Source organism: Monomorium pharaonis, chromosome 8, assembly GCF_013373865.1.
Source record: "Monomorium pharaonis isolate MP-MQ-018 chromosome 8, ASM1337386v2, whole genome shotgun sequence".
Taxonomy (NCBI): domain Eukaryota; kingdom Metazoa; phylum Arthropoda; class Insecta; order Hymenoptera; family Formicidae; genus Monomorium; species Monomorium pharaonis.
Genome location: NC_050474.1, coordinates 17975849 through 18038049, shown reverse-complemented (window position 1 = coordinate 18038049; position 62201 = coordinate 17975849). Strand labels below are relative to the sequence as shown.

The window sequence follows — 62201 nt, the reverse complement described above, 5'->3', positions numbered from 1 at the left end:
AGAGAGATTTATGCTGATGTAGACAAGATTTAAAAGAAGTTAGGTTGCCGTTATAATACACATTTATCAAACATTTTCTTCCCTCATTGTAGCTTGCGCTCACTTTAGAAAGCCGCTGGAGTAAAGTCGCCTTTTTTCTAGTTGTGGTTATACCACGATGTTGCAATTCCGTCTTCAGGTTCATTACCCGAAGATTGGTAAGTTCCCTTCTATAGTCGTCATTCTGCTTCGCTCACTGGCAGTGACGAGACGAAAATGTCCCGATGTGGACACGATCTCGAGCGAGAATTTCTTTGAAAAAGCGAGGAAATGCTTTGTTCTTAAGACACTTTTGAAAAATTGTTAAAAAGCTGGTACTTGGCTTGATAGAAGTGACGATAGTCGAGGCACGCGCAGTGTTGCCAGGTCCCAAAAAAGTTTTTTTCCACTAAAGTTGATTATATTCATATCAAGTCATATCAATCATGAAAAATCGATCTTCAAGTCTGAGCTTCTTATTGTCAAGGGAGTACTTAACGGCTACGTAATAGAGATCGGGGTACATTCTATGGCTTATTCTATTTGCTCCGTCTAGCGGATATATCTTCATATAAGGGCATTTATTACCGTACTGCTCTCTCAATTCAGTAAATGCTTTCTTCAAGTCTATTACTGGGCTATAGCGCTTATAAATATTGCCCTTCATCTAAGTTTTAGGTATTCCTCATTTGATCTGGTTCCTCTAAAGAATTATTTTGCTCTAATGTCATAAGTCCACCCATTCTCATAAAGATTAAAAGCTGCTTAATGCGTGGTGTAGCTATGGCTTTTTCCAGGGTCTCTCTCTTCCTGATTGTGCTCACGAATCTCTAGGGGTCTCCACGAGCCAACATATAGCTGTGATGATAATGTTCTGCGAGGTGACCTCTGATCCTTGCACGATAGCATGGGCAGGAGATATGTATCGTCCTGCAGTTCTTTCAGCTGCCCTAACAATCCTGTCAATGATAATGCGGGGGTCTATGGTGAGATCAATTAGGCAAAGGGATTATTGTATATTTCTACTATTATAACGTCGGTTTTTTTATTTGTTGTTCCAAGACAATTACTATTATGTATTGTATTGACGATAGAAAGTAAAAATAATATATTAACCTTCAAATTTTTTTATATAGTCTGAGACACCCTACTTTATTAATTTTGTTTTGACAAAATCGTCTGACATTATTACTCTATTGATAAATTAATATTGCAAGAATTTATAAAAATATTAAATATAAAATAATTTTTAATTGTAGCAATTAAATTGTAATATTTCTAACACGTACACACGCGCACGCACGCGCATATTACACGTACGTACAGATGCATACGCATGTAGACGCACATTACGCGCATGCATCCATACATACGATGTACACGACACTTGTATGTGCGCGCGTACACACACGCACGCACACGCGCACTTACCCATACTACGCTTTGTTAAATAGTATAATTAATTCAGTCATTAATCAGGGTTGGGAACGTTATTTATATATTTTTCTTTTAATGAGTCTCCATAAGCGGTAGCTTTTGGGAGAGTAATCTAGATGAGCTGCATGAATAATTTTGAAACATAAATCTAAAGCTTTTATTGGGGATTGAGCGAGAAATTGTGTTTCTGTATCCAAAATTACATAAGAAGCGTGTGTATCATCTACAGATGACCCACAAACAAAAACGTATGGCTGCAAAGTAATTCAGTAATAGCCCAGTGAATCAGCCTTTTTTTTCTTTTTTGAATAAATGTTTGAATTTGTTGAACGCTTTAGAAATAAAATTATTTAAATAAAATTAAAAATAAAATATTTTTTTAAAAATGTTCAAATAAAATACAAAAATATATGTATAATATTATCTGTATAGGCCAAATACTCACTTCAATTTGGGAAATTATTCTCTCTTGAATTTTTCTATGAGAAAGTCTCCATATACGATTGGCGGGCTACTGTTACGACCAGTATCCAAATGACAGTGACAGTAACACTATTATTTTGTATTTTAGAACATTATCAGGATGTATTTATAGTAGCTTGGAATAATGACGACTTTTAAATATCCAAATCCTATATTTTCCCAAGAATCAAGGGAGCCATATTTTTCATATCTTAATTTAAACGTCAAAATATTCATAAATTTAATTGTTTGACTTTTAATTATTTATATAATTATGAAATATAAATTTTTGCATTTTAAATAGTATTGGGCAGACTACTAACATTACATACAACTTTAAATGAAATTTCGGATGAAATATTGGCAAAAGTATCATGAATTGTATTTTTTCTTTTGTAGAATTAGTTATTTCTCTAAAAAAAGAAAATAAGTTTACACGCGTTAAATTTGTCTTTGCGCCTTTAGCAACAACGCCCTTAGTAACAAGGACGATCGGCGTCTCACGAATTGGTATGTGAAATTATCACAGTAATTTGTTTAACCATAATTTGTTTAGTTGCATTTTGTTTAATTGATATTCGTTTATGAATAACCTATGTATAAGCGAAACGCTGCGATTCCGCAGGCGTGATATAAAAAAAGTATTATTGGTTCTGTCATTTGTTGCGATGTATAACTCACCATTCATCAATGTCAATCGACCCTCACTCGATTCAATTACTCTGACTACAGGCTTTCCGTCTTTAGACTCTTTAGCGCGCTCTCCGTGCTTGCATGTATAGATATCTCCGCGCCTGTATCAACGAGAAAGCGTTGACCGGAAATCCGGTCATAAACATGAAGACGGCTTTGAGTCAACCCATTATCCCGGACCGTCTAAGCGTGGGGAGGGCGCTCTAGTTTTCCGAATTACTATCGTCTTTCCACGAGCAAGACTTGCGGCAAGACGTTGCTTTCTTTCCGTACTTGCGGTGAATGAACGGCATAATTGAATTTGAAAATAAAAATGCAGCAGAAACGGCGCTTTAATAAAAATTATTTATTCAACTATTTAAGAAAAATTGTTGCCTTCTGGGCGTAAATGGGTTATTAGTCAAAGTGCATTAATATCTATCAAGTAACTTGATGTTAAATACTATTATACATCATTAGCAACACAATTTCTCATGTTGAGATGATACTCCTCCATCCGCAGTGATGATATACATATAATATATGTATTATGTATAACGGTTGGCTGGTCATATACTTTGAGAAGTAACAACCCAACACACACAATATATTTGATGGTCTGAATTTAAGGGTATAAGGAACATTAATCCCTCTCTGCAGAACGCTCGCTGCGATGTTAAATACTATTACTTTTTTTTAACTTTATTATAACGCGAAATTACATGAAGTCGAGCAATATCTTAATATTATTTAATGTAAGTTTGTCTTGTGGTCTAAAATAGTTTTTGCTAATTTAAGTTTTTTTTTTTTTATTGTATTCAAGGTGTACGAGTAAGGAAATACTTAACTCGGCACAGTTTTAATTTATTAAATCAATTATAATAATTCATTCTGAAACCATCAATAATTACAATTTTTGAAGTTATAGGCCAATGATAAGCCGCGAGTTGAGCATAGCGAACGCATATTCAATTCGCACGTTAAGTTGCGACGGGTTGCGAGTAAATTGTAGCATTCACAGTTGATGAAGAAAGTTTTCCAATTTATGCAGTTAACACTCAGGTACAATTTACCTTTGAACTAATCCGATTATTGGCTAAGATTAAATTTGTGACAAAAACATTTTTCAAGGTTTTTTAAAGGTCAGGCATGACATTAAATCCATTAGTATATACTTTACAGAAATCTAATTTGTACGCCGATCCGACTAACACGGATATATCTTCATTTTTAAGTATTTTTTATTAAAACAGTGCATATTTTAATATCAAACTTCGCTGGGCATTCCTTAGGCTAGCTGGGGATCCCCGAGAACAAGTTTTCCGTCGTCTAAGTCGATTGGATTGAAATACAAATTCAAATTCAATCAACATATATTTTCTGGGGGGAAAATTTGTGTAAGTCGTTGGTTAAAATCTTTATCTGCTTGAGGAGCTCCTCTATCCTTAATTGCGCTGGAGCGTCGGGGATTACCTCCAGCGCAGTACGGTTTTCCGAACCGCACTTCACAGGTTCGAGATGTCTCCGGAGTCCATATGGGCTTGCGCCCAATATAATCTTGCAACAGTCCTGGTTTTGCATATGACTCTACTGCACCTCTGCTAAGGCAGGTATCAGGACTATAGGCTCCCTGGGGGAGGGTGTCTAATATGTATATGTATACACAAAGGACTACGCCGAGATCAAACAGTACAACTAAAATTTCAGATAATTTGGGTAGAAACCAAAATCCGTATGGTTGGTAGAGAGGAGGGGGTCCTTTAAATATGTATTAATTAAATAAATTGTTTAAATTTAGCTAGAAATGTTATTCAACGTCATCGTCTTTTAGTAAAATTGAATATTATTTTGGAATATTTTGCATATTTTGATCACACAATTACATACACATTGTTATTTTTGTAAATTTGCCTCTATAAAAAAAATGTACTCGGGGAGGGAGGTAAGACACAGAAAAAACTGTCCTGTGACGGCCTGCCCATTATAACATGTTGATCAGGGGGTGCATGTGCCACTTTTATTTCCTAAAATTGTAGAAACTTGGCAAGTAACTGCAGAACAGTAAAACCCGCGGTTCATTACTTCCGCAGTATTTAAAGACTCTAAACCCTCTCTGCTGTGCGCGCGCGCGCGTGTGTGTGTATGTGTGTAGGTAACGCATTTTTATAGTGATCTTTCACCAGTAGTTCTATGCCCCATTCTCTTTTTTATCTTCCAACCAACCATTCTTACTAATAATTGGATTTATTTGATTTCTCTTTTGTAAATCAATCACCTCTACTATTCTGTCTTTATTTTGTGCGTCTAATATGGTATTTAAAAGCATTAGTGGATACTTGATATTATTTTGATATTTTGCGTATCCAAGATAACTTTTTAGTTAGATTTCTGAGACGCATCTCTTTGTCTTTCTACTATCGCTCGCGGCTTGGATGGTGGAGTGCGTTTTTCGTAAATCATCTACATAGTTGACGATTATATCGATAGGACATTTGCCATTATTAAATAACATGTGAAAAAGTTTTATTGAGTTTGAAATTTCTCGATAATCCGCAATTTTTTATTTTTTCAAACACTTTTTTCATTATATGTGGTTGCTTATTAATTATGTGCCTCTGTAAATTTGTTACGTATTGAGCATTGTAAGATACGTTGCAATGACGTATCTTACAAGTAAGATAAAATAAAATGCAATTTGTGTCCTGTGCAGTTGAAATGTCATATAAAGAGAGTTATGATCAATAGTTTGTTTTTTCAAATTTTTTTGTACCATTTTATTTTTTTAAATATCTTAAATTATTTCACATATACATCCAGTATGGCTTTGTTCTTGTTAACTGGAGATTACAAGTTTTAATATTTTATTTACTATAATATCGCCATAATTGGTTATAATCACACCGCAATTTCTCGATGTACTTCCGTACTGTACAATGTGTGTCCCATCTATAAACAGAGTTGTGAAGAAATGTTCGGCAAAGGTTCGAAGAAGAACCTAACTAATTATTATCAAAACATAAACGTTGTTATGTATGTTGAATCTGTCTGTTAATCAAGTCATATTGCTGTATCTTTAATTTTTAATTTGATTCTCATAAACAATTTTATTTAAATACAATTTTGTCGAAGCATGGTAAGATAAAATATTGCATTTAATTTACAAGAGAACACAACCAAGTGTTTTACTTACATATATTGTTTAATTGTTGTGCAGAAATTTGGATTTTTATTTTATTAAATTCGAATGTCAAGGTGTAAAAGCTACTTAAAGTCATAGCTACTTTAGTTATTATAGTTTAATATTTATAGAATATGTTTTGGAAATCCATATTGTCTTATTGTTTATATCCTCTTATTGGAGGAGGTCTGGAGATCTGCATAAAATATAATTTTGAATAAGGAGTCCCAGTCCCACTTGCCTACCACTCCGGGCATAATTATATCCTGTGGATCATACCAATTGACGAACCCATGCAAAACCTGAGTCATAATCCCGCTGTACTGGGATCTCAAACTGTGGTACTCAATAAAAGTTTGCACGAATCCGTACCAACTGCGAACATCTAAATCATTTTTCAATAGAAATAGGGCGGTGTCTCCAGATAGTGCCATTGCATGCATGTGTACCCACGTGGCTAAACCTCTCGCGCTGGTAAATTGATAGCCACCATCCTCCAAAGATAACAACCCTAGGGATAAACACATACGCATGGGACTAGTACACGTATTGATGTTGTAAGAAGGACTTCCCCCAACATCAACCCTCTCTGTCCAACTATTCGCTCTAGCTATCTGATTGTACTTTACCCCACCTATTGATACCTTATCGGTCACGTAATCCACCACAAGCGCTCTACCCGCTGTACTGATTCTATGCAGTGGAGAGTGGGATCCGTAATTGTACGCAGTCAATATTTTACACATATAATTTGATTAAAAAAACAAAAAATATACTTACATATTAGTAATATAAAATTATGTTCTATTTTTTGTTCCACTTACTTTTATAAGGACAGCTATTCAAATGTTTTCTTAAGTCGTCTACATAGTTGACTGTTAAATCAAGAGAATAATTGCCATTAACATATTTCATCTTAAAACCCGGAATTTGTTGTTTTTAAACACATTGTTTATTATATACGAATGTTGGTTTATTAAATGCTTTTGTAAATTTAATAAGCAATCAACATTGTAAGGTATTTAGCAAATACGGCAAGGTACTCTGTGTGGCTCTCTGTTTCCCGCGCACTTGAAATATTGCCATAAAAGAAGGTCATGATTAAACGTGATGTTCTTTTCCTTTTTTGCAGTATTTTGCATTATTTCACATACATATACGTTCAAGCATGGTTTTATTATTAACTGAAAATTTCAAATTTTAATATTTATTATAATACTATAATATCGTCATAATTATAATATAATTACCGCAATTTCTCGACATGCTTCTGCACTGTATACTACTGCCACTATATGTATAAACGGAGTTGTAAACAAATATTCGGCAAAGGTTCAAAGAAGGACCTAACAGATCATTATCAAAAAAACATTGATATGTATGTTAATTCTGTCTGTTAGTCAAATCATATTGCTGTATTTCTAATTTGATTTTCACAAACGATTTTATTTAAATCGTCCCGAAAATAAAATATTACATTTAATTTATAAGAGAACGCAATGAGGCGTTTTCTTCCAATTTTAATAAGCTTGATATATGTCGAAATATAAACAAAACTAAGAGACGTATTTTTTATATATATACCTTCTCGCATGTTAAAAAATAAAGTAGCCTTTAATATAATAAACATACTTAATTGCTGTTATAATTAATGTTAATGTAATATGTGCTTTGTACACATAAGAATATAAACATCAAATTAAACATTATTTAATTAAGTTTATATCAAGATCGCATAGTCTCAATTCACTAACAGCATATGTGATAAATTTAAAAATATAATTTACTTAAATTTATAGTATTAAATGTAAAATTTTGCAATGTGTTAATTAATAAACTGTTGGGCAGGATACGGATAGGGCGGTGGAAGTAACCGCAGTGATGATTACGTCTTGTTTGTTTAAAGATCACAAGGACTTTATTGCAAAAAGTAATAACTCGTTACATTAGAGAAAGAAAAGGTGTGACCGTGTGTGATGCGATACCGATCGACTCTGAGTCGAGTAGAGTGCGGCATATCGATACTCGCGATTGTCCCCCACACGAAGAATGTTACGTATCGCACGCAGCGCGCGAGTGCTTGAATACTCAACATAAACTTAATTATATCAATGTAAAATTAATAGTAAAAAGATACATGAAGATAAATAATATAATTGATAACACTCTAATAAACTTCAATTATGAGTGTATTTTACGTCCGTAATTGCGTGTGTGAGAGGACGTAATTAATGATATGATTTCTCCTTGGAAGAAGGAATAAATGGAAAGTAACAGATTTTATATACATTTTATTTATAGTCTTCCTATTTTTATTGTACAATTTTTTCAAATTTCTCCCTCTAGGAGAGCCCCGTGAGTTACCGAATACCCCGGGGGAGGGATTAATAAATGTACTCACCCGCGAAGAGGCTCATTTTTTATTATTCGGCACTCTGGTATCAAGGTGAGAGGAACTGGTGCTCGGGGAGGACGAGCTTGACATCGGACGGGCAAGGGTCGCGTCGGGATCCTGGTAGGGGCGACGTCGCTAGTCCGCGGGTTTGCTGGTTGCCGGTAGGGAGGTTTTATAGTATTTTTGAGACGGGGAAAGTGTGATTGGACCCGGCGGGTCGTCGGACAAGGTAACCTGATAAAGCTGCCTGTGGTGGGCAGTCGAAATTTGATGGGTCGAATATCCCGTGGGAATAGTACAGTTTCTTTAAATATTTAATTGCGGCTTTTCGCCCTTTTTTTGCTGGCCTATGATTTTTAAAACCGCGGTTATCCATGGTTTTTAATAAATAACTTCTAAACTAAGAGTATAGGAGTATGTATCCGGAGGGCGGAATGGAAAAGAAGGAGGAAGAAGAGAAGGAAAGTTGGTAGCGTGCCTCAGGCAGAGGCACATTCTCGATCAAGCTTCGAGCAATGGGTGCTGGGACTGTCCTTGAAAGAAGATAGAGTCCGCATTGGTCGACAATCAAGATCAATCTTTGATTAATGGGTGCTGGGACTATCTACTTTCGAGGGCAGAGTCCGCATTGTTCGACGTTCTCCTTCGAGCTTCGAGCAATGGGTGCTGGGACTGTCCTTGAAAGAAGATAGAGTCCGCATTGGTCGACAATCAAGATCAATCTTTGATTAATGGGTGCTGGGACTATCTACTTTCGAGGGCAGAGTCCGCATTGTTCGACGTTTTCCTTCGAGCTTCGAGCAATGGGTGCTGGGACTGTCCTCGAAAGAAGATAGAGTCCGCATTGGTTGACGACCAAGATTAATCTTCGATCAATGGGTGCTGGGACTATCTACTTTCGAGGGCAGAGTCCGCATTGTTCGACGTTCTCCTTCGAGCTTCGAGCAATGGGTGCTGGGACTGTCCTCGAAAGAAGATAGAGTCCGCATTGGTTGACGACCAAGATTAATCTTCGATCAATGGGTGCTGGGACTATCTACTTTCGAGGGCAGAGTTCGCATTGTTTGACGTTCTCGTTCGAACTTCGAACAATGGGTGCTGGGACTGTCCTCGAAAGAAGATAGAGTCCGCATTGGTCGACGACCAAGATTAATCTTCGATTAATGGGTGCTGGGACTATCTACTTTCGAGGGCAGAGTCCGCATTGTTCGACGTTCGAGCTTCGAGCAATGGGTGCTGGGACTGTCCTTGAAAGAAGATAGAGTCCGCATTGGTTGACAGTCAAGATTAATCTTTGATCAATGGGTGCTGGGACTATCTACTTTCGAGGGCAGAGTCCGCATTGTTCGACGTTCTTGTTCGAGCTTCGAGCAATGGGTGCAATGGGTGTTCTTCTAATGTTAGTAGCAGTAGTTGCGATAGTACGCGCGATTGCCTATGATAGTTGGTTGTGTACAATTCAGTGTGGTTACGATTTGTAGTGATATAAAATAAATACGATGCTAAGTCTCTAGACTTAAAGACTTTCAAACAGGGAAATTTATTTTTAACGGCTGTGCGTGAAGAAATTTCTTATGAATTTTTCTTCATAATACTTTTAAAATAAATATATTGTCAGTTTGTGCGCATCGTCTCGCATGCGTACGTACGTGCGTGCATACGTGCGTGCGTGCATTTGCACCATTCGTCGATCGTCCTTAACTCTCTTCCCAGTTTTTCCATTCTCACTTTCTCCCTTACTTCTCTCTTCTCACCACTATTTCTCTCCTCTGTACCCGGCACTTTTTTTCCCTTTACACTTTTTCTATATCTTTCTTACTTTGTAACGCTCCTTCCTCTCGTGTGTCGAAATCACATCTCTCGTCATGTGCCATCGATGGACCACGTGTGCGGAACTTTGCGTTCCCAAACACGCTACCGTCCTGCCCTGACTCTCTTGCCAACTTAACTCTGTTTCCACACTGCCACTTTCTTCCTTCCACCAGATGACGCTCCTCTTCCTCTTCACATCCTCGTTACCGCAGCACCGCCATCTGCCTTCTGTCTTTCTTTTTTTCCTCTCCATCGATACTCTCCTCTACGTTGTATCTCTTTAGCGCCCTCTCTCTGACCTCTTCTTCTCATTCCTGCCTCCATCTTCCCTGCCTTCTTCTTTCGCTACTCCGATACATTCCCCGATACCTCCATTTTCATATCTTCTTATCTCCGTCTTCTTTTCACTTCCCTTCAATTACCCGATCGTTTCCCGATCTTCTCTTTCCGTATTTCCACTTCTTTCCTTCCTCTCTCTCACTTTCCACCCGCACAACACCTTTCACTCCGGAGCTCTCCGTATTACCTCTACTCTTATCCACGCCATTTTCCTTCTTCTTATGCAGAAAAAAGATGCTAATGGAACCATAGGATTTTCTCTAATTGAGGATTTCTCTAAAGTCTCCCTCGAAGGAAAACTAGTATAATAACTAGAGGTACTGTATTAAATCTTTGTTCGTCAATGTCTGATATTTCCATCTTTTTATTTTCAATCTTTTTCATCTTTTCCGTCATTTTTTTTTTCTATAGGAATCTCCGATTTGATATTTTGTTGGTGATGCACTCACTGGTCTGTGTCACTGGTGCTGGACGTTACACCTCGTTTAAAGTATCTGAATATTTATGAAAAATGGTCTAATTTCTTTATATAAGATATGGCTAACTTGCGTGAGTCGTTTTACATGGATATATTGAAAAAGGAAAAATGGTAAAAATTACTAATTGGATATATATATGTAGAAAATATATTTAGGGAGACGTGGGGTTCCGGGGTGCGGTGCTAAGGCCAATGTACCGGGACCTTCCTTTCGCTGTTGCGCTTTTCTCGTTCTATTTTTCTCGCAGAAGACGCGGGGCTCCGGGGTGCGGCGGCCGTCTAATGGCGACCGCCAATATACCAGGACTCTGTGTCGTTATTGTACATCACGTCAAATATCAGTGTATAAATAAATGCGTACGTAGAAACAAATATCAATGTACAAGAAATGAATGTAGAAATAAATGTGTATGTATAAAGAAAAATGTACGTATGTCAAAAATATCATGTAGGAGTACCGGTCTCGTTCTCGTTTAGAGTTTTTTTATGCCACGCGAGGCGCTCCCGTATCGGTAGTCTCGTAACGCTCGTCATTACCATACTTCTCTTCTCCGAGTTTCATTGGGTGTCACTTCGCTCAAGCGAGTGTACCCAACGATTGGGTACGCACGACGTAATATAAAGGTTACTCTGAACTACCGTATATGCTCTCTTATATCCGGCTTGACATTCACGTTACACGTATAAAAAAAATTATGAAAAAAATGTGTGTATAAATAAAAATATGTAAAAGGAATAAAAATTTGTGGGTAAATGTTAACAATTGTCGATGTATAAAAAATTTATTCGTTTTTCCTCTTTTTTTATTGACTCAGCGACGTTCGTCCCGCTTCGTCCGACCGAATGTTTTTTGGGGCGGCCTTTCTTTTTCGTTTTTCCCACCGTCGACTGAGACGTAATGTCGCGAGACGAATTAGGGTCTTCTCGTTCGTCGTCGTCTTTGTGCGCTAACGCAAATGGCGACGGCGGCGGTGGTGGTGTCGCTATGCGGTCCTTCTCTTTTAAGTAAATATAAACAAATCGCCGTTTGTTTTTCCACCAGCGTAAATACCGCCGCTGACGTTTCTTTTTTGCTGTGATGGCGGCGGCGGTGGTGGTGTGGTGGCAGTAGTTACAGTGCCTAACAATTTTATTTTATATTTTACCATACGATCGTCAATAATGCGAGGTAATTGTCGCGGTTGTCGCGGCGTCGCTGGCAGTGGCGGCGGTGGCGATGGCGATTGCCGCTTATCAGGTGGCGAGTACATATTAACAAGTTCCGTCCGTTTACCGTTATCGGCGGTTTTGTCTGCAGTTTGTGCCGAAACTGTGGAAGATTCGTCAAATTTGAGATGGAAGGATTCTTCCATTATATCCAATTCTATTTTGCCGCTTCCGCTGCTGCGTCAATTGTTGCAATTGTCGTCAACTTAATATTGGCGACATCTGTTGTCGACTTGATACTCGTGATAAGTTGTTTTCCGACGACGACGACGGCGACGAAATTATTACCATATCTGACTAGCGAATCAGATATGCTAATAATTCCGATTGGTTCATTTTGTTCTAAAGCCAGCGGTTGTAGCGGGCGTGGTGTCGTCGGTGGCGGCGGTGGCGACGCCGACGCCGACGACGACGACGACGACGACGACGACGACGACGTTGGCAGTAGCCGCACTACCGAAATTTGCGGCAAACCCGGAATGCAGTAATATTTCTTTGATGTCCGAAGTATCTTTGGATCTACATTTGTTTTATTTAAAGTTTGGTTTTTATTATTTGGTGTGCTCATTTTGTTTTAATCCCACTCCCCGTTGCGGCTCCGTCGACCGGGCGTGCCCTCACCTGCCCCGAAAACATGACCCCGATGCAGGGCCCCGAGTTTCCCCGGGGAATCGGCATATGTCACTGGCCGGAGGAATGTGCCATCTCCGGCACGGGACTCCAGCCCCCTACTCCCCCGCGGGTCGGGGCATCAAGGCCCATGGTATCTGCGGGCTTTCGGAGGTCCCTGGCCTCCGACCTCCAGGGTACCGCAACGGGTGGCGCCGCGGACGGATGGGGCAAAAAGGAGGCTGCGACCCTTCTATCGCCTTGCCCGCCGCGGTGACCAGCCGCCCGCTTCCGGGTAATCATCTTCCGGGAAACGGGCTTTCTCTGCCCAACGGACAACTTGATCAACTCGACGAAAGGAGCCTATGTTCGCCCTCTCCCTGCTCGTCCCCCGCTCATCTCAAGCGTCGCGATCGATTTAAGCAGATTAATTGATATCAATCATCGATATCATTAATCATATTATTTATTATTTAATTTTTTAGTATTAATGTAATTTATTGTCTTTTTTAAATTATAATAAAATTAATTTTAATAAAAATATAAATAAAATAAAATAAATTGTAGTGATTTATGAAATACACAAACAAAAAAGAGCTGACGAGTTAGCAAAAGATTAGTGAAAAAAATTTAAATTATTAAGTGGCTTCCACGCCACCCATGAGATGCCACTAATAGCGCGTTAGATTTTTTTACGTGGACCTTTGTCAGTAGCCCTATTATACCACATTTAATTTATTGAAATTTTTAACACATCTATTTATAGATGTGAGGTCTAGCATACCAGACTAATTTTCAATTATTGCTTCAACACATCTATTATTTATAGATGTGATGTCTAGCATACCAGACTAATTTTTAATTATTGCTTTAACACATCTATTATTTATAGAGAATATCCGAGGTGCTAGCGGACTAAATCTTGCACCACTTGTTCCCACGCTCGACGGATCCTTGGCACCCTCGCGAGAGATCGCGAGGGTGAGCCTCCACCGCGGCAAGGTGGTCCGTCGGGTCGGAGAAGAACAAGGCGTAGCATGTGTACGTTCGACACGCTCCCTCTCGCTCCGAACAAGTCCTACGTTTCTGTGCATCGGACCCAATAAGTCGGTAAGTCATCTTCGATGACTTATTTTCAGCCATCGAAGGTTGCTTACACTTCGTCTTTTTTTACTAAATATAATTTAGCAAAGTTTATCAATATTCTATAAAAAATGTCTCAATAATTAATCATTATTTAAATCAATAAATTTAAATACTTATATGTCTGCGATTGTCGCAATATAATTCGCTGGAACCCTACGGATGGGAGCAGGGTTAGAGGACGTTGCGGCAGTAATGCTCACGAGTAAATATATAGATGTTTTAATTATTATATCACAGTGATCAGAGAGAATCTGATGTATCACAGAAGTGAGGTTATTAAATATGAAAATGTACATGCGCTTAGTCTGAATTGAGCTTACAATGTCTTTCACTATGAGATTAACTGTTCTCACTCGCTCGGGTCGACGATTGTATTAATCGAGCACCGGCCTGGTGATGCTGATGCCCCTTGAGCCGTGTGATCCGCGTGGCGCCGGCCTGCGCTGCACGTGGCGAGTCTGACCTGACGGTGTTGATGCACTCGAGTTTTCACTAATGCGACTACTAATGAGCTGACTCGTATTCTGATTATTAATGAGAGCGTCGAATGTCCACGGAATGAGAAAACACAATAATGCTGTCTGCATACACGATCCCGCGTTCGTACGCACGGTAGCCATAGCACACTACCACCTAAAGAGCCCGTCTTCCCGAGCCGGTCAGGCCTGCGCGTGCGCGATGCGCCGATCCTAGTTAATTTTGTCCTTGGCGCCCGGCGGATGCTGCCATCTGTCCGGTTGCGAAATTATTACATTAAATGATTTTCGAACATTATAGATGTACTCTTATTAGGCACATTTTTATTATTGTCCGTAAAATCAAAATGTCTGTTACAGTTGCACCGAACCTCCTCAACATAAACTTCAGATTTTTTACTTTATCAGTTAATTTTATATTTTTTTTTATTTGGATCATCTCGGCTCGTACGCATATGTAGTCTATAACATATTTTCCAAAATATACATTATTTCATTCACTTGTTATAATTTTAATTATTAAATTTTAAAACTAAATAATGAAATTTTACTTAATCTCAGTCGGAAATAATTCACATATTTTTGTAGATACGTTGTGAAACGATTCAGAAGCAGGGCTACAAAAATGTTATAAAGATAAAAATAAGGTTGTCTATCCTGCAATAAATGTTACTGTTGCATAATATTTTTTCAGTGAATTTAATATTTCCAGTTCATTATGAAATACGCGCTACTTTTTTCAGTCTTGAATAACAATTACTAGCTAGATATTGGTACTCAGAAGCATTTGTAAGATTTCTTTCTTTTCTTAAATTATTGGAAATAATTATTGCGAAAACTAATATCTGAGTCAGAACTGGCCATCCTAATTGAGATATTATTTTTCGCAAAAGCTGTATATAAATTATTGGGAAAATAATACATATCTTAGCCAGGACTAATCACCTTGGCTGAGGAATTATTTCTTGCAATAAATTATTCGCAGTAATTTGGAAAAGAGGTGGGAAACCTTACAGATGTATTACAACATCGAGTTAGTTCAGTGCATCATAGTATCTAGCCAGTAACTGTTTCAAAACTGATAAATGTGTCGGCGCGGTTTATATATGTTACAAAAATTAAATTTACAAAAAAATTATTTAGCAGCAGATTCTCTTGCTGTAGACGTAGACCAAATAATGTAATAATGTAATTTTAAAAAATGCCGCTATTATATATAAAGTTGTGTTGTTCACGGTGTTTAGTTTAACGATTGTGTTTTAATATTTTTACTTTTTTTAGTTCAAGTATCTTCTTTATATTTGATTGATTTTTTTTATAACTATGGCTGTTTTTCTCCCCCCTATGTGTGTGTCATTTTTGTCATCTCTTATATTTTTATTTTCGAAAGTTATTACATGTTTATTATTAAGTTTTGTTTCATTTAGCAGAATTATGTCCGGTTTTTGTGTTCTAATTAAGTTTATTAATGAGCTCTTTGATTTTTATTAAGTTCATCAGTGAGCTCTTCCTTATTATCGCGTTTACGTTAAACTGTAACTGATATTATTTTTACTTTTTTTTAAAAATTATTTTACTTATTGTCGGTGATTTATTCGGACTGAAAGTGACTACTAATAAGTTTTTTCAATAAGGAGGTTATTGCGTTTATTTTTGTTGCATTATTGTCAATTATTTCTTATCACAATGGTCGAAGACCATCCCCGTGTCCACTCCCCTCTTCTTTAACTATGGAATTTAGCAGGCCAAAACAGATGTTACGTCTGTTCGCCCAACATTGTTTTTACAATAATAGAAAAGAGAAAAGAAAAGGGATAGCCGTCATAAAAGAAACTCGGGTTTGAGTATTGTAACTCGTCAATTAATTTACAACTATTATTTTTCGAGTGGTAAGTATTAGTACCGATATTGAAAAAGTCCGGTATTTGAAAGCCCTAACTGTGTGGGTAATAAAGATTTAAAAATTATAGATTTTCAACTTAACGACATAAAAAAATTTTTTCAGTTGCCAAAAATTCTTCTCGTATATATATTTTTTCTCTAAAAGAAACCTAATTTTAATTTATTAAATTTAATTACATAAAATTAGATTGTCTTTTACTATTAAAGTTACATTTAGAAAATTTGTACTGTTGCCTTCAACTTCAAGTGGGAATTTTAATCTATCATTTTTTGTGTTAAAAATATTTAAAAGTTTATTAAGGTCATTTTTGGGAACTGTCAATTGTCATTAACATATCTGAAGTAAATTGGAAGTCGGTATGACAATGTCGTGAAGCGTTGCTCGATCCTCGAGCTAGGCTATCCTCGGGATGAATCTTTTGTAAAAATTTAAAGTGCCCAAGAATTGTCGTAGTTGCTTTACTGTTTCTAGCTTTTTAAAGTCTTGAATAGCATGGACTTTTTTGGTAAAGGTCGCGTGCCTTCTTTCGATATTGCATATTCCAGAAATTTGATTTTGCTTTGTTTGAATACGCACTTTGAAGTTTAAAGTATAGGACCAGCTTAATTTTGGTAAAAGGTTTTTCAAATTGTTAATAGATATATAGAATATGTAATTTTTCAGATGAGTATGAAAGAATTGAAGAGTGATATAAGAAAATGGAAGAAGAGAGATGATATGACTCGTAAACTTAAAGAATAGTAGATACAATTCTAATAATTTGTACCGAATAGCTTCTAAAGTAAAATTATGATTTTTTGATTTCTCTTCGTTTATTATATTTTTTATATCTAAGTATTTTTAATTATTATGTTTTTGTAATATGGCAACATAGCGGGTCTTGTTATATCATCTACAAAGAAAGGAGTGCCAGGGTGGATTTAAAGAAAAAAATTTAGCAGTAAGTTTATAAGATGCTTGATAATGAAACAATAAAATTACACCAGGCATAAGGGTATATTGTACTTGGAACATTTTTCAATCAATGATCGCATGGTGTACATATATAGTCTGCGGTGCTACATTCTCTCTGGAAGCTTGCTTGCTTTATTGGTTGGTATAGGTTTGTTAGACGCTTGGTAATTATTTTTATCAACAATTTATACAGTATGCTGAGCGAACTAATGGGACAGTAGTTTTCAATGTTTTTGGGTCGCTTTTTTTGATCAATGCTACGACCTCGGCATTTTGCCATGATTCTGGAGTTTGGCCGTTTTCTAGGTATTTATTATACAACATGTACAGCGCATTTCAAGTTGTGTCTTCTTTTATAATCATTTCGGCCGTAATTCTGTTTTCGCCTCGGCTCTTCCTATTTTTCAATTTTCTTATCGCTGCTTTGAGTTTTTCTTGTAATTTCCGATATTTCCGCCGATTCTACATTTAGGACTGTTTTTCTGTCCCGGGGCCGTTTCCATCGTACTGGATATCGTTTTTTGTACAGCTTCTCATAGAATTTTTGGTTGTTTTTTAATATTTGGTGTTTCTCATATACGAGTCTTATATACGTGCGCGCAGCACTTTTGCGCAGAATCAAATACATAATTAATAGATATAAGACTTAAATATACTGTTTGCTAGTGCAGACGTTAATACCTGAACTAATATTCACAGTAGCAAGACTGCAGAACTCTTGCGAAAGTTAAATTCTTCAATCACATATATACATCGCGTACAAGTGGAGATTTGTGATAGTATTAAATTACTCGCATTTAAGTATAGAATTTTGAACTTTTTTGGAAGCAGATTTAGAATAAAAAATGATTGGTTTAATAATTAGACATTAAAATTAATAAATAAGATATAGAAATGGAAGAAACGGTGGCATTGATTATAAGTCGTGCATAATTTAAAAAAAAAGGTGGCATAGCAATTGAAGATCTAAACGATGAATTCGAAATTCTCGTCGGAGAATCTATTCCTTATTGTAGATTAGGATTTGCGAGTCTTCGTGCGCTTTTGCGAACTATAGATGGTTTGGAGATAACTTGGAATAATTTTGGCGAATAAGTTCTTAAAATAAATGATTTTAAGATCTCTCATATCAATAGACTTATTCGCAAGCAAAACATGAATTATTCCAAGACAAGAGACAAATATAAACAATTTATGCGAAATGATGGCAAAATTAGAAATAATAATGAACGTAGAGAAAGGAACATATTAACTTCGAATAACGATTGTGCCATAGACGAAATCCATCAGTTATTGAGCCACATCCAATAACTTGATTTATTTTGCGCATTTCAGCAAAATTAGTTTTAATATATCCTTTAATATATATATATATATATATAATTTAATTCTAAAATGCATTTTATACGTATTTTATACGTATAAAATACGTACAAAATTTTAACTCACTTTATTAGTATGCCTTAAAATTGACAAAGCAAACGGAAATAATCTACAACTTCTTGGATATACTAAAGAAATTTTAATGTTGAATAAAAATAAAGTGCATGTTTGATAACTTATGAGAATGAACTAAATAAATTAACAGACTTGAAGGTATTTAGTGTACGTGTCAAATTAGTGGACTGCTGCAATAAGGAATATTGATTAAAAAAACAGCGAACAAGTTTACTAAAGGAAGTTGAGAAATAATTTAACAAGTAATAATATTATACAATTTGCACACAAGTTATATTCGGAACACATAATTTATTCAAGAGACAATTTTTATGTCACATAATTCCAATAAGTCGGAACGACTTGGTAATATATAAAGATATTAATTCAAATAATGAAATAAATTCAGATTGATAACACAGATTTCACATAACAAAAATCGTTGATATGTAAGCACTCTTAAAATAACAGTGTTGAATTTATAATTTAATTACCAATTCTAACCACTAATCGTCTGCCTTCTCTAGGCGGCCGGCTCGATGACAGTACAATTTTGAAAAATGGAAACCGTCCAGAAAATCAAGAATCTAATATCTCGATTAATTTAGGTTGCAGTGCATTAATTTTGGTTTTTAAATTAAAACATTCAATGTTATTAATTATATTTGATCGAATGATCAATTCATACGGTAAAGTACCATGATTAAAATCTTTAACTTTTGGTAAATTTCCAATTTACACAGTTTTTTTTATCTTTTTTTATCTTTTATAAAGAAGGTTAGATGAATATAGACCTATTTGAAAGTTTATTATCCACAACCATTTAGTGCGTTAATTTCTAACGATTGCAGGGAATAAAATACTTATTAGGCGACAATATTTTTTAATGGTTTTTGAAATATAAGCGATTAGAGTTTCGACAGAAAAATTGCGATGTTTACGTTGCAATGCGTATGCGTCGTGTCACGTCTTCCTAGTTTGAAATTTATAATCTATAACGATTTAGTATGTTAATTTTTGATATCGATTACAAGGAGTGGTATAGTTTTGATTATGCGATATTTTTTATTGCTTTAGGAGATATAATCTGTTAAAGTTTTGGCAGGAATAATTTTAGTGTTTAAATTGCAATGTCTACGCGTCGTTACGCCTTTCTAATTGAAAATTACTATCTTTAAATATTTAATGCGTTTATCTCTTTATAATACCTTTTAGAAGGAATAGAAAGTTTTTATTAAGCGTTAATATTTTTTATTTATTGTCGAGATATAAGCGATTAATAAAGTCTTGGCGCGAAAATTTTTGGCATCCACGTTGCAATGTGTACGCGTGATTATACCGGCATCAACATAGTCGCATCGACGCTTGTCTCAGTTTGGGCCGTCACTACCGCGGGATCATAGCGGCATCATCACAGTTGTATCGACGCCCGTCTTAATTTGGGCAGTCATTGCTGCGGGATCATAACGGCATCAACACAGCCGCATCGACGCTCGTCTCAGTTTGGGCAGTCACTGCCGCGGGATCATACCGGTATTAACACAGTCATATCGCCGCCCGTCTTAATTTAAGCAGTCATTGCCGCGGGATCATAACGGCATCAACACAGCCGCATCGACGCCCGTCTCAATTTGGGCATTCACTGCCGCGAGATTATCACTGGCATCATAGTCGCATCGACACCAGTCTCAGTTTCGGCAGTTACTACCGCGGGATCATATCAGCATTAACACAGCCGTTTCGACGCCTGTCTGAGTTTGGGTAGTCAGTGCCAGCGGATCATCATCGGCGTTACCATAGCTGCATCGATGTTGGTCTCAATTTGTGCAGTCAGTATTGCGAGATAATTACCGGCATCAACATAGCCGCATCAACGCCCGTCTCAGTTTAGACAGTCAGTGCCGTAAGATCATCATCGGCATCACCATAGCTTCATCGACGCCCGTCTCAGTTTGGGCAGTCACTGCCGCGGGATTATAACGGCATCAACACAGCCGTATCGACGTTCGTCTTAATTTGGGCAGTCATTGCCGCGGGATCATACCGGTACCAACACAGCCGTATCGACGCCCCTCTCGATTTGGGCAGTCAGTGCCGTAGGACCATAATCGGAATCACCATAGCCTTATCGACGCCCGTCTTAATTTGGGCAGTCAGTGCCGTAGGACCATCATCGGCATCACCATAGCCTTATCGACGCCCGTCTTAATTTGGGCAATCATTGCCGCAGGATTATAACAGCATTAACACAACCGTATCGACGCCCGTCTCAATTTGGGCAGTCATTGCCGCGGCATCATACCGATATCAACACAGCCGTATCGACGCCCGTCTTAATTTGGGCAGTCAGTGCCGTAGGACCATAATCGGAATCACCATAGCCTTATCGACGCCCGTCTTAATTTGGGCAATCATTGCCGCGGGATTATAACAGCATTAACACAACCGTATTGACGCCCTTCTCAATTTGGGCAGTCATTGCCGCGGCATCATACCGGCCTCAACACAGCCATATCGATGCCCCTCTCAATTTGGGCAGTCATTGCCGCGGCATCATACCGATATCAACACAGCCGTATCGACGCCCGTCTTAATTTGGGCAATCATTGCCGCGGGATTATACCGGCATCAACACAACCGTATCGACGCCCGTCTTAATTTGGGCAGTCATTGTCGCGGGATCATAACGGCATCAACACAGCCGCATCGACGCCCGTTTCAATTTGGGCAGTCATTGCCGCGGCATCATACCGGCCTCAACACAGCCATATCGATGCCCCTCTCAATTTGGGCAGTCATTGCCGCAGGATTATACCGGCATCAACACAACCGTATCGACGCCCGTCTTAATTTGGGCAGTCATTGTCGCGGGATCATAACGGCATCAACACAGCCGCATCGACGCCCGTTTCAATTTGGGCAATCATTGCCGCGGAATTATAACGGCATGAACACAGCCGCGTCGACACCCGTCGCATTATTGGCAGTCACCGCTATGGGATTTTAATGACATACGCGTAGACGCGTTGTCGGTGCATCATACAGTATTGTTGGTATTTGCAAGGTCGTCATTAGTCGTACAATTACAACGTGGCTTTATGAGTTAGAGCTCAACTAAAATTTACTCCACCGAAATTGTGACCACGACTTCGAAACTCGAGCTTCAACGCATCATCGTTTCCTCGACAAGTGAGGGAATGTTCTCGTAATAATTTTTGCGGTAACCAGTAAAACGACAGCTATTTGTGTCACAGGATCACGCCACAAAGCTCAACGGTTTTCACTTTTTCTTACGGAAAGTTAACAGCCGCATTGCGCACCTGCGCCAAGGTCCGTTTAACTGCTGTCTTGTATGAGTATCACAGAGCGATATTTATATTTTCAACGTCATAGTATACCCAGGCGTGGTGTTTATCTGTGAAATACGACGATAAAATTTTAACGTTCGGAATTGTTATAGGAAGGAACAGCTTGCGGACATTCTGTATGCGCCTTTATACGTTTATAATTAAAGAAATATTATCTTAAAGGAGTCCGCGTTTACATCTTTGTAACACCGATTAGAACGAATACAATAGTTAATATTATAACCGTCAATATTTTTTATTCGCTGTTGAAATATAAACGGATTAAAGATTGTGCGTAAAAATTTCGGTGTTTGCGTTGCAATTTGCATGCGCCGTAACGCATTTCTAATTGAACAATCATTATCTATGAACATTCAATTCGTTTATATTTTTGTAACACCGTTTGGAAGGAATTGAATAGTTTTTATTAAGCGTCACTATTTTTTATTCGTTGTCGAAATATAAACGGATTAAAGATTTTGCGTAAAATGAGGCAATTGCGTTGCAACGTGTATACGTTGTTACGCATTTCTAATTGAAAAATCATTTTTTTTAACGTATAATTCGTTTATATCTTCGTAACACCGTTTGGAAGGAATAGAACAGTTTTTATTAAGCTTCACTATTTTTTATTAGTTGTCAAAATATAAACGGATTGAAGTTTTTGCGTAAAAAAGTTCGACGTTTGCGTTGCAACGTGCATGCGCTATTTACACGCATTTCTGAGTGAAGAATTATCTATGAACATTCAATTCGTTTATATTTTTGTAACACGGTTTGGAAGGAATAGAATAGTTTTTATTAAGCGTCACTATTTTTTATCCGTTGTCGAAATATAAACGGATTGAAGATTGTGCGTAAAAATTTCGGCGTTTGCGTTGCAACTTGTATGCGCTGTAACGCATTTCTAATTGAAGAATTATCTTTAAAGATTTAATTTGTTTATATCATCGTAACACCGTTTGGACGAAATAGAATAGTTTTTATTAAGCGTCACTATTTTATTATTAGTTGTCGAAATATAAACGGATTAAAGATTTTTCGTAAAAAAATTAGGCGTTTGCGTTGCAACGTGCACACGCCGTTACGCATTTCTAATTAAAGTATTATTATCTTCAAACATTTAATTCGTTTATATCTTCGTAACACCGTTTGGAAGGAATAGAATAGTTTTTATTAAGCGTCAATATTTTTCATTAGTTGTCAAAATATAAACGGGTTAAAGTTTTTGCGTAAAAAATTTTGACGTTTGCGTTGCAACGTGCATGCGCTATTTACACCCATTTCTAGGTGAAGAATTATTATCTTTAAGATATAATTAATTATATTTTCGTAACACCCGATTGGAAGGAATAGATTAGTCTTTTAAAGCATGAATATTGACATTCTTCCGTGGTAATAAACTTTTAATGTTGGACATTATTATCTTGCAATTGTTGACCGAGATGCTTTTACACATTGCGCATTGTGAACTGCAATCAAATGTACATATAGCGTTTGATTGTATTTTGTACCCATTGACTAATTCAAAAATAGTTTCATTTAATATATACTTATTTAGATCAGACGAAGAATAGTAATAATTCAAAGAGTAATAAATTTTTTCTCAATTTTTGACTTTTTTCTCTGGCTTAATATTTAACCATTTCTTTTGATAAAGCAATATTGAATCGAGTTTTTTTATCTTTACATAGATGTTGCGTATTCCATTCAAAATTGTTGAAGCAACTACTATCACTCTCATGATACAAGTCAGAAATATCTATCATCCGTTTCACTTAGAATCTCATATTTTCTTTTCTAAAGTCATTAAAATTATTGAAATTAGTCACATTTTTTATGTTTTTATATGTTTTGAAAATGTCATGCCAATCTTGAAAGACACACATAAAAGTATAATATAACAGGTTTTATTCGATTGTCTCCTGTTGCGCATGTCTCTCCAAATTGAATTAAATTTAGATTTTAGTTGACTTGTTTGATTGTCTCAAATTTCAGGTTAATTAAAGTTTATATAATTTTAGAATTAGATATTGCAGCACGAGGAGTCATTTTAAAGAAAGTAATAAAAACGTCTTGCACTGATAGGGAATTTGTATTGATCAAAGGGTTTTTTTCTCCCATATAATTTTAAAATATTGCGGTTAGAAGCTGTACCAAAATAAGAACATTAATTTAATTGTCAGAATAATCTACATTATTGATTTGTTAATAATTTAATCTCATTATAAGTCGTCAACCGTGCCGAAATTATAAATTTCTTTTAGTGCTAAACAACTTCCAAAGTTAATTTGTGAATCAAGATCTTGAAGTGTCAGAAATCATCGCCGTTATATATTGTTATAGTTGATGGAGACATCAAAAAACTGCACTAATCTGTGTTTCGTGTCATTGTCAATAAATTAATACTCGTACTGTGATTCAGTTCACTAATGTTTATTTTTTAATTATTACAAATATATCGTTTGTTTTACTTTAGTTTGTCACACATTCGTTAACAGTTTACACTTTATAATAGTTATTGAATATTGATTGGCTTTGATTATAAATCTACGATTTCGCTTAGGGATAGCAACACCCTGAGTTGTCGAAGCACAGACAGCTATTTTTACAAAAATTCGTGTATTTGATCCTGTTTTGGAAAATCGGTTCTTTTGAGAGTGGCTTCCCACTTATCTAACGTTGTTTTTGTGTATTTTCTAGAACGTAAACGATGGTCTCCGGTGTTGTCGACACGTTTAACGCGTTTGAGGAAGCGAGGTGTTGTTGGGCTTTATAATTAATTAGGAACTCGATGACATAGTCATTGATAGCAGCATATTTTTTAATTTTTTTTTTCCTTTCAGTAATTGCTGCTTCTTGTAAACGTATAAAATATGTGAGCTCGAGATTTTTTTTACACAAATTCATGTTTAATATAGTTTCTTATTTTTTTGGTTTGTTTTTTCTTTTTCGGCAAATTTATAAAAAATAAATGATAGTTCAATCATTCATATAAATACATCCTTCTAATTACATGTTTTTTGTTTGTATCAGTATACTCTCGTTGCAATATTTAAGATTGAAAGTTGTTCAGTGTTTGTAGTTTTTAAAATTGTATTTTGGTTTCTAAAAAAATAGCAACATATTAGTCACAAATACTATATAAAAAAAAAACAAAAGCATCTAAATACAAGTATATATTTATAAATACATGTATGTATTTTTCTTTATTATTATTACGAGGGTTGTTGAAATGAAACTGGGACTTTTAAGTTCATAAAATAAAAAAATTAAATTATAAAAAATATCTTATAATTAAAGTAAATACTTACGGACAATTTTGTCAACGTCTGCCGTTAATAAAACGGAGAAGAAAATAAAGATTTTGTGTTTAAAATAAACACATATTTTAATCAAGATTATAATAGAGAGAATCATGAGACGTCGCTAATGTCTTATACGGAATTTGGTTCTTTCACATTTTGTCTCTAAAAGTTATGAATAATTTTGCAGCACTAAAATCACTCGCGTCTAAATGAATAAAATCTAATAATTCTGTTCGAACATCATAAGTTTGAGAATCGACGTACCGGACAAGAAATGTTTATCTATTTATCATTACTAATTTGAAGTTTCATCAATAAAAATGGAAAATTTGTTATGCGTCTAAGTATCAACTAATTGTTCCTGTTCGCGAGTACACAAAAGTTTGTCTATAATTTATGGTGTTTTTTTCCGATTCATCGTCATATTTTGCAAGACCTCTGGATCTTTCCCGAGGTCTTGAAAGAAAATCAATTCTGCCGTTTGAAAAGGAATGTTTTTTTTTGGCTATTAACGCTGCAAATTTTATTTCCGCGGTTTTTTTCGATTCTCAAAAGACATATATAGTCGATTCTTTATCAAGTCTATTTAAATTTCTTTTCTGACACTCAGAAATATGTTTCTTTGTGTCACAATTCCGCTTAAGCGCATCGAGACCACATCGAAATGTTTAATTGCAAAAAGAGCAAAAACAATGAAATGGATAATTTGGGATTTTTACTAGCTGTAGCTTTAATTGTTTATTTTCAAGCCATGAATAGCAAAATTTCCTTTTGTTAAATTTCTTAGTTGTTTCTTTAGCTGAATTATTCAACATATTTTTTAAATAAATCTCTGATTCGGCGTGCTTAGAAACGCGTGAATTGCAAGAAAACGTTTTTTGGCAAACAATACAAAAATATGAACAATTGTCATTTGGAATCTCTTGAATTCAAGATATATAATTATCATTTTCCAACTAATCACGACAAAATTAAAATTTTTTTTAAAACTTTTTAAAGCGGTCTTCGGTATGTCTTCTTTCGCAACCGGTATCTGGTGGTACGCGCGTAGTAGATCGATGGTCGTGAAAATTTTACATCCTTGCAATGTTTGCGTAAAATTTTCAATGTGGCGTACGGGGTAACGGTCTGGGATTCGTTCGTGCATTCAATGCGCGATAGTCGCCGCATGGTCTCCACTTCTCGCCTTTCTTTGGTTCTAAATAAAAATTTATATGTCACATCTTATATATATACATAACTTATAAATAAACGATTAATATACAGTCTTCGTTGAAATATAAAATCAACTTTCAAAACAAATTAATTAAAAAATATTTTCTTTATAATTAATAGTAATGCAAATTCATGGAAAGTCGTTTTTTGATCGAACTTATGTAGTTTTCAAAGTAGAAAGCACTAAACTTATCTAATGGACCATATGTCAGACCTTACGTCAGAACATAAATATAATAAGTTATGTATGTAATGCGACATATATTGTTTACCATATAAAATTTCAAATAACATGACAAAATGATTAAGAAAAGATTTAGCAAAATTTATTAGTTTCTCATTCAAATTTGGACGTATAAGAATTGTGACAGCTATGTGTAGTGTGAGAAAATGAAGATATATATCTTGCTTTAATACATGTCTCAATACAATGGGTCCTGATATAATAAAGAATTTCTAAACTCTACTGCTTTCTATTGCTTAACATCTTTTAATGATCTGGGTTTTCTAACAAAATTGTTCGGTTGTATTTTTCGGCAAAATTAACAAGTATGATTATTAATGAATCTTGAATGAGTCCGGATGCAAAAGGATTTCTAGTAATTTAATTTTATTATACATTTGAGTCTATAAATAATTATATATATAAGAATAGGTGATTACATTATAGGCGCACTGCACTCGATCTTGACAAGTGCACTGCATCCGTGTTTTACAGGCGCACGGCACCCGAGCATTATTGGGTCACAACAGTTTTTTATCCACACACAGTAATTTTACAATCAGAATATAGGAGTAACATTGAACGATAACTCAAAATTAAAATCTTAATTACTAATGTAATTAAGTAAATAAAAACTTAATTACTAATATAATTAGGTAAATACTTAATTATTTAATTATTAAACTTATTTAATTGAAACTTACGTAATAAATTGCAAAAATCTGGGAAAAAAAATAAATATAAATTATTGTTTTTTACTAGTTTTTCACATATTGTGAATGGCTTTTGTTCTTCTTTTTGTTCACAGTTTGAGTGGTTCTTTCTTTCATAAGTTTTCGTTTTATTCACTAGGTGTTCTAATTTTCCAACTTCTTTAAAAAGATCTTTGGTCGCTTCTAAATTTTCTCTATCAATTTTATCGGCTACAAAGTCCGGCAAACCAACTGCAATAATATCTATTAAAGTACCAGTGTCGATTGTTTTTCTAGCCTCTAGCAAGAATTTTTTTTTTTTTTATTGCATAATCTAATAAGGGAACTCATTTGGTATTTAAATATACTTAAGGAATGGTCGCAGGTAGGATTTGTGAACTTTCTTGCGACGCTTGTTGCTGCTGACTTTGCTGTGGCCTGTTGCTCGGCCGCGATGTCCACGGCTGTGGCGGCTTTTCTCCCACCATTTCGCTGTAAAAATAAATAAAAAAGTAACATTACTTAATAAAAATTTATTTAAATAATTTATTAAATAAAATTTTTCTATTTACGATTTTGTTCCTCTCTTAACGTGGCCGTTGAGCCCACGTGTCCCGGCGCCTGTAACCCTAATGGTCCGGGTGTAATTTTTGTAGCATTAATACATAATAGAAATTAAATTAACAAGTAATAATTTAATAGTTTTAATATTAACAAGCCTTTACAGAGGTCTATAATTAATAACAAGATCTATAAATTTTGTAAAATACCTTCTATCTTCATGTCCTCTGATCTCGGAACTTGCGACCCTGACGGTCCGGGCAATGGAGTGATATCTGTAGCAGCAAGTTGCTGCTCCAGAAGATGCACTTCCATTTTTGATAGTCGTGCTTCTGAAGCAGCAAGTTGCTGCTTCAGAACTTGCACTTTTGCTTTTAAAACTTCCATTTCTTTTTCTTTTATTTGTTTGTCTGTACCCATAAGGATGAAATAATATGAAGATACCTTAATATTGATATTATAAAATATAATATTTAACATAATGTCACGCTTTTTGACTCATTTGGATTATCATTTTTCAGTTTTAAAATTGTTGAATTGATTAAAGACACATTTGATCTCGAATCATATAATCCAAGAACATGTGTTGTTCTTTTAATAAAAAGAATAATTTCTTATCTTCTATTATCGGTTTTTTCAATAAATTTACATTTGCTTCAAGAGTTTCGATCTGTTAAACAAAATGAAAAATATTACTTTGTTACATAAAAATAAACTGCACTTCTAAAATAAAATAATAATTTACTTTAACTCTATCTTTCTCTACCCGAGCACACAATTTAGCTTTCATTTTTTCTGACTCATCACTACTTATCGTGATCTTTTGTTGTCTACTATAAAGACATATTACTACTATTTCGAATCGTGTTGTGATTTTTTGCTTGGTTCGGTTGATGTTTACAGCAACGCTACTTGCGACGAGATGATACGTGATATGACGGAACTCTTGCAAGTTCTCCGGTCCAAATTTCATCTTTCAAACACGGCCATTACTATCTGTACTTTTTCACCTTTGGCCAATCTTGGCATTCACGTTTATAAGACACAAAACTTGGCGCTTTTTTCCTTCAATAATTGAATAAAATCTTTGGCGGATGATCCGGCCAAACGAGATTCTTCTTTTGTCAACTATCTCGTAATAGATTTGTACCAACATTACTGAGTTGATGGAGTAACGCAAAAGGCTTTCCATCTTAACTTGAGGTATTTATAATTTGATCTTGTTCTTTTAAATATCTTTTTTGATAGGGTCATGAGGCTTCTCATTTTTACAAATATCATTAGTTGGTTTGATTTTGCTCCAGCGTAAATTCTGTTAAGGGTTTTGTTTCGTTCTGCTGTTAGGGATACGGCATATTCTGACACCTTTGTCAGTTTCTTTGTAAGACGTTTCTATACCTTTTATTATAAAGTTTTTGTATAGGCATAATACTTTTCCACTGTTCACTCGAAATAATAATATCAAATTCCTCAGAAACACGATAACTTGAATCATTTTTTATTGCCCCGATAGAGTAAGATGATATTTTAGGCGAGACTTTAGCATTTTTGATATTAAAGTTCAAAAAGTTTAGTAAACTTCCTTAATTTTATCTCTGAATCTATCCGTGTTTTTTTCAGATTTACACGGTCTATTTTGATTGATTATCGTATATATGTGTTTTATATTTAGATTCTAGATATAAAGGTTTACAAATTATAAATGATTTGTTGAATAAAGTTTTTATTTATTTCTTCTCTCTACGTTCTCCTCTCTTGGGAGCACATGGGATGGGTCGGTTGTAGATTGTTTGGTTGTTTGCTGCTGCAGATATTCGAGCTTTTTCTTTTAGAGCAAGTTGTTCTAAAAATTTTACTTTCGCTTTTAAAATCGCAATTTCTCTCTTCTTTCTTATTTCGTCTTCTGGATTTATATAAGCATATATCAATTTCATTTTCGTTTACATTTAAATTTAGTTCAACAGTTTGTCTTGTTCGTGAAGAAGTACAACAACATTTAATAGTTTTCTTGCAACTTGGTATGTCTGTAAATAAATGCAGTACTGCATCAAATGCACAAGTTTGATAATCTTATTATCGATAGTGACGTTTTTCTTTCAATTAAAGGCTTTGTTAAAATGTTATGACGTTGACCTCTCAATTGGCGCTTTCTTTCATATGAATGATTCTTTTCTTTTACATTGAAAGCGGTAAAATGTATTTTTACATTGACATTATTGCATGGCTTACGCATTATCGTACCTAATATAAACGCGTTACATTCTTTACAAGTACCATAAATAGATAAATAATATTTTGCTGAATAAGACAGACTGACATCATGCTTCTTAAATAATATCGTACAACTGAACTTTTTCTGCAGCCATACTTTTTCTCTTACGACATCTGTCCAGTTGCTTTGTAAGACGTGTCTATACCTTTTATTATAAAGTTTTTGTATAGGCATAATACTTTTCCACTGTTCACTCGAAATAATAATATCAAAGTTCTCAGTAACACAATAACTTAAATCATTTTTTATTGCCCTGATAGAGTAAGATGATATTTTAGGCGAGACTTTAGCATTTTTGATATTAAAGGCTTCCTTAATTTTATCTCTGATTCTATCCGTGTTTTTTTTTTTTTCCAGATTTACACGGTCTATTCTAATTATCGTATATATGTGTTTTATATCTAGATTCTAGATATAAAGGTTTACAAATTATAAATGATTTGTTGAATAAAGTTTTTATTTATTTCTTCTTTCTGCGTTCTCCTCTCTTGGGAGCATATGGGATGGGTCGGTTGTAGATTGTTTGGTTGTTTGCTGCTGCAGATATTCGAGCTTTTTCTTTTAGAGCAAGTTCTAAAAATTTTACTTTCGCTTTTAAAATCGCAATTTCATTCTTTGTGACAATTCCTTTCGTAATTCATATTGTGTAGCAGATTATTATTAATAAATACGATATTACAACTTTTTACATCAGCTACTTAGCGAATAATACGAACAATCATCGTTTGAACAACAATGTCGTAACACGAATCGTCGTCGCTGACCTTACGTGCTTATTCGTTTGAAATAAAGTTTCAAGAAGCAAGCCAATTCTCGCAACTCGTTACAACGAGTTACTAATACACGGCATGTACAAATCCGCATTCGAAAGTTGCTGCGAAAGCTTTGATCATCAATTTTCAAAAATACAAAGTCTACACATTGTTTTTACATATTGTATTATATATATAATATTATATTAAGCTTTAGATTTTAGATCAAGTAAACAAGTCCTATAGAAGTAAAACGTATCGAATTTCATTATCAGCGATATTCATTTTTCCATATAAATTATTTTAAATCAAGTTCGTTAAAAAGCAGCGATTTAAATCTTGGTATTTTTTTCATCTCATGCGATGTTGATTAAAATAAACTTTAAAATAATATAATTTATGAATATTACCATTGTGTTTTTATGTATACAGCTACGACACGCTAAGTAGCATGTCACAATCGTCGCGTGCGATCTCGAGAGCCTTAAATATAGGGAAATTCGATACGACGACGAGAGTGTTTGCAACGACCGTCGAAAAAGCCGTGATAGGTATTGATACGAATTTCATGGGAAAAAAATGATTGAAAATGGAAAAAACTATAAATATATAGATACACAATATATACGTACATATATATATATATATATATATATATATATATATATATTATATATTAATAGAAAGGAGAGAGAAGAATTTTTGCCATAACACTTTGTCCATTTTTCTATATGAGTAGTTTGTTGCATTCGTAACACAAATCCTTGGCCTTGTAAATTGTCCTCTTCAATTATTTTTCTGACGAAAAATAACCCCCTGTTTTCACGGTAGAAAGTACGTGTATGTACATCGCAGAAATCGAACGAAATCAAACTGAACGAAATCAAAACTTGATTTTTACGTCTTTCATGACTCTTTTTCTCATCCCTTTCTCCTCTATGTTTTCTCTATCTGCCTATTGAAAGATAATCTCTTGCGGTTCGATTTCTACGATAGCGTGACCACTCTTTACGTAACGACAAGACTCTGTAAAGCTTTGTGGGGCTCAATAGAGAGTGATCTCAAGGGTGGATTTAAGAATTTGTGAGTGTAGGAGTAACGTTAAACGATAACTTAAAATTAATATCTTAATTACTAATGTAATTAAGTAAGTAAAAACTTAATTACTAATACAATTAAGTAAATATTTAATTATTAAACTTGTTTAATTGAAACTCACCTAATAAGTTGCAAAAATCTGGGAAAAAAAATAAATATAAATTATTGTCTTTTACTAGTTTTTCGCATATTGTGAATGGCTTTTGTTTTTCTTTTTGTCAGTTTTTCACAGTTTGAGTGATTCTTTCTTTCATAAGTTTTCTTTTTATTCACTAGGTGTTCTAATTTTCCAACTTCTTTAAAAAGATCTTTGGTCGCTTCTAAATTTTCTCTATCAATTTTATCGGCGACAAAGTCCGGCAAACCAGCTGCAATAATATCTATTGAAGTACCAGTGTCGATTGTTTTTCTAACCTCTAGCAAGAGTTTTTTTTTTATTGCACAATCTAATAAGGGAATCCATTTGGTGTTTAAATATACTTACGAATGGTCGCAGGTAGGATTTGTGAACTTTCTTGCGACGCTTGTTGCTGCTGACTTTGCTGTGGCTGTTGCTCGGTCCCGGCTCACTCGGCCCCGGCTCACTCGGTTCCGGCTTGCTCGTTAATATCAATCGTTATGTTATAGTTTCGTTTTGTACTTTTAAACGTTTAGCTTTCTGTCTGCGAGATTTTACAGCATCCATTTTTCTTTCAATTAAAGGTTTTGTTAAAATTTTACGACATTGATTCCTCAATGGCGCTTTTTTTTCATATGAATGATTCTTTTCTTTTACATTGAAAGCGTTAAAATGTATTTTTACATTGACGTCATTGCATGGCTAATGCATTATTGTATCTAATATAAACGCGTTATATTTTTTACAAATACCATAAATAGATAAATATTATTTTGATCTTTAATTTGTCGGATATTTTTCTTTTTAGCAAGTCCGTCAAATTTTTCCCACTCTCCATTGGGTCGCTGGCACAGTGCTGTATAGTGTCCTATACCTTTACCTACGGTGCCCACATATCTTATAATTCCACATAATTGCTTTTTTTCATTTTCTTCATTTGTTAGATATTTGGGTATATCTTTTATCATATATTTTTTGGTAGCAGCTATATCTATTATTACTAAAGCATCTGCAACATTAAAAGAAAATATGAATAATTATACAATAGCAATTTTAATTCATATTGGTCTACTTCCGTAATTTTCCGAGTTTCTTCTCGTAAATATAACGGACCGCATTTTGTAGTTTTTTTGCCTTTTTTAAAACTACATAATAATCATATTATTAATAACGGTCTAAAACGTTCACACGTTGTTCTTTCTAACAATAAAGTTTATTATCACAATCCAATTCTTGTGTCTGATAAATAGTCATGGTTTTTTCTTTAATCACGGAGACGTTCTTCGAGTTATTTCTGGTATAAGTTTATCAATATTTAAAGTGATTTCTGGATTTTTTTTCTTTTAATTTATTAAAGGTTTCATACCAAAATTTTCTTCTCTCTTCCATTTCGGAATGATGGTCACCCTATAATGGACAGCTATTTAAAAATAATGCACAAGATAATGACTGACACAATAATATCAAATTGTATATTATCAAAACTTAGATTAGAATTTTTTTTTTCTACTAAAATGTGTTTCTTTAGGTTCTTGTTGGCGGCATAAATAGCACATTTCGGCGCCATATGAACAAATTATTCTATTGCAGCCATCTTTCTTAACAAAGGGTTGATTGCAACGCAATTTTTAATTATTAATTTAGTCATCATTTCTGTGCGAACTCCGATTCAACACTTCCTCTCATCCAACACTCCCTCCTTCTGTAGGTTGAGCAAGCTGGGATGTTGTTTTCTTAAGTTCTCTTTTTCTTTAGTCTTCTTTAGTCCTCTTTAAGTCTCTTTTTTACCTAAATAAATAAGATACAACATTAGTTAAAATAAGTTGAACTTTTAGTTCATAATTTTCGCATTGTTCTTACAACAGTCAAGGAATGTTTTTTCATTTTATTAGCTAATGAAACCGACATAAATCAATTATCGCAAGTAATATTACGATCGCTACCATACACAGGTTCGGACAATTTTAGTACATAATACGTTGGCACTAATTTTGTTGTAATTTGTCCAACGTACGGTTCAGCATTGAACATGTAACTCGTTTGTGTTGTGACGATACGTCACTAAGTCCCGGGCCGACCATCCGCCCCACCACGGGACTCGGCGTCTACGGACGCCTCTCCCGAGAGTCTAGTACCCCCGTCGGGAACCGATCCCACCACGCTGCTGGGAGCGCGTGGGGATCGCCCGACGGGTATAAAAGCCGAGCTCGATCAGGGTCGAGCACCAGTCCCGTCCTGTCGACTGAGTAGGTCTCCGGACCACTCTGACGCCCGGTTCTCGCCGGCATTCGACTATCCTTGTGTCCGCCGACGGAGCAGGCCACCTGGCCGTTCTGCCGCCCGGTTCTTGCCGGCATTCGGCTATCCTCATTGTGCCAACAGAGCAGGCCACCTGGCCGTTCTGCCGCCTGGTTCTCGCCGGCATTTGGCCATCCTTGTATCCGCCGACGGAGCAGGCCACCTGGCCGTTCTGCCGCCCGGTTCTTGCCGGCATTCGGCCATCCCTAGCGTTCTTCACGGGGCCGGTTACCTGGCCGCCCTGCCCGCCCGGTTCTTGCCGGCGAACACGGTTCGCGACCGCGTCTAAGGTGCCGCGCACGAGCGCGCTCCCGTTCGACTGACATCGTTAGGTTAAGTTGTACATCATTGTATATACCCGCATAGTCTAAGTAGAACATAAGGTAGTATAAGGAATATGTAAGATAGGATAAGCCTTATAATAAAGATCTATTAATTTAACATCGGTGTGCGCAAGTTGGTTTCCCCCCTTCTCTCGAATCCTGGTACCCGGCGAGCCTGTCCGAGGCGTTCGGGAAAGGCGAACCGTCACAGTGTATTATTACACATAACAATCTTGATATTGTACTTATTACGTTTATTCGCAATATAAACACGTGTGTGAAAGCGGCCACGAAAAGAGAGTAATTGTTCGTCGATCGTTAGATTTGTCGATGGAAAATAGAATTTTTGACAGTTTTTTATAAAACTATCCCATAACTCTTTTATTGGCGCTACTCATTGAGATATCCGTGGGATCGCCTTTGTCTGTCTGGGATAATTTGGGATATCCTCAGGATAAAGTGTGCTGTGTGGGTTAATGGCTTTAAAATAAAAATTAAAAAAAAATAATTGTGTAATATAATTATATATATAATTATATTACACAATTATTTTTTTTTATGCAACATGTTATATTACTAGATTTTAATAAAAACTAATATTATATTTGCGGTAGCCACGCGGGCCACGCCCGCCACGCCAGCCATAGCCGCCACGCCCGTCTCGGCCTCCGTGGTGGCCACGGCTGTGGCGGCTTTTCTGCTATCGTCTCGCTGTAAAAATAAATAAAAAAGTAACATTAATTAATAAAAATTTATTTAAGTAATTTATTAAATAAAATTTCTATTTACGTATTTTCGTGTGCTTCTCTGTTAATGCCTCTCTCGTGGGCGTTGAGCCCACGTGTCTCGGCGCCTGTGATCCGGACGGTCCGGGTGTAATTTACAGAGTCCATCGAACGGGTTCGAACAATTAGAGACGAAATCATAACGCTACTGTCACGCGGCGGCTTTCCCATCCGACAATGGGCCTCAAACGACGCGCGAGCGATAGACGATCTCCCTAACCACGCGTTACACGCCAGTTACGTGTTCGAGGACGATCAACCTTTAAAGACCCTCGGTATCTCGTGGAATACTTATGACGACAAAATACGTTATTCGACACGCGCAATTAAAATCACCGGGATCGTGACAAAAAGGAAAATATTATCCGAGATATCAAAAATTTTTGATCCAATAGGCCTTTTAGGACCAGTAATTTTATACGCTAAACGAATGATACAGGATGTATGGAAAAGTGGAATACAATGGGACGAGTCGATACCACAATCAATACACACGGAGTGGTCGGAATACGCCCGACAATTAGAATCATTGAATCAAATTGCTTTCGATCGTAAATTATTACCGGATGAATACCGTGAAGTTCAACTGCATGGGTTCTGTGATGCCAGTGTTACAGGGTATGGCGCGTGTCTGTATGTTCGAGCAGTCGGACAGGACGGAGGAATCGTCGTTAGCCTATTATGCGAGAAATCGCGCGTAGCCCCGCTAAAAACGGTTACGATTCCACGGTTAGAATTATGCGGCGCGCTGCTACTAGCCCGATTATACGACGAAGTAATCGACACGTTAAAGATCATACTTAATAAAATAATTTTCTGGTGCGATTCAACCATTGTATTACACTGGTTAAAAACACCTCCACACGCGCTTAAAACTTATGTCGCGAATCGCGTCGCGGAGATACAAGAAATCACGAAAACAATTGAATGGCGTCATATAAGAACCGAAGATAATCCGGCCGATGCGATTTCGAGGGGACAGCTACCTGATGCGTTTCTGCAGAACAATACATGGCGAGCAGGGCCTCCGTGGTTAAACAAGGGTGAAGGCGAATGGCCTCGCGAAAATTTACGACCCGTCGAAATTACCGAGTTAAGAAAAAATGTTTGCTTAACAACGATTCTTAAGGATTTTAGTATACTAGAAAAATATTCATCGTATACCAAGTTGTGCAAAGTCGTAGCCTATTGTCTCCGATTTCGACCTTCCAACATTTACAAAGGGCTATTATCTCCGAAAGAAATAAACGAGGCCGAGACACGGATAATGAAATTGCTTCAAGCGTCGTAATTTTCCGATGAACTCAAAAAATTAAACAATAAACAATCGCATCAAAGCAGGTTCGCCGGTCTAAATCCATTTATAGACGAAGACGGCTTATTACGCGTAGGAGGACGTCTTCAAGCTTCGGATTTGACATTTGCGCAAAAACATCCGATCCTACTTCCGAGCCGGAATCGTATTACTGATCAGATCATTCGCGAAATACACGAACAATACCATCATACAGGAATTCAGACAACACTATACACATTGAGACAAAGATTTTGGCTACTCGATGGCAGGAACCAGGTGCGAAAAATAATACGCGCGTGTGTGCGGTGCCAAAGATTCAACGCCCAGACGATCGAATATAAAATGGGTAATCTCCCGGCCCCCCGCGTGCGCGAGACAATGCCTTTCTCGCATTAATTGAAAAAAATCGCATTACTTATTTCAAAAGTAATGCGTAATGAAAAATATCGCATTACGTATATCAAAAGTAATGCGCAATGAAAAATATCGCATTACTTATTTCCAGTGTTGTAATAGATCATTAAATAAATAATCTAGATCAGATCAAGATCTTCATCAAAATATTAAATCTAGATCAGATCACAGATCATTTTTCATACATTTGATCTAGATCATAGATTACATTAATTTTGATCTAGATCGAAGATAGTTTCTTTTTTTTACTTGACAATTTGGTAGGAGTAGGAATCGAAGTTTTTTAAGCTTCTTTAATAGGCTTTTAGGAATGTCCTAGAAATCTTCTTTAATGGATCCGGACAAAGAAGTCTGGATATAAATATTTTATATTATATTATATTATTATATTGCTATATTATATTAATATTATTTACTCTTTCTCTCTCACTCACATCAGCATGCATTTACGTGCGACATTATTATATTATATTATTACATATTATTATATTATACAAAATATTTTATATTATTTTATTTTATTATATTTTTAGTATCTCATATAATATTCAATATCATAAATAAACCTTAATAAAAAATTTCTTTAAAATATATTTTAACGCTCTGTCGCGGTGCTATCGCATTTTTTCATGCTTTTTTCAGTGCATAGTGTAGAGCAGATTTTTGCTTTTTCCGATATATCTCGAAAAGTATTGGAGATATCAAAAAATGTTTTATACAAAAGTTTTATGGTAACCATATCTCTATCTAACTACATTAATAAAATTTAAAAAAAAAATTTTTTTTTCAAAAATTAAAAAAAAATTGTTTAAACAAATTTTTTTTTAAATTTAATTACTGTAGTTAGATAGAGGTACTTTTATTGTAAAACTTTTGTATAAAACATTTTTTAATATTTTGTTTAGTTTACGAGATATATCGAGAAAACGAAAAATGTCTCAATCTTTGAAGGGTGGTTTCACCCCTTTAAACCGTTTATGGGCAGCTACGATAAATTTCTAAATTCATGTATTTGCCCCCTCTACATTTATGCCAAGTTTCATTAAAATCAGAATTTTCGAGTTCGCGAGGTTCCCTTGTGAGAGATAAATTGAAGTAATGTAAAATCCCGGTACTATTATTTTTTTTATATTAAACAAATTTCACAAAAAAATCTTAATTCCTCCCATGTCGGGCTCTTTTTTCACTTCGTGCTTCCTCTCAAACCATCTCACTAATTCCTTCGGCCACTACTTCAACTTATTTTCACCAGAAACTCCGGCCAAATAAACCTCTTTTTAACTATTGTACAATATTTTATTTAGCCGTTAATACAATGTGTAATCTTATTCAATATAATATAAAAGTAATGTAGGTAGTGGTAGTTGACTATGATTAATTTAAGTTGACTCGATTAGTAGACTTCCCTTATGAAAAAGTACTATTGAACTATTGGACTATTCGCCAAAAAACTACTGAAAACTATTGAAACTAATAGTAATACTATTGGATATACTAGTAGTTTCAATAGTTTTCAGTAGTTTTTTGGCGAATAATCCAATAGTCCAATAGTATTTTTTTATAAGAGTTAACTTCTAGGTTTTATAACGTCTTTAAGAAATAATAAATCAGTGAATAAAGGCCACGTTGGTTTGTAGCACTTTTTATTTCCAGCACCAGAATGAGGTTGACTAGCGGTTATTTTGCATATTTTTCTTAAAAATTGATCTCGAAGACTCTTTCATCGTTGAAACTGCATCATCTACATAAACATACTTGAAATCATGAGATGGTCGAACATAACCTCACTAACACGCACATAACTTTACCAATACTCGATAATCTACAGACAATAATCAATAACCATAATATTTTTATAGCAATAATTCGTGACAAATATTTTCTTACCTGTCAGTGGCTTTGATATTAAAGAGCCAATTTGCGAAAACGCTTGATTAATTTTATCCTTATCTTTTTTATCTATTTTTATTTGTTTTTGCCACAATAGTAGATTTGAGCGTATAAACGCTATTAGTTCTCGATCTCTTGTATACTGTTCATCAAATTCTACTTTAAACATTTTTAAAAATATAATAAAGAAATATTTAATATATATTACTTGATTAGCACTTTGCACCAACGCTGTTGTCGCTGATTGCTTGATATTATTTTGTAAGCTATTTATTAAATAATTTAATTAATATTTTTATTATTATTAAAAGTAATTTGCAATTTAAAATTTTGATGACTTTAGTCATCAAAAAAATTTTCTTGTACCATTCTTGTGTCATTTTTGTACATTAATTTATTAATGTATTAAAAGATCTGTTTAAATGCATTAAAACATTATACAGATGTTGATATTTTCTAAATAACTACAAAAAATATTAAATATAAAAGAATTATACAATTAAAAAAAAAGTATATTTTATTGGTTTAAATACAGCAGCATTATCAGGGTTTTTGGGAATAGTTAAACCCGGGAACGTCCTTAACGACGTAGTGGTTGTTGCCTGTTGTCGCAGCGAATTGCACACGCTTCAGCCATCGCTGCTATCGCTCGCACGGTGATGATGGTCGTAGTCGTCTTGGTCGGGTAGTCGCGCGAGAGGGAACGAAGATCTCTTGGCCATGTAATTGATTAACTTTTTGTTATCGCACAATTGCGGCCTTGCCGGGATTGCGTGTAACTTTGCCACGTAATGGCATTTGAACGGTTCAATTGAGCGACAGTATAGTAATATTGAGTCGATGTCCGTTTTTACCAAAATATCGTGTTTATTTGGTCCTACAACTAGTAGCGTCGGCCATAGTATGTTGTTGGCTCTTCGCAATTACATACGGGCCTTGATATTTTGGTTTAAATTTTGATCTTTCACCCAGGTTCACTGAGGTGTCCCTAATCTGCACATAATTGCCTGCGCTATATGCAGTCGGCGTTTTTAATTTATCGTCGTGGTACTTTTTATTATATTTTCAAATGAGGTTGGTTGCTGTCATCGACGCATCTCTAATGTCGCTTCTTTTCTTTTCTATGTCCGTGTCTATATTTATTAATACTTTAATGAATCGCGTCAACGGGAAGTTTGAGTGACATCTCTGATTGAATCTAATCATCAGTTTCGCGGAGGTCGCTTTTATTACTGAGTGATACGTATTATTTATAATATATTGCTTGGTCTTAAGGGACGCTCTCAAATTTTCGATGTTATCTATCAATTTGATCATGATATTTCTCATAAATCGATTAACTCGGCCATTCCGTTGGCCACGGGGCTGCCACTGCGACTTTTCGATGGCTGATCCTATTTTTTATAATAAAATCACTAAATAAATTGATGAAATACAGACAGGTTTACCAAATGTTTCTTCAGTAAAATTATATTTCAGAAAATTTTTCAAAGTTACTATAATTTAGAATAAATTTTGTAATTTTTTATACTATGATTTCTAATATTATAATTTGTTATATAATATTTATTTTTTAAATAAAAATTTTATTAATAACAAAATGTTAAAAATATTGTTATGTCCTGGGGGGTGTGCGGAGACCGAGCGGAAGCCGTTTCCCCAGAAGCGTAATTTACTAGGGTGGGGAATGCCTTTGCGACTTTTTTTAAGTCCCAGAAGTTTTTGTCTTCTGTAGTCGATTGGCAATATGTCGAGCTCTGGCTTCTACTGTAGGACTTGTAATTAATGACATTAATCCTGGATTGAATGGTTTAGATGTTGATAATATATTAAATGTTTTTCGTTTGGATCATTTATTAGTCATAGAAAGGTTTTTAGGTATGAATTTTGTTACTCTTGAAGTTTCATTTAAATATTTTACGATTGCATTTCGCCTAGCCTTACTCGATGCAGGGGGGGACTAAAAGGTTTAAACTTGTAAGGTGTTCAAATAACAAAGTAATTAATAAAATGATGGGTAAAAGTGGACAAAGGATTTTACTTATAAAATTTTGAATTTTATAATCAGCTACATAATAGATCAGCTTTAATGAGCTTTTGTCAAAAGAGACCTTATCTGGAAAATCTCTAATTAGTAAAGAATATAAATTGTGTACTGGTAAACCACTTAATGATTTGGGTAATAGGACTAATTTTACAAAAAGATTTTTTTTGAACTTTGGAGTTAAATAAGTTGGATACAAATATCCTAGATTATTCTTGTTTACGAGGAACTTTCAGAGTATAGTTTCAACTTACGATCTTGTAAGGCAAAACTCTTTGCAAATAATTCCCTTGAAAATATAACTGAATAGTCTTTGTGAATTCCATATAGTATATGAATAGTAATATTCCAGGATCCAAGCTAGAACTAGTTGCAGCTGATAAATTTGCAGTTAGTGATGAAATTGTTGATCTTAGTGTTAGGTAATCTTCGTTTGACATTCTAAACATTCTGCAAATCTTTTTCTCGTATATTGGTAAAGAGCCTCCATTATACATTAAATATTTGCCGTAAACAAAAAAGTTTTTAAAAGTCCAAGTCTTTTCTAATTTTAAAGGAGGGCAAATTTTACTTAAAACTTTATTTAAAGATTGAGTAAATGAGTGATGTATATTTATCATTCTGTTACAAGATATCTTAGATATAGATTTCTCTTTTTATCTGATTATCCCCTTGACCCATTAATTTTAATGTAATAGGATAAGGCTCTATATATAATATCAATATAATAGTCCGTATAGTCCATCTTTTCTGACGAACATCTTCAATTCCACCAAGATGACTATACCAAGCTTCCTAGATCAGGAATAAATTTATTTTTTGAATAATTATATTTTGGTAAATATAGGATCCGTTTAGTAAATATATAACACAGTTCTTAAACATCGCATGTGTTCTTTGAAAACAATTCGAAAATCCACACAATAAACAATAGTGTAAAAATAATTAAAAATAAATATTTAAAAAACATTTAAAAAATATTGCTTGCTGATTGGGCTTTTGTTTATTAATAACAGTCGGTTTACACATGGAACCATTTTTTTAAATTGAAAGACTTATAGTCTTAGATGTATTACTAAAATTCGAATTGACGCGTGGCGTTAGGATCGTTGGGTTTGGATCGTTTGGAAACGTGTGCTTCACGGTTTATAGATATCTTTCTCTTTATTTTATATTGCCAATTTTCGATTACATTTAATGGTTTTTGACTTTATATTTTCTTTATTTATATTTATAAATAATCCATTCGGATTATTTTGCTTCGAAAGTGACTTTATTGAAGTACTTTCATCAGATAGTTCTACTAATGCTTCGTCACTTAGATTTATATTTTTTTAAGGTGTTTCTGTGAGACTATTTTCATTGGACATTTTTTATTCAATTCTATGTTATTCAAATCCATGTTTTTTCGAACATGAACGAAACTGAGGCATTCCTTTCTTAGACTTATTATATAAAAGACCTGTAAGTTTTGCACCACATTCTTTGCAATTGTCTTTAACATTTATGTAGCATTTAGCATTGCTACTTTCACATACTTTTACACGCTTAAATGTTAGTGCACATGGTATTTTAGTTTGTTGTCATATGTTATCAGCAAATATGTGGGTCCATTTTTTTGTTTACAGTGACGTATATTCACGTTTATTTTGTCGTTTACATTTGTACTGCATTTTAGTAGGCTTTATTTGCGTCCACTTTTCTTTTGAAACTATTAACTTGAATTTTATTACTGATTCTTCACGAGTAGAATCATCATTTATGTCAGTTCTATTATAAGAGCTATCGTGATTTGATTCATTGATTCTTTGATTCTTTAATAGAATATGCTCTTAGTACAGCTTGGCGTACATGATTCCTATCTTTTTTCATTGTTGTAAAAACATGTTGGGGGAGTTATACAGGACTTATTATTTATCATGGCCTCAGCAATAGTGCGATAAACTGTTTCTCTGACTGCTATATTAAACGTAGTTTTAAAAGATAGTAACTGTACGGACTCAAGATTAAATGTATCTTTGAGTAATAACAATGAAAGTTTTTTTAAATGCAACCAAAGGGTAATTATGCAGATAGAGGGCAACCTCACCGATCACCTTGACTTTGACATATGTCGTCAAAATCATGACTCGGAGTTTTCTTCACCTTCGATCAATTATCGGTCGCGACTCGTTAAAAAGTTTTTGGCGATTAAAGTTTAAAAATTATAACATGGGTATGTGATAATAATGAAAATTTCGTTTCGCGTGGCAATTCACAAAGCGTTGTGCAGAGAACGCGCGGGCGGGCGAGGGGCTCCCCGTTTTTTTTCTAACTCTAACCCTTATGATACAGTAAAAGCGTAGACATCGTTTCGCTCTGAAAATCAAATTGCCCCTTCTTAAAAACATTTCTACTTTTTATTTTTATAGTAGTTTTGTTGATTGGTATTGAAAAAAATTAATTTTTCGCACCGGTACTTATCGAAAACATTTACCGCTTTATTCCGCTATATTAAACCGAAAATTTAATTTTAAAAAATATCTCATTATACCTCTCTTCAACTTGTTCCGTCTCGTGAGGGACGGTTTCTTTTTGGTCTACAAGTTGGGGAGTTTCCTTATTATTGGTTTCTTTAGTCTTTATCAGCTTTTCTAGGTTATCCCTCGAACTCTCCGTGTTCCACAAGCTCCGCGTATAGTTCTTTAGTTGAACCTTCCTCGCTTCTTCGGCGTGACCGTTCCATCTGTTATGAAGAATGCTATTTTTTCAGTTCTTTTACTTTAATAGATATTTCATGTAACTGCGCAGAGTGAGAAATTGCTATAAATTGTCGGGCGGCGCGTTTGGTCGGTGCTTTGCGCGACGATTATTATTATTAATTTTCGGAGGACGCTGGATCGCCTAAAAGCGTGGATCTACGGGATTGAGAGACTTGTACCTGCCATCGTGTGTGGGTGGAGGCGCCTAGGTTTGTAGCAGAAAATACTAGATTCAAATAAATATTTCTTGGAATAATGCTAATAACATTATTTTATAGAAAATCAATAATATTTGTTTAAAACGAGTACTAGTTTTCTATAATTTAGAAAATATTGTTTGAAATAAATATTATTGATTTTCTATAAAATATGTTATTAGCACTATTCAAAGAAATATTTATTTGTATTTAGCAATTTTTTTTCTGAGTGTATATATGAGACATTCATATAATTTCGGATCTTTACCGGCAGTGATATTTATTGCGAGAACATAAATAACTGGCGTTTGTTCGTAAAGAACTTTTGCTCGTAAAGTCTACTTTCGACGCGTTTGCCTGTGTTTTGATCAAGCGATGCGCCTTCTAGAAACAACCCATGGACATAAACTCCTTCCTGGGGCTGATTTTTAATATCTTTTTTATTGTAATTACGTTTTGTAAAACTACGGAATCTAATCAGAAGGAGGCCTGCGAGGGGGAGGATCTTTTCTACGGTGGAAAATTTGTGATAACTATCGCGGTTTTCCCATAATTAATAAAAATTGTTAACGCATGCGCGCGCTGGAACCGACCGCATGCTCGCGGCGCGTGATTGCCCCGGCTCCGGCAACGAGAGCGTGCTCGCCTGTCAGCGTCCGGTTGCCTCGGCAACGCGTCTTCGCAAGGCGACGATCCTTGCTTAATCGTGACTTCCGGCGCGAAAAATCGGCCGAAAGTAACAATATAATTTTTACTTTAAGAATACTTTAAAAAAGAGGGACCATAGAAAGACGGTTATTATTAAGATGAGAGCGTAGAAAACAAAGGTTTTGAAACATAGACGAGGATCATATGAGACAATGTTCGATCCGTTCTGCGTTTCTACATTTCTAGGCTCCAACATCTCATAACGATCGGGGATGCTAAGGTGACTGTCGCTCGAAGCAATGCACTCCGATGAACAATATGTTCCCAGGGCAATGGCATTAATGGCCTCCGCAGAGGAATTTTCCGCACCCGGCTCATCTATTGCGACAACTTTCTCCGGCGTGATTTTTGTAACAGACATATTCCATCGCGACCACAATTATCTCTCGACGAACAGACAACGATGGTCTGAAGAATCGGAGTAGTACAGTGGCCTTGTATAGTAGTACTGCTAGTATCTTTTGGGGTGAGGGGGTGGAAGAGGGAAGGGAAAGTGGCAGACGGTCCGTCGATTCATATATCTGTAGGAACAGAAAGCGTACGCGCGTGTGCGTGTGTGAGAGCTGAGTATTTTTCCGGAGTGTACCGCGATCGCCGCGGTGCGGTGTTACTAAGCGAAGCGAGGCTTCGAGGGAAAAAGATGCGCAATCTTTTTTTGATTGTCTTTTGTCAAAAAGCGAGCGCGAGCGCGGGCCTGCAGGTCGAGCGCGCAGGGAGAGTCAGTCGACGACAGTGAGTCCTAGCGAGCAGCCGCGCCTAGTCAATCTCCTGTTATCGCAAATACACATACATATTCTTATACACATCCCGGCTCGTTTTTACTCTTTAGATCTCACATACTTTTTATAGATGCAATCCAATTCTAAATTAGCTAAAATTTTGTCAGCACTTTTTGTAATTAACGCACTCTGTCAGCTACTGATCGATCTCTTATTTCTCCAAAATCAATCTATTTTACAACTTTATGTGAATTTTCAACAAATGCATTACTTATTCTTGATAGTGTTGGATCAATTAAATCGATATCTAGGGAACTCCACAATACTGCATAAGGCATCCATTTCACTAATAAATGTTGAACAAATTTTGATGCATAATATTTATTAGTATTGCTTGCATCATAGTCATCATCATCGTCGTCATCGTCATCGTCATCTTTTTCTAATTCTTGTTTCAAAAACGTCAACATTGCATCAGATCTTCGAAAAAAAAGGAGAACTTCTATAGATTGTGTCACTTTCTTTGTCATCATAAAGATTTCTGCGTATTCATCTTCTGTAAGATTGTTGGTATTTTCGGAATTATTAATTTTTTCAGAATTGTTTTTATCAACACTTATGATAATTGCGACACTATCAGATTTTTTTTTTCATTTTTTCACGCAGTAAAATGGTACACACGTGCTTAAAAAATTCGTCCATTTGATATAAATTTCTACAAAGGACATATAAGAGAAATGCATTCTAACAATAAACATTTAAAATGTTTGTACTGAGGAAATTTCTTATGAATTGTTCTTGTTACAATATGCAAGAATGTGCGTAGCATATTTTTAATAGTGTCATTTCTTTATTTATAAAATAATATTTTTATTGCAATATTAAAACTTTGTTTTTAAGTATGTTTTTATATTTATTGAGTTCCGTTTCTGTAAAACAGAACTAACCTCGAACTGTCACTCGATCGACACGCGGCGGCGCGGACTCGATTATCTTCACCAATCACGATACACATGGTGCGTTCCGTTTCATGGCGCATGGTGCATCGTTCATCCTTGTTGTCAAATGTTTGTGCACACAAGATAAACGAGGATATAACAGTACAAGTCCCCACCATTCGTCCTAGACGCCGGGCGACGACGATGACAATGACAATAATGATGACTACGACGTTTCTTAAACCAAATTTACTCTTGAGCGAAAAATTCTAATCGCGATATCTCCGCTCGTAAGTTATATAGCGGAAAAATAAAAACACTTTTATTATATAAATCGGATGTAAGCTATTTATTAAGCCTATTTAGAAATCAATCAATTAAGTCGTTATTGAGATCCGATAACTACGGTCTTCTCGCAAACGACGTCCGCGTAAAAGAAGCACGGTGGTGCCTCGCTGCGCATACACTTGGCGCGAGGCACTACCGTGCCTCTTGATGAATAAAAGCCCAAGACCAATCTATTGTTATGACTTGGGCTAATGGCCATTTTCTTAATTTTTTAGCACAAATTATATTGTTTTAAAAAATTACTAATGGATACTATATCATGTTCACATGCTAGCATGTGGCTTAATTTGACTATTTCACTCTTTGCTTTGAATAATATGCAATAATAAAATATACGTTTGCACGTCAAATCTTAAGGTTTGCGGATAATAGACCCAATTGCATCCATTTCATCGATTGTTTTAAATAATCGGCTTCTGACCAGTCGTTGTATTTAGATAAGCTTCTCTATACATGATAACTGTTAATGATAATGCGACATATTGGAGAAACGGGTTTTTTAATTTTTGATTAAGTATCCACATTTGCATTAAATCTGATAAATCATACGATTGCAAAAGTAATGGGTTTTTGCACAATTTTAATCATTTTGCTTTGTATGTTGTGTCGAATGCCCGTAAATTTTGCATGTGCCCATCGTTTTTTAGTTCCACGCTTGTATTTTTTGAATTTCTCTTAAGAATTCTACAACAGGCCGATGTTTCAATTTCTGCATCCACTTTTTTCGTTCTTCTCCTCTTAAAGTTCTATAAATGCTGCTCTAGTTGTCTCTTTATGAACATCTTTTATTTTATTGTCACTAGTAATTATCAAACGAGCAACCGGATTATCTATAAATCTATATGATCTATAGCGAAGCGAAATTTTTGCTTATGTTGTACTTCTCTACATGTCGTATAGCATACAACATCTTATTGATTTCGAACGGTACGGACAAACCCGTAGAATCTCAAAATACAAGTACAATATAAAGTGTACAACATAATATGTTCTATAGCTGTTCTTATTCTATCTTCATCTAGTTTCCCATAGTCTGATTTTAAATGACTTGATGGAATTTCTAATGTAGCAATATTAACCGTAAATGTTGGTTGTCTTCGTTTGGTAACATCTTTATTATTTGTATTAAAATAGATTTTATCTGATTCTACGGTATCACTTTCATTTTCATCGTAATATTATTTTTTTTTCAAAGCTTTTTTGATTTAAAGAAATAGCAGATTTTTTGTTTTTTTATCAAACATTAAATGAGTCTGAGTCAAAAACTTCTTCATTCGTTTTAAATTTAAATGGATTTTTTTTCTTATGGCACTTATTATTTTTATATAAATTGTTATAAATTGTTTTTTTTTTAATTTTTGTTTGCAGTTTATACGCTGTCTTTTTCAGCAAAATTTTCTTCCCAAACTTGGTTGTCATGGATTGTGTTAAAAATTGTTTCACTTTCTCTTATCTTTTCTAGAATATTCTTATTCTGACATTCTATATGTGCATATCTGTTTATGTTATACATATTAAAATTTTTTTTTGTTATTTTTTATATTTCTATTTTGAGAAATACTTTTGTCACATTGTACATTATTTTCTTCGTTTACAAATGTCATAGGTGTTTGATTATCTTTATCGCTTGTCATTAAACTAACTGTATCCTTTGAAAATTTTATAGATACAGTTTCATTTGATTGATTTTAATTTTCCATTGTATCGTTTTTATTTATGTTACCAACATTTTGTGTGATATATTCCTTAGTAGTCTTCAATTTATTTTTTTTATTTTTAATTATCGTGTTCCGCATAGTATTTTGTGACTCCAGTACCTGCCAGTGACCTTGTCATTGGACACCAGAAAACATTTTTTAATGTTTTTTATTATTGTTACTATTACTTTCAAGTGTTGAAAGCTTTAAGATTTTCTCTTCATCGTTATTGATAAATACTGTTACTGATATTCCATACAGTAACAGAAATACCCAAATTTCGTAGTAAGTTCCATATGTACATTCTTTACTCGTTGTATTTTTGTAATCTTCGGAATTTTTATAAATTTTCTCTTCGCACATACTTCGAAGATAACCCCATTCTTCTAACCAATTTCTGACAGTGTTATCAACAATTTCTTTTCTTAGCGTAACATGATTTTCTTCTGTGCCATACAAATAAGATGAAAAACAGCGGAATAAACAATTTCCATCGCCTTTAACGTCTTTAATTTTGTAACTGTTCCTGCCATCAAAAATAATACCAGACTTATTTTGGTTTAATTTAATTTTAAAGTTAGTTAAATCAATTTTTCTATTTAATCTTATTTCATTTACCTGGTTTTGTATTTTTATCTTATCTTTTAAATAATTCGAAAGCATGATTTTCAATTCAGAATTTTTAGCATTCCACAAGTTCCTTAGCTTTCCGGCGCTTCATTATTTGTTACTTTTAGAATTAACGAAATCATTCTCTCCATCCACTGCCGCTATATTCTTGCCAGCGCCTTCTTCACCGCTCTCTCCTTGCTCTCACTAACTCTCCACGTTCTCCTTTTCACCTTGTCTGACTCCACCAATTTTCGTACCCTCATTTCTCCTCATCTCTCTTATCTTGTTTCTTCCCTTCATTTCCTCTTGAGCTTTTTTGCTTCCTCTTCCCGAATAAAGTCCTGACCCTTCTTCACTCCTCCAACCTCCATCCTCACTCGCCCACTCGGGAGCACACGCACTTCACTTTCACCTTCTACGGCGCCGTTTTTCTCTCCTCTACAATACAAGAAGTATTGTAAAAGCGGCATCATCTCTTGTGTATGTGTCCCATATGTGTCCATTACTTGATCAAGTTTGAGCATCATATTCCAACATCCTCAGCCGACGAATCGATGTTTTTCTCGTTACGTTTGCACACACACTTGACACGATCAGATCACGTGCTAACGACGCCGCGATGGACACGATCACTTTGCACGCCGATTAATGGCGTCGGCTCGATTTGACATCCCCGACGATGTCTTCCGCGAGGAAACTCGCTCTTGACCGATGAGAGGACTGCGAGGAACGCGACGAGATCTCACGTCGCGGCACTCGCGGCACTAAACAGACGATTCTTGCCGCGTGGAAAAACGCATGATCGCGGGGCGTAAATGACCGTGACCGTCCGCTTGCGTGTTCGCGATGGTACTCTTTTATCTTATTAATAATTACTGTATTTACTTGATTGAAATAGAACCAACATCCAGTTAATTTTGCTCTGGGAAACTTCATACTAAGCGATTTTGCTGTAGCTATTTCAAAATTGCTCATTATAAAATTAATGTTTCGTTTAAGTTATGGCATTAGCTCTGTAATTTTATCCCACAAAGCATCATACATTGTAGTTGTACGCATATCACATAATATATTGTTGCAATACCCTGAAAAAATATATTTATTTCTAATTTTGCAAAAATCTTAAATAAAAGTTTCAAAAATTTTAATTAAATAAATATTTTACCGTATTCATATATCGTGTCTGAACAGAGTAGAGTTGTGCAATATAAGGTTTGCGCGGAAGAATCTAAAAAAATATAACAATTTTTTTTAATAATCTAACTCAAAATTATATGTTGTCATACATAAGTAATGTATAAATTTGTATCATTGTGATACTATTGCAACTTTTTGTTAAAATTTTATATAAAGAAAACAGTTACAGTACTTACAGAAAATGTTCTATCTACATAAAGTTCTTCAGCGGATGACATAGCTTCTAATAAATAACTAGTTGATAAAATTATTGCAGTTTTTTCATCATTTGTAGTTACGCTTTCTTTGTACACATTTTTAATTATATCACAATTTTCTAAAATATCACGTAATGATACTAATGTATCAGGTACAGGTGTTTTTTATACGTTCACAATGCATGCTACATCTTATTGGACGGAAGACTCAAATATTGTGCTGCATCTGGATTGCCAGAAAAAAGAAAAAAACATTTTAACTTTAGCTCATCACTTTTCGATAGATTATAGATTGTTCTTTGGACTTTTTGTAGTATTAATCAATCACATTTGGGTCAAATACTAAAAAGGAAAATACATATGCCGTACGACATTTGCAATGCCATTTCTGAAAACTTTAAGAGCAAATTTGATGGAGAATCTGAACTCAAAATAGCCGCATGTAAAAGCAAAAAATATTTGTATATTTGTTTATTTAGTATACCATATGTTACTACAGCGCCAGTATACAAAAGAAATTGGCGAAACTCTGTAGCCTTAAATTTAGAGCAAGCATTAAGTGATCGAGGACGTCTAGCAAAATCTGAGGGATAATATTCTATTAGAGTATTTAATCTTGTACATATAATATTTTTTGAATATCCATGCAGATAATATTTTTTACGTTACTCCCAAACATACCAAATGCATGTATTCAAATGGAATTTGAGAGACGATACTCAACGGAAGCATTAATATTTAGTACTAATTAATACAGTACCTTTCTCTACAGACATTAATATATTTAATTGTTTTTCAGTAAAAAACACGGTATAAAATGGTTTCAATGATCACTGTATTAAGCAATGAATATGTTTTCCTTTCTATTTTTTTTTTGTTTTTTTCTATTTGCGCATATAATAATCGCGATCTCGGTCGTTTTTCTAGTTCTTGTCACTGGAAATCTTTTGCATTACCGTTAGGCTGCACACATCATTTAAATTTCCAGCTTTTAGTAAAGTCACATTAGTCGATGTTAGCATTTCTTGTTTAATCGTACTGGGAGCCTCTACTTGTAACATTTTTAATATGACCAAACGCTTTTCGCCAGTTACAAATCTTTGATGTGTTTATTGATAAATAAAAAATAGATTATCTAAATGCACACCAAGTTTTATATAAGCACTCTGATTATTTGAGCTTTGATCACATGTAACAAGTTGTACATCAGCACCCGTTGCAATCAATCTATCTAAACATTCTTTTAATAAAAATATTATTTCGTCGGCTTTTATACCTGTTTCACAAAGAAAATATGCTAATGATTGACACCATGGATAACGTGCGTTTAAACTATCTAAGCAAAATATGAATACTTATTTTGCAGTTTTATTTTTCTTTCCTAAAGGCCGTAAATCAACAAGTTCTTCTATTTCATTTAATTTTAAGGAATACTCTTTATAAGATTTTATTGTCATTTCATCCCATTTTAAAGCACATACTTTTTCCTTTGCAGGTATCTTAGACATTTTTTTCTGCAATTTACGAAATATAAAGTCGCAAAATCTTAACACTGTATTATATTCGTCGTGCCATCTTCGTATCGTTTGTACTCCAGGAAAACCTGCAACCTGCTTGTTGTGTTTTCCTCTAAATAAGATTTCCTCTAAATAAGTTCCAACTGATAGTTCAGCAAGGTTTGTCCATTTTTCTATATATAATGTAGGATTAGCCCTAGCTCTTATTCTTGGGGAAATTGCATGGTCAGTGGATGTAACCGCTCCTTCAGAACCATAACCATGCAGTCTTAAAGATGTCTGTTTATTTGGATCTGATTTTCCATTGAACAGAAATTTGAGTACGTTTGATGGTGTTCCTCTATATGTTCTTTTAGCATCATCTCTGGAATGAGTTTCAATTCTGGCATGCCACCTGACAGTCAATAAGACAGTCACTAAACTGTCAATCTCTAACTAATTAAGATCGCCCTTAAGAAAATACCTTAAGTATATTGGTTGAAGGATTCTTTGAGGGATATGTTATTAGTTAGTACATCTTTTAACATATTTTTTACTGCTTTTCGTAAACCACGAAGTGCAGAGGCAGAATAATAATATAGTTTTGATAAATTTTTCTTCTTCGGTATAAGGCGCATTTGACGTATTCAATTGCAAATTTATTATTGCCTTTGAAACGGAATGTAATGTTTGCTCCTCTATCAATTCTTGTAAAAATTTTTTCTTGTTTTTCTTATTTGTGCGTTTAACGGGCGTTTGTCGAGTGTATCTTTTTAAACGTAATTTTAACGTTTTTATTTGTTAACGTAGACGCATATTTTTTTTCAATACTTGATTAATTGTTATTTGTGAGGTACTTTCTTTATTTTTTAACTGTTTTTTATTCTTTATCTGTTCTGTTTTTTCAATATTTTTATCGTTTTGTGCTATTTTTTTATTACTTGGCGGTTCTACATGAATCCATTCCATTTTATTTTCTTCTTGTGAAACGATATTAAAATCTAATTGCGGTAACCGGTAGGTTCGCAATGGTGGTGACTGAAACGATTGCTTCGTGACATTTTTTTTTGCATTTGTTAATGTCGTTGGTCTTGTGGTATTTACATATATATTTTTAAATTCTGTTTCATTTACTGTTGTATTTTCTACTTCGATTAACTCTACCACCATAGGCGGTTATTTACATCTTTGGCGTGTTATTTACGTCTGTGTCTGTATTATTTTTATTAGGTAAGGCAATATTTTTGTAAGGAAGAGGTCTGATTTGTGTCGTGATACTGAGTCGTGATTTGTACTTCTTATTTTGGTCGCTTTTATTGCCGTAGGCATGTTACATCTCTGTTGTATTTATGATATCACTTTATTAACTAATTCAAAAAAAATTTAAATCTGTTTCATTACGTACAAGAAGTTTAATAGCCTCTGTATCAAAATAAGCAGCAATAAATAATTGTAAAACACTATCAAATGCACAAGTATTTATTAATGAATAACTATTCCTTTTAATTTTAACCGGTTTTAAAGATATATTATTTCCGGTCAATCCAAGATATATGATTTTTGATGTTCTATATTTGAAAAATCAAAATTAATATTAACATAATTTAAAAACTTGTTTTTAAAAAAGGTTTACAAATCAGTTAGAAACTGAAGTGATTTTGGTTGTAATAGATGTATTCTTGTTTCTATTGCTTGAAAGAATGTATTAAACATATTGAAAAAATGTAAAATATGTTTTAAAAATAATAAGTATGCTTTTACATCAAATTTTTGCATTATATTTAATAAATAAACCGGTTTTAAAGATATATTAAAGAGATATAAATTTCTCTGGTATCTTATGTATATTAGTACCTAATAAAAATTCATTTTGTAGGCTATCCTTTTGCAAATATCTTTCTTTAGATTGGGTGTCCTCTGTAACCAAATCCCTCCAACATTCAACTTTTTTCGTTGCAATTATATCTTGAAGATTATTTAAGTTGTGGCAGTCCATGCTTAATCGTTGCTGTTCATATCCTTTTTATCCAACTGGAATGGAACATCCTTCCAGTACCTGGACACATTTTTTGCACACATAACATGTATGTTCACCAGTTGGAGTTGCCCGTTTTCACAAGCTGGACTTTTTCTCATTTCTCAAATTAATTTTCTTGACAATGTCATTATCATTCTGAGTTGAACGAATATTTTCTTCTATTTTTTCCTGTCTATCAGGATCTTCAGTATTAGCAGTATTTGCGTGTGTTATTTTTAAGCAACCGCTCATATAGTTTACATGCTCTATTGCAAATTCATCTGCACGCATATGATTTTTTCTGCGTATAACATAATATTTTTTATTATATTAAAGTCACTTTCTACGGAAGCACTGCTGGCAGGTATTCTACTATATCCAAATACGTATAATTTCCGCGTTGGAAAAAAAAAAGTTACCTCGAGCCAGCCCCCTAACACGAATGTAGTTCCCGTTACTCATTGTCCGGGGGCGCTGCATGACATTTATGCAACGTTATATACATACGTATGTTGCTACCACTGCTATTGCTGCTACCTGATTCGAGCGATATATTGTGTATAACGTATATACTGACTATTTACTGTCCGTACGCTGTTTTAGTCATTAATAATTCACTAAAATATCACCATTTTTAATGAAAAAATTTTTTACAAAGCACATTGTTTAGGTTAATTTTTTATTAAAGTTATATTTTTAATATAGTATAAAAAATATATGGAGGGGTAGAAATAAAGTATTTATGTAAGAACATTAATTTATATATTTTGTTTTATTAAATTTTGTAAAACTGCATCTTTTTTAATTTTTTGATTTATTTTCTTTTTCTTAGTATTTATCTTATTTGCATGAGATTGTATACGGAATTTTAAGTAAAATTCAATGATTTGAGCTAATACTTGATCATCGTGCTCTTTACATAGAAATGTTAAATTAGGTGTATAAATGTCTTCTATAACTAAATCAAATACATCTGCACGATGACAGTGTTTCGTAAATAAATGTTCTAAATATTTTATAATATAAAATATATTTGTGTTTGGATGCAATATCCATCTTTTTTTTATATTAGTCAATAAGGCTGTTACAAAAGAATCCTGTTGTCCATCAGGATTAATAAATGCATCTTTGCATGTTTCACATTTTATAAATTTCAAAATGTGTCTAGACAAATATTCTGTTACATAATAAATTACACAGTCAAGAATCTCAGGTTGATTTAGATAATCACAATTGTTATGAGTGACACACTCATAACGATTCAGTAGCACGATGACTTAAGTCGGTCAGTTGCAGCAGTTAGCATCGAGCGCATTGCGCGAGGTTCCGCGCAATCCGCTTGACAATTAGCGCAATGCTCCTTAGACAGCACTTGCTGTCTAAGCAAGAATTTGGAATACTGACCGATTTACGCCCTCACGCAATCCTCCCCTTCTTTCGACCCAACTACCGAATTATCGGATATATAAAACTGGCGAAAGAAAGTGAGGGACGGGTCAATCCAAAGTAGACAAACTAAGATAACACACGACACTGCTTTGCGGGGTCGTGTATCACCGGCAAACACATTGTAATATGCACAACCACGACACTCTGCCTTGCGGGGTCGCGATCTATTCGAACAATAAAAGTGTTCAAGACGAATAAGTGTGAGTGACTGAATACCCTCCTCGCGAGATTTCTGGCAGCGATCCTTAATCGTACTCCCAACGAAGGGTACAACACAATTCATAAAATGTTGTAATTGTATATCACGATTTAACCTTTCACCGAGAACGTTACTGAGGTTACTGATCAGATGAAAGATGTAAACATGCATAAATACATGCTAGCGCCGCGTAGCGGAATACGGACATTAAGTGACCACGCGTAAAGCCAGAATATATAGCTCGTGTTAGGGGGCTGCTCCGAGACAACAAGAAGGCAAATGTTAATCAAAATAAAGGAAAAACGCGTGAATAGTGTAAAAAAGAATAAACGTATCTTACCATGTCCGCTGCAGAGATCGCTACTTTTACGCTGTCATAGTATTGGAGATGAAAACGACGTTGTCACTCTCTGCAAATAAATTAAAAATCCATTGCGTGATAAAAAAATATACAGTGTACCTACAAACAAGATAGATACATTGACAGTTGTTTTTATACAACTTAATTAACTCTGCAGCCGTTGACTCGTGGCCAAAGTTGCATGCAATTTTTACGACACCCCGGCGTAGGGAACGAACGACTCCTCGACCCGCGTAAAATGCCGTCATGATGTTCTCGACAGGGTCCAAATATATTTCTAATCGGTTATTGAAATTGCCGTTGCCGTTTCCGCCGCCGCCGCCGCCGCCGCCACTACCACCACTACCGCCAACGGTACAAGATTATGCGCAACCGCCGCCAGCATCGCGGTTTACACGGTTGTTGACATCCATTTTATCTGGAAAAACAATTTTTTTATACGTCAAGTTTCGCAAAATATTTTTCGAGTGCAATTTTGTTAAGCGATAGAGATGACCAAATGTCGAACGTTTGTGTATAAACGAACAGAAAGAGCATCGCGAAATGAAAAAGAAAATGTCACCACGCACCACGTTAATCGATTATCATCACGAGAGAGGCTACGTAAATGTCGTGGGGGAAAAAATGTTCATCTGAAAAAACGTTACGTTTAGAAACAACAAAAAAATTTTTTTTTGGAGGGTTGCACCATCAAATGACCTATAGGAATGGACGGTTCTTCTTTAAGCCAACAACTTTTCCTTTACTCGGAAGACCGAGCTCGAAACGTAATAATCGGTCGCGCAAAATAGTAATCTCGCCCTCGCTCTCCTGACCCCGCTGCAACAACTCAGGCCGTAATTGCTCAGCCGTTAATTTATAGATCCAACCGTATCGCGTTCGTCCCTCCGACATTTCGAAATTATTATTTGAACTCGTAACGGGTATCTCTCAAGGGTACGAGAACACGCGTATTTGCTGTGAACACCTATTTCAAAATCTAAAAAAGATGGTTGTACGATTTAAGAGCCACACAGTTGCAATACAATATTTTTTAAAACAAAAATGTAACTATTCTCTTACCTGGCCTGCCATAAAATAATGGCATACTTGAAAAACTAACAAGTACATCTTCAAATAATTCTTTTGATATTATTTTGATATCCTTTTGATATTATTTTGATATCCTTTTGATTTTATGAATTATATCCTGTTAATTCTCTATATGATAGTTCACTCAATTTAAAAGGGGATAAATTGATTTCACGGAGGTTACCTCCGTGAAATCTTATCAACAGCAGCACACTGTAAATTCCGAGCTTTGATATTTTACTCATCCACTCTTTTCTTTTCTTATTCTTCTTCCGGTTCAAATCAAGTGTTTCTTCCTCTCTTTAATAACTAAAAATAAAACATAACACAAAGTATTACTCTTATCTCAGAATACTTATTCCATACAAAAAATAAAAATTTTGTGCAACTTATCTGATTATACAACACAGTGTTATACTAATCTTCAAATTTAGGCACAGCCGTATTTCCCTCCACGATAAAATTCACGATGTAATATGCAAATTATGCATAAAACTAAAATCACAACTAACCGCGCGCACAACACACGTCTCTAACCTCGAACTGTCACTCGATCGACACGCGGCACAACGCGGCGGCGCGGACTCTATCACCAATCACGATACATATAGGGTCCGTTTCATGGCGTATGGTGCATCGTTCATCCTTGTTGTCAAACGTTTAAGCACAAAAAGATAAAGGAGGATACAACAGTACAAATCCCCACCATTCGTCCTAAACGCCGGGCGACGACGACGATAATAATAAAAATGACGACAATGACTACGACGTTTCTTAAACCAAATTTACTTTTGAGTGAAAAATTCTAATCGCGATATCTCCGCTCGTAAGTCATACAGCGGAAAAATAAAAACACTTTTATTATATAAATCGGATGTAAGCTATCCATTAAGCCTATTTAGAAATCAATCAATTCAGTCGTTATTGAGATCCGATAATTACGGTCTTCTCGCAAACGACGTCTCGCGTAAAAGAAGCACGGTGGTGCCTCGCTGCGCGTACACTTGGCGCGAGGCACACCGTGCCTCTTGATTAATCGAGTGCACCCGGTTTTTATAGGAATATCAGATAGTTGAGAATTTAAAGTTGTTATAGATGGACAGAGTAAGTATTTACGTAAAAAATTATAACACGAACGGGATCTTTTATATATATTAAGGTAAAATGCCTTATCCTCAATAGTATACCGTCTGGCCTATAATCAAAATATTAAAAAACTAATTTATGTACAAAATTTCAGTGGAAAAAAATACATGGTTTAATAAAATAACATGATATAATGTATATGTGATATGATATGTATATAATGCGATGGTATAATACTATAATATAATTATAAAAAAATAGGTATATAATATAAAGTACTTAAATATAAAGTTCATGTACTTCTTTCTTATTAATATAAATTATGATTATATAGAGGTCATTGTAATACGTCATATAATATAGTTATAATATAGAGGGAGAGAGGGAGAGAGAGGGGGGGGGGGCAGAGAGAGGGGTAGAGGGAGAGGGAGAGGGCAGAGAGAGGGGGAGAGAGAGAGGAAATTACATAAATATGCATTGGTAAATTAACAAAATATTAGGAAATTTTAATTACATGCAAATAACACTTGTATAATATGTTCAAATCAGTTTTAATTACTAATATAATACGTTATTTTTATTTATATAGAAGATTTTTATTACTCATAGAACATATTCTAATATTTCAATAAAAATTTTATTCAGATATTACGGATATTTTAAATTTAGCACTCAATATTAATAAAATACCTGAGGAGGTAAATCATTGTTTCTCAAAATCATATTGATGAACCATTCTCGAACATTTCTCGTATATTAGTACTCAAATTCTTATTATTGCTTTTTATCAGATGCAATGTTTTTGTTTCTTCTCGACTTGTATTGTTTTTTTTTTTGTATGTTTTAAAAGACACCGTAAACGTTTGTTATTTCGTTTTAATTTTACTATTGTCTCATACAACCTTCTGGCTTTAGGTGTAAGATTAGCTTTGCGTGTCATTTCTTGTAAGTAGGGTCTATTTTGTTTATTTTTTCTTGGAGTTTTTAAAATAAAATCAACTTTTTCTTCTAATTGTTTTATTCGATACTCGTGATCTTCGATTATGGTTTTATTTTTTTTATTTACATGTTCTTGCATGACTTGTTGCAATTGGTTTTTTTCTTATATTTCTTGTATTTGTATGTTCTGAGCTTCATGTTGTTGGTCATTGTATGTTTGCTGTTCAACTAATTGATTGCAGTTCTGTTATTTGAGCTTGTTCAACATTTTTATTTTTTAATAAATTTTGTTGTTGCAACTGTTGCTGCAAATTGTTAATTTCTGCATTTATATTATCTAAATTAATATGTTCTATAAGTGGAATTGCTGTATCCTTCAAAAAACGATGATATGGAGAACAACTATAGTCTGTCTCACGGAAATGTTTACGGCAAATGCTTGCAATCTGTTGCTGTCATAACTTTTTAAATGAGTTAAATTTAATGAATTAACCCATTCAGCACATCTTTTTGGATTTTTGGGGAATTTATGTGATGGCACTTTAGTGTCCAGTTAGCTCCAGAACTACAGCCAGAGACACAACAAGCTCTTCTCATTTTTTTTCTTTTAAAATATCGTTTTTTGTTAATAATATGTACAATAAAATTAACAAAAACTAGTAGAAGTTAAATGACAATTATCATATATAAGAAAAAAACATTATAATAATTATAAGCCAGATCATGGTAAGTCACAAAATGTTATGACATAATAAATAATAAAATGCTTAATAATGAAGAGCTTTCTAAAATGTTTACAATTTCAAAAATTGATAGAAATATGATTAATGTTGTATATTTTCTTCTTTCAAATAACAATTGTAAATCAGTTTTTAATAGTCATTATTTATTCTATTCTTGTAAATATCTAAGAACCTTCTTATTATACAAGAGATACAAGCTCCCGAAAGTCAAAATTAATACTATACAGATACAGGTAAATAAAAGCTAAATGCCGGTTGTCAAGCGTTAACAAATAAATATAATATCTTACACGTTTGTCGAGTATTTTTATCAATTGACTATATTATTGTAAGATTGTATTAATTTATTATCGCTTGACGATCGACGTTTGGCTCTTAGTTGTTATCAGCTCTTATTTGCCTGTATATCTGTAATTAAATCGGCCACTTATATAGTAATTCTTCTTTCCTGCAATATTAATTTTTTCTATGAATTTTTTTAGATATTTCTCCACATTGCCAGGTTTTTGATTTCCATAATAAAATGCAACTAAAAATGATTTATACACATCTAGATCATGAAATATTTTGCATAAAATAGGCCACAATTGCTTAGAACTTGATTTAAATAGGGGTAGTCCATCTACATTTATAAGCAACTCGATAGTATTAACTTCATGTAAGTCAGGATTAAAATATTTTAAAAGATTATTATAAATTTCCAAGTAAACAAATTTACTATCACTATTTTCATTAAAAATCTCTATGATGTTTTCGTTTTTTGGCGTTTAAAAATGTTTTCGCACTTTTAGACAACGTTGGATAGTCTCGTCTTAAAATATTAACAATGATTCTAGACGTGTTTGAGATATTGGTGGATCAATTAAAGCCCATTGACGAATTGCTTCTATAGTATCAAATGCTCATTTTCTTCGTTTACTTGCATGTCTTCCATGTCATGATCGTTATCTGAATTATCTGAATTACCTGAATAATTATTCTCTACCACTCCTTCTTCATTGTTTAATATCTCATCGTTATTTGATTCTTCATCAATCTACTCGAATTCCTCACAATCTAAGTGGATATCTTTTCCTTTCTCAATATATTCACAATGTGAATGAGCTAGTTTTTCTGTTTGTGCTGATGGGAAAACGAAGTATTTGGTATATTTACAATTTTTTTTAACGGAATCTTTTTACTTTTACTTTAGAAAATAATATACAAAAATTGTTAAAAAACAAATTTGTAAGTAATTATGATAATATAAAATGCGGTGGCAATTAATGGAACTTAGAATAATATTGATGTTATTAAATTAAACTCACATACAATTTTGGGGGGAAAAATTAAATACATAGTAACGAATTTTTCGAGTATTTTTTTTATTTATCATAATTTAGAATCTTGCATTGTAATCACTTAAATGCTTACGAAATTCAACTACCGATTTAGATTTAATTAAACAAGAGAATCTTGTAGATCATAATGTTTATACTACGGTTATGTTATCAGATAAAAAATATTACATATCTTGTGCGATTTTACAACTTGCTCATATTTATTTTAATATTAAAACAATTATTAAAAACTGTTACTCCTATTCTTATTTTATATAACCTATTTTATATAACCTACATGATTCTATACTCTTGTGAAAAATAAGACTAATGTAAATTTTATGAAATATTAAAAAATTTTTTATTATGTTAAAAAAATTGATTGTACTCTAAATTTCTTAAATTTCTTAGACTGAAAATATTGCGACTACAATTTTACTAGTGGTTTTTTTACACAGTAAGGAATTCACTCTAACAGTAAATTTTTTAATTTTATTGGAATGGAAAATCACTCGAAAAATTATGGAGGTAGTATTTTTACTTTAGAAATTTAGAGGGTATATTTTTAAAACTTTGTTTTTGGAATTGTATTAAATATAGTTTTCTTGCACTCCATAGTTTCCTTCAATATAATGCTGTAAATAATTTGATTTTGTTTTTAAAAAGGTAATACTTTTTTAAACATTTTCTTTGAAACTGATGTTATCTTTATAACAAATTCTGCAACTTTTTGGAATTAAAATTTTTTGTAAATGCCAAAATAGTATTTAATTCTAAATTGTCTCCTACAATGTAGGCTGGCGTAAAGAAAATTTGCTTTTTTTGATCATTTACATTTATCACAATTCCAGATTTCTGTAAGTCTATAATATGTTCAAAGATTGTAAAAAATTTTGTTTTCTAATAGCTTATGGTCATGATCTGTGTATTTAAAACAAAAATATTTTCTTCAACATACTAGAATATTCATCTCGTAATCCAAGTAGAGTACAATAAATGATTCTCAAT

At 34.4% G+C, this 62201-nt stretch overlaps 1 protein-coding gene across 1 annotated transcript; it reads left to right on the top strand.

Moving 5' to 3' along the window:
- Window positions 1-18021: 18021 nt before the first annotated feature.
- Window positions 18022-31472, top strand: LOC118646944 (the record flags this gene model as incomplete). The annotated part of the gene is made up of 2 exons (XM_036290896.1): window positions 18022-18172; window positions 28666-31472. Coding segments are annotated over 2 exons (432 nt in total), but the record flags the coding sequence as incomplete, so codon positions are not given.
- Window positions 31473-62201: the final 30729 nt, after the last annotated feature.